At 42.2% G+C, this 61,327-nt stretch overlaps 1 protein-coding gene across 1 annotated transcript; it reads left to right on the forward strand.

Moving 5' to 3' along the window:
- The first annotated feature begins 17,589 nt into the window (after window positions 1-17,589).
- Window positions 17,590-56,698, forward strand: CD4 (CD4 molecule). The gene is made up of 10 exons (XM_043967384.1): window positions 17,590-17,827; window positions 28,058-28,224; window positions 28,352-28,525; window positions 49,145-49,303; window positions 50,038-50,286; window positions 53,006-53,353; window positions 54,077-54,301; window positions 54,712-54,830; window positions 55,446-55,513; window positions 55,793-56,698. The coding sequence occupies exons 2-10, from the start codon at window positions 28,176-28,178 to the stop codon at window positions 55,800-55,802; spliced, it is 1,401 nt and encodes a 466-aa protein (XP_043823319.1). The 5' UTR covers window positions 17,590-17,827; window positions 28,058-28,175; the 3' UTR covers window positions 55,803-56,698.
- The last annotated feature ends 4,629 nt before the right edge of the window (window positions 56,699-61,327 follow it).

The raw sequence follows: 61,327 nt of genomic DNA on the forward strand, positions 1-61,327 counted from the left end.
CTGTCTTTACCGTCTAACTTTCCTCTCTGTACGGCCACCCTGAACCCCTGTGTCTCTTTTTCTCACAGACCTCCTTGCGTTCTCTTAGTCCTCCTGCTTCCTTCTGCCATCCTCTTTCTGTCTGTCTTCTTTCTGTCTGTCCTCCTTTCTCCGTGCCCCCTTACTGTCTAGCTCCCTGGTATATATCTTCCTTCTCTCCCCTCAAACCTTGGGCTTATTGCGCCCCCTTCACATGCCAAGCTAATCCACCGGCTGGGGGACTCCAGTCTACCATGCACCCCACACCCAGGGCTCGAAAGGCTCATGCCCCCTGCTGCGTGCCTGGGACTGGCATTTCTCCTTCTGCCTGGCCGGCATTTCTTAAGGCCCACGGGGCTTTTCAGCTTGGCTGAAGTGGAGGGGGAGGGGCCCCAGCCCCTCTTACACAGAAAAAAACCCCCTGAGGGCCTAAGGCTTTTTTTTTTTAATTTATTTTTAATTTTTTTGGTGAGGCAATTGGGGTTAAGTGACTTGCCTAGGGTCACACAGCTAGTAAGTGTTAAGTGTCTGAGGCTGGATTTGAACTCAGGTCCTCCTGACTCCAGGGCCGATGCTATATCCACTGCGCCACCTAGCTGCCCCACCTAGCTGCTCCTAGCCTAAGGCTTTTTTATCTCAGCCCAAAGGCAGGGTCCCCAAATCACAATAAATTTCCACAATATGTATACCCCAAGTTAGGTACCATAGAGATTCTCTACAAAGGAACAAAAGTAGTTGATAAACAGGAAACAAAATACAAGAAAGGATCTAACAGAAAAACTCATGGCCTCGAATGTCTATGTGCAAATGCCAAAATGTAGTCAACAAATAGGAAGAACTAAAGTTCCTAATTCAAGGAAGCAAATTTGACCTCATAGTTATCACTGAGACTTGGTGAGATGAAACCCGTGACGGGACGGTGGATGGGTATATTTTATTCAGAAGAAGCAGGACAGATAAAAGAGAGTCCTGTTGGTGATGAGGTATCATTTTTTATGAAAAAAGTACATTAATGTAAGAAAATTCAGGAAGCAGAAGGAAGAAATGCAATCAATTGTTGTTTGTCCTTTATGCTCAAAGAGGACCAAAATGACATCATGATGTTGGGGTCAAGGTATAGTGTATTTGGCTGTGGCTGATCAGACCAGTATGAGTTCAGAAGGCTCTACCACAGGTCAGGCACTAAGAGTCCATGTGAACATTTGGAGTAGAGGTGTCTAAATTTGCACATCTCACATTTTCTTTTAAGCTACTGAAATTTTGCTTTGCTCATAGAATCCAGCACCTTCTTCGATGTGGTTATGCCACGTTGGGTGGTCATGTGCCAGTGTCTTTCATGTCTCACAATTGATTTCAAAGTTCTCCAGAGAGACCTTGAGAATGTCATTGTATTGCTTCTCCTAACCTCTAAGTACTTGCCTTGGGCATTCTCTATAAAATAGTCTTTTAGGCAAACTACATTTGGCATTCAAATAACATGGCCAGGGGCAGCTAGGTGACTGCAGTGGATAAAGCACTGGCCCTGGATTCAGGAGGACCTGAATTCAAATTTAACCTCAGATGCTTGGCACTAACTAGCTGTGTGACCTTGGGCACATCACTTAACCCTCATCGCCCTGCCAAAAAACAAAACAAACAAAACAAACCAAAAAAACCAAACCAAACCAAAAAAAAACAACCATGGCCAGCCCATCAGAATTATACTTTCTGTAGCAGAGTTTAAATGCTTGACAATTCAGCTCAAGAAAGCACCTCAATGTTCTGTACCTTATCTTGCCAGGTGATCTTCCAACTCTCCTAAGACAATTCAAATGGAAGTGATTCAGTTTCCTCAAGAAATGATGGGTTATTTAGCCCTCCATGGAAGTCTTCATATATTTGATTAGATTAACACCTGTTGAATATGTTATAGTAGAGATTCCTTTTCTGTATGGGCTGGACCACATGGTCCTTTCCAAATTCTCAAATTCCATGATTCTGTGTGATTCTGAGAGGGGATATAAAATATAGGATAGAACAAAGCTGTAGATTTTCTCTTTTAAAAATATATTTGAGGGACAGCTAGGTGGTGCAGTGGATAGAGCACTGGCCCTGGATTCAGGAGTAACAGGGTTCAAATCCGGCCTCAGACACTTAACACACTTTGTTAAGGGCTAAAATTCTAGCTAGTCTGTCTAAAATATCTAATGAGTGGTCGCCAATAAATTATAAGCTTTAGCAAGAGTTAGACTTTTAAGCATTTATTAAGGAGAATAAGAATTTGGTAAAGAGAGAAGGAAAGGCCTAGATTCCTATCTATTAAAGGGAGAGCGCATTTCTAGCTCCCTTCTCTGTAGGAGTCCTGAGGAAAAGAGTGAGACCGAGCCCCAGTCTCTTCCCTCTTCCTCCCACTAGCCAATGTCACTTCCTGATGCCCAAAGAAAAGACTCCTGGTCTTGCCCTCAATGACCTTCGCTTCATGGGTGGAACTCTTCTACAGTAAGTCTCCAGCAGGTGGCGTCATTCCAATCGTTACAACTTACCAGCTGTGTGACCTTGGGCAAGTCACTTAACCCCAATTGCCTCACCAAAAAAAATTTATTTTCGAGTGATATTTTATGATTCCCTAAAAAAATTCAGAACCTAGCTAGAATGGGTTTTAAACTAATTAGTGCTAATATTCAGAGTTAAACAACATGGCAGTATGGGAAACTCTCTGATGCTTGTGCCCCAAGTAGACTTGAATTGAGATCACTGGACTTGAGTAGAACGCCACTTGGTGATCAAATGAAATATTACATTCCTTTACTGGATAGTTAATCTAGTGACATACTGCCTTTCTGAATGATTAGGGAAGGCAACACATGAACCAGTTTGGGCTGTTGTTGAGAGCTCTTGTATCCTCCAAGTGTCACATGGTGTATACATGCAATCCATGCACATACACAAGGCTACAAACAGTATTGGCTTGAATGAAATAACAACATTGTAGACTAGACTGAGCACTGACTTTGGAGACAGAGGACTTAGGTTTAAAATTGTATTTCTGCTATTTACTACCTGTGTTACTTAGGGTAAGGTCACTTCAACCTTTGGGCCTTGGTTTTCTTATATGTAAAATAAGAGAGTTAGACCAAATGATCTCTAAAGTAACTTTTGGTTTTAAATCTATGACCCTGTGATCTATAATCCTATCATCGTATAATTTTCTCTCAGTCCTCTAGTACCACTTTGCTTTCTTGGGTAAGCAAAAAGCCTACCCAAGCATTCCTTTATTCTTAAGTTCCATGCTTTGAATCCTCAGTTCTAAGTCTCAGGGCCTAGGTTCTGAGTGCCGAGTTTCTAAAACTAGGTTCTGACTTCTGTTTTCTAGGCATGTGATTATGATATCTGTGTTCTGAATATCATGTTTTACACTCAAGGTTCTGAGTTATGATCATTGGGTTTTAGAATCAGGTTCTGCTTCTGAATGTTGGGTTTTAGACTCAAGGTTCTAGATTCTGAACACTGGGCTTTAGACTTGGGGTTCTGGGTTTTGAGCATTGAGTATTAAACTTTTGAGTTCTTAGTTTTTGGCTCCAAACCCTTTGACTCTTTTCCCTTTATGTAGACTGTGGGTGACCCTACATTTTGGTGGAGGAGGGATTTCCTAGAAAGCCCTGCAGTTGTTATTTCTTCTTTTTTTTTTCTCCTTTAAGTGAAAAACATAAAAAAAGTATAGTTATGATGACAAACTGCTCTCTGAGAACTGACGTAAGTACAGAGGTCTGTCAGATAAATGGCTTCCAGGTGATTCATTCTTTGGTCATAGTAACCCATGAAATGAAGAAAACAATATTAATGGCCTTCAGTAGAGAGGCATTGTTATAGAAAGGTTGTTAAATCTGGAGTCACAGTTCAATCACCTCCTACTTTTGTGACCTTGAGCATATCCTTTCATTACTCTGTGCCTCAGTTTCTTGTAGAATGTAATTTTACAGTTCCCTGTAAATTGTAATTTTATAGTTCCCTATAAAACAAGGGGTTTCAACTAGATAATCTCTAAGATCCCTTTTCGCTCCAGCCCTAAAATCCTATAGACCCACCTTTCCACTTTCACACTGACAGATATGGAGTCTTGGGGAAAAAATGGTGTGGGGGCAGAGGGTACTAAGAATGACACAGTGTTTAGATTATCTCTCTGTATATAAACTCCAGGTAATCTAAAGGTGAGGTCTTTGTACGATGAATGAATAGATGTTATCGTTATCATCATGAACCCTGTCATTTAAGACATAGTACCTTAAGGTTTGCAAAATACCTTACATACCTTATCTCATCTGACATCTGTGAAGAATAGAACCACATCAATAATCACAATGTCTTTATAAGTGAAAGCAGAAGGCAAAAGGAAGTTTCAGCTAAATGAAAGAATGGTTCGCAGATTCTCAAGAGGCAGACAAAGGAGCTATCAGAATTAGTTTCATCAAGGGAAAAGAGAATCAGCAAGAAGTGGCAACTTCGTTACCAAATATTTCCTATATATGGGATCTTTCTCCACACTTATACAGTCATCATATCAGGACAGGTCCCCATTAACTCTCACCTAGACCAAAGGTCTCCAGAGCGGAGGCTGTTGCTCAGAGCGTGCAGGAGACAGTTTCTGCTAGCTAGTGAGGAACGATTGTTAAATTTTCAATGTGGACATTTATTCCTCAGAAACCAGCAAGTTACAAAATGGGGCTTGATTTATTGTTGATTGCCTAAACTTAAGAAAGTGATAGGGGCAGCTAGGTGGTGCAGTGGATAAGGTACCAGCCCTGGATTCAGGAGGACCTGAGTTCTAATCCCACCTGAGACACTTGACATTGACTAGCTGTGTGACCCTGGGCAAGTCACTTAACACCCTCATTGCCCTGCAAAAAAAAAAAAAAAGAAAAAGAAAAGAAAGTGATGGAGAAAATGTTAATAATGCAAATTAAACTTAAAAGTGTCTTGGGTATATGGTTTTGGAGAGCCAGTTGTTAAACATCTACCAACACATACCTGCAGTGTGGCTTGCTTCCAAGGGGTTAATGATCAACCAAAGGGTGGGATTTGGGTTGAATTCTACCCTTCCACAATGGACCAATTATATTCTTGTCTTCCACACAGATACATCACTCTCTTCAGCTTTCTCCTCAACCACCATGAGCCCCTTCCTACAGCTGGCCTTCCCTGGCTGCACCTGGAGTGGGCCCCTCAGGGCAGCAAGGCTATAGTAACCAATAACCTACTGCTGACCCATGCACCTGTAGCAGTTACACAGGCAAATTTCTACTCACACACCTCCTCCGCAGACCAGAGTCCCCACATCTTATCCCCTGGATTAGCACAGCAGCCTGCTTTGCATGCTGGGGCAGTGACTGATCACAAAATACTGCTCCCCACCCCCCACTCCCACCAAAAAGAAAAACCTTATGAAGGCACACACTTCATTTTTTTTAGTGGAATAGAATGAGTAGTCTAGTATGAACAGCCATGGAGAGGTGACAGTTACATTATCTTTCTCCCAAATCCAGCTCTCCTCTAAATTTCCTTATTTCCACAGGATTCAGCACCATTCTTCCAGGCTTATTAACTTTCTTTTCCTTGACTCCCTATTCGATTGAAATTGCTCTCTTCAAAGTTACCCATGATCTCATAATTGCCAAATTGGAAGACCTTCTCTCAATCCCAATTCTTCTTGAATTCTTTGTAACATTTGACACAGTTAACCACCATGTCCTGGATATTTTCTCTCTTTCATCTGGATTTTTTGTGACACTGCTCCAGTACTTTTTTTGAGGGGGGGGGGCAATGGGGGTTAAGTGACTTGCCCAGGGTCACACAGCTAGTAAGTGTCAAGTGTCTGAGCCAAATTTGAACTCAGGTCTTACTGAATCCCGGGCTGGTGCTTTATCCATTTCGCCACCTAGCTGCCCCTGCTCCAGTACTCTTGAAGGCATTAGGCTCTCTGCAAATGGCTCTGTCTGCCATCAATAGCTTTCTCTGCCTCAAGTGGAGGTGTGGGTCCCCCACATTCCAGTTCCATTTAACCACTAATAGATTAGTTTTTTACATAGCAATTTTTACTTTAGAAAGCATAATAAAAATATTCCAACTATCTCCCCTGACACATGCGAGGCATGATCCTTACCTCCCTCTTCCCCTTTGCATTGCCTCAATCTTTAGGGAGGGGAAGAGGATTAGGTTCATAGCTTTCTATAGGGGCAGCTGGGTGACACAGTGGATAGAGCACCAGTCCTGGATTTAGGAGGACCTGAGTTCAAATCTGGCCTCAGATACTTGACACTAGCTGTGTGACCCTGGGCAAGTCACTTAACCCTCAGTGCCCCACCCCCAAAAAATGCTACATAGCTTTCTATAGAGCACATTCCCAGCTCCGAGTCCAAAATCTCTCTCAGGCTTGAGTCCCAGGCACCCTGGCTTTTCAGGACTTCCATGTTGAGCTGGCTGGCTACACCATATCGCCTGCAATCCTGGTTCCAAGGTCATAGGTCCATAGTGACCAATTCTAGCACCTAAAACTGGGAAGGACAAATGACACAGAACAGAAACAAATACCCTTGGGCCCATATTTCATATCTAGTGTAAAAAAGGGAGAGCAAGGGAAGGAAGTCCTTTCCCTCTCACCAATTCAGTTTATGGCATCCATGCTTTGAGTGAACTGTAATCTTCATCCTTTGGATGCATCCTATGAGTGGCTAAAAACTGAGCATCAGAAAACAGAGTGACTGGCTCAGACTCAAAAGTTTTAAAGACGCAGGTAGACAATCAAAGGAGGTTACCCCTACTCATGTGATAATGATTGCATAGGCCTGCATGTTAGGCAACCTGAACATGCCCAGACAAGCCTGGATAAGGTAGGAAGGGGCCAGGTTGTGAAAGGCTTTGAATTTCAAGCAGAAGATTTCATATTTGATAGTGGAAATTATAGGGAACCACTGGAGTTGACTGAATAGGGGAGATGACAGGGTTAGGATGAATACAAAAGCATAGTGTGGTTCTGAAAGAATAATATTAGGAATACTGAGGTTCAGAATGAGCTGAAGTTGATGAGAATAATTAGAGACAGTTGGGAAAAAGAAGAGGCTCAAGAAAGAGATAGGACCATTTCTCAGGGTGGATGGGATAACTGATGACAGAAAAGACAGAGATGCTCAATTCTTATTTTTTTTTCCCCAGAGGCTGATGAGAGGAGTCTGCCCAATGAGATTACAGTGTATGAGCCAATGTTTGGAAGCAAATGAAGGGTGTCTTCATGGAATGTGAGCATTGCCACTGGTGCTTGCTGATGGGTTTTCAGAGGACATAGCTCCCTCCTCATGATTGACTGCTCATTCATGTGGTCTATAAAATTCAGTTGTGAGACTCTATTCAGCTTTCTACCTATCCCTCCTCTCTTCTCTCTCTCTCTCTCTCTCTCTCTCTGTCTCTCTCTGTCCTCCCCTCCACACTCTTTCCCACCCCCCCCAGCCCTGCCCCAAAGACTCTTCATTTGCCTTTTCCATTGTGCTTTCTCCTAGAGTGCATCCAGGCTGTCTCAGGTTCTCAGAAGGTACTGTGCATGATGGCTTGCAATTGGCATAGCTATAGCTGCATGAGTGAAAGGGATGGTCCCACAGCAACTCAGAACTGATACAGTCAATCCATCAGTTAGAGGAAGAAAATATGAACAGTTAGAGCATGCTAATGAAATAGGAAACTGGCTCACAGGGTTCTAAGACATTATCCCAGCTTTGGGCCTGTAATGATTGGAATGATGCCACCTACTGGAGACTTGCTGTGGGAAAGCTCCACCATGAGGAAAATGCCTCAGAGGGCAAGGCCATGTGGCTTTTCCTTGGCGTCAGGAAATGACGTTTGCTCATGGGTGCTATCAAGGCTACCAGCCAATCAACTTGAGGAGTCTCCCATTTTCTGGGAGGAGACAGGAAGGAGGAAAGAGAGCCTGCGCGGAGAGCTCTCGCTCTCTTTTGGGTTCCTGACTTGGTGGTGGTGGTGGCGGCAGAGGACTTCACAGGAAATTTGAGGAAAGATAGGAATGCCAGGCTGTTGGAATTCTGTTCTCAATCTTTTTCTTTTTCTTTTTCAATAAACCCTTAAAAACCTAAACTCGTTTTATCAGTGATTTTAGTCAGTTTCCCCCAAAACTGGGGGAACAGATTAGAATACACATTTAGAATCTTAAATTACACAGGCCACTTAGGAAAAAGGATAGGCTACCCTGAATCTCTCTCTCACACTCCACAGTAGAACAATGAGGCAGATGTGCTGGGATATGACCTAATTGGCAGAGCCATCCTTCCTGGAAGGGAAAAGGGGCTTGGGACTAAAGGCTAAATCATTATTGTGCTCTAACAGAAAAGAGACAAAGATGTCAAACTATCTTTTGTTACAAATGTGGACTGGACGGCTATAGTGCACTAAGTATTTTGAGTAGAGAATCAATCAACAAATATTTATCAGGTGCCTGCTATGTGCCAGGCATTGTGCTAGACACTGAGTATTCAAGAAAATAAATAAAATAGTCTATCCAGGCACATGGAAATTATCAACATAATTATTATTAGATTGGAATAAATGCCACTCACTAACTCCTCAGGAACTACCTGGGGTTGGGGTTGAGAGGTGATGGGGGAACTTTCCATGAAGCCAAAGAAGTGAAATTGTGACTCATCTACTATTTCTGGGTTATTTCTGCCTAGACTGTGAGAGAATCAAATGTGCTCTCCACGTTGTTCAAGTCCCAGGGGCTTCTCCCCTTCCTCAACATTCCCTTCCTTTTCCTGCTGAGTTAACAGTTAACCAGTAGAGGATGCTCCTCTCAGATAAGAACGGACTACATTATTCAAGTCCCAGAAGCTTATTTCCTTCCCCAAATTTCCCTTCCTTTTCCAACTAAGTTAGCAGTAGTTATCTAAAGTTAGATAACAAAAGAATAATGAAATCTCTGTCCCAGGGGCAGGGGTGGGGTTGGGGAGGGGGGGTGGAGTACCTGTTTAGAAGAATGTGTATCCAGAGTAGCCAGATAAATGGGTGAAATGGGGGAGGGAATCTTTGCATTAGGGACTTATACAAACTTGCTGAGACAAGCATGCTTTGCACAACTTTTTTGGAAGTGTGTGCCCTTTCTTGCAAGATCGTAATGAAATTTGTATCAGACAGGGAGCTGTGCATCAGTTTACCTGTTTCTAACAACCTGTAGGACCATAAAGCAATAAACTAAAGATATAGAATAATGGTTCTCAAATTATTTTTTGCTTGTAACAAAGAAATAAGGAATTATGGCATGCTGAGTATTTAAAAGTCTGTAACACTATGGGAGAGTCAAGAGACTTGAGTATGCTCAGATTCCCTTCAATAAAAGCAGCTGTTTCTGGTGAGTTCTTCTTGAATTCAAGGTCTGATATGTTTTGAGGCTAGTGAATACATGCAATAAATAAGCTTTATTTATTTTGCTAATACTATGCTTGCCATAAAACACATGTTGGTTAAACAAAATTGCTTATATTTCTTTTATCTCCAATAACATAATGTCTAAAATTTTGTGGCACACCTAATTAAACTAGTGGCATACTAATGCCTTTGAGAACTACTGATGTAGACTGCCTACTTGTATTGGATGGTAGATCATAAGTGACAATTGTATTCCAGTTGTTCTAAGAGAGACATTTGCAAAATATACCTCTTCAGTTGTTGATGGAGTGAGGAGTCTGGGTACTGTATTAGTACTATTCTGGTAGGGGCAATATCCACTAAGAGTGGAAAATACTTGCAAACCAGTTTTTCCCTAAAAAGGCAATGAAACTGTCCTAGAGACTTAATTGGTTCTGGAGACCAAGGCTAGAACCATTGAAATAGCTTCCTAGTTGCCTAAAAAGCTCAGGACTTGAGTAATTGGGGCTCCTCAGTTTTGATAGACTCTTTACTGCCATTTGTGTCAACATAACCGACTGGGTAGATCTCCATATGAAAATAAGAGGAGATTCTTCCAACTGAACCAATGCCGAATCTTTGTTGGTTGTCATAGCTTTTGTTAAGTGAACTACCTTTTATAAAATATTATGTAACCCAAAGCTAAGGCCTGCTCATTTGCATAAGACTTTCTTCATTGGTGGAGAGAATGATTACTCAGTGGTCTATGCTTGAATGAAGGACAGAGTTGGGGTGGGGCAGACCTTGGGAGAAGAGAGATTTTTTTTTCTTTTGTTTTATGGATCCTAGAGAGGACACAGGTGGTCCCCAGCTCTCATCCAGGAAAGGCCCTTGGAGGGTTAGGAAGACTTTGGGAAGAAGCCAACATGTAGAGCCAGTTCCTCAAGCATATCCCAGATTCCCAGCTTGCCCTATTAGAGACTTCAGGGGAATTTCTCTTTGGGTGAGACAGAAGGATGTTTCTCTCACAGTTGAACTGCAATATCTCACTCTGGATGGAAGAACTCATTCATTTTGTGTATCGTCTCACATATTTTAATCTAATCTGCATAATTTCCTGCATTTCTCTTTGCTTTTGTTTTGAATAAGTGAATTTATTCACTATTCATTATTGTGATAATCTTTGGGTAACTAGCATTTGGAGCAAAGGGATTCAAGCCTTTGGATACTGTTTGGGGCATTACTTCCCCACTAAGAGATAGTGACCGGGAGGGTAGTGTCATGGGGCCCAGAGTACACCAGAAGTTCTCTGGGGCACATCAAGGAATCTTCTCCTTGAGAAACTAAACCAGAGGACAGATACACCTAGAGAGATAAGTGGAACCAGATCAGACTGAGCTAGTTTTGGGACCTCTACCCTTCATTCTGGTCTCCCTTACCCCTCGGGAGATAAGATTAGGTGTGGCTGCTTCTTTTGTGTTCTGAGGAGATGGCTTGAGAGATCCACAGCCACCCCTCACCCAACTCCTCCAGCCACCACCAGTGGGGGATGGTCTGCCCTCACTAAAGGAACTTTTCACCATGAGATGGTCACCCCCGTCAGTCCCCTATAAAAGTACCTGCCAGCCTCCTGCTTGAGGAGATTGGTACCTCAGAGCCACATGCTTTGTTCCATACCTCTCTCCCCATGAGAAGTCCAAGGATTTCTTTCATGGTTTCCCTTTCCCTCCCCTTTCCTTCCCTTGCCCCTAAATAAACTACCATCTTATTCTAACTGCTTTTGTGTGCAAGAGGGTGTAATTCTTTAAAGAGGAATTCCCAAGAACCCCAACCCCGTACCCCATTTCCCCCCATAACAATAGTTTGGACCTAAAAGTCATTTTCCCAGGCTAGTATTAGTTAGAAGGTGGAAATAGATATCATTCTTTTTGTTTGTTTGTTTGTTTTTGTTTTTATTTTTGGTGAGGCAATTGGGGTTAAGTGACTTGCCCAGGGTCACACAGCTAGTATCAAGTATCTGAGGCCAGACTTGAACTCAGGTCCTCCTGAATCCAGGGCTGGTGCTTTATCTACTGTGCCACCTAGCTGCCCCAAGATATTATTCTGATATGCTCTCTCTGAGTTGAGCAGAACCAGTCTTGTTGTTCCAACCTCCAGGAAGGAATCAAAGTCTCCCTTGGAGAGGGGCAGTAGAAATTTCAGAGATAACAATCCATGATTTCCTGCAAGCAAAACCTAGACAGAAACCTAGAGGAAATACACATTATCTACAAAGGTGACACACATATGATTTACAAACATCCTAGTCTATTCTGGAATATTTGGTATAGCTATCAGGTTTGTATTAAAATAACCTCATGGCTGATACTTGTGGATAAAATTAAGGAAGGGCAATGTGGAAGAAAGGGAGTCCTGGGTGATTGATTATAGCAACATGACATACCATGTGTCAATACTTAAAGAAGTTAATTCAGATTGTTCACTTTGTTATGGGCCCAGAGCACCCCAGAAATTCTCTGGGGTATATCAAGGAACCTTCTCCTTGAGAAACTAAACCAAAGGATAGACAAACCTAACGAGATAAGTGGAACCAGATCAGACTGAGCTAGCTCTGGGATCCCCACCCTTCATTCAAGTCTCCTCCACCTCTGGGGAGGTAAGTTTGGGTGTGGCTGCTGCCTTTGTGTAGAGAGATGGCTTGAGAGATCTGTAGCCACCCCTCACCCAACTCCTTCAGCCACCACCAGTGGAGGATGGTCCTCCCTCACTAAGGGAATTTTCCAGTCAGATGATCACCCCCAACAGTCCTCTATAATAGTATCTTCCTGTCTCCTGCTTGAGGAGATTGGTATCTCAGAGCCTCACTCTGTGCCTTGCCATTCTCCCCATGAGAAGAAGTCCAATGATTTCTCTCTTGGTTTCCCTTCCCTTGCCCCTAAATAAATTACTATCTTATTCTAATTGCTTTTGTGTGCAAGAGGGTGTAATTCTTTAAAGAGGAATTCCTAAGGACCCCAAACCCCTATCCCCTATCCCTAACCCCCTACCCCATTTTCCCCATGACAACTTAAAGGTCAAATATTGAAGCTGAAATTAAATACTTTGGCCACATAACAAGAACACAGGACTCATTGGAAAAGACCCTGATGTTGGAAGAATTGAAGACAAAAGAAAAAGGGGACGACAGAGGGTGAGATGGATAGATACTGTCATGGAAACAATGAACATGAACTTGGACAGACTTCCAGAGAGTGGAAGAAGATAGAAGGGCCTTGGAGTACTATGTTCCATGGGGTTGAGTAGCTGAGTCCCATGAATGTGGGGAGTCATGACAAGGGAGAAAAAAATTTCACACAGAGTACGGGCTTTGGAGTTATTGATTTTCCTTCCTTCTTTCTTTTTTTTTTTTGGTGAGGCAATTGGGGTTAAGTGACTTGCCCAGGGTCACACAGCTAGTAAGTGTGAAGTGTTCCAGGCCGGATTTGAACTCAGGTCCTCCTGAATCCAGGGCTGGTTCTCTATCCACTGCACCACCTAGCTGCCCTGAGTTATTGATTTTCTATTTGAAAAATATTCTTTTTCATCCCTTAGATAACTTAGTACCTGGTTCCTGTAGGGCACTTGGAGTTAGCAAAGCAGGGTAGATATTTTCAGGTTAAGCATCCTCTGGTGGCTAGTGGAAATACCATAGCTTTAAGGAAGTTATCTCACTCTGGGGAAGGAAACAGGTGACTCAAGGAGAGCACCAACTGGTGGACAGTACAGATATTGTACTTCACTGGATAATTCTTTTTTTGTTATTTTTTTGTGTGTGTGGGGCAATGAGGGTTAAATGACTTGCCCAGGGTCACTGTGATGTTGAAAATTTAATGTGTGGTCACCTTATTCTTGTCCCAAGTGTAGGGAAAATTAGCTAGGGTTTACTTATAAATTAGAAGCTTTAGTACCAGTTTTGGGGCATTAAGCATTTATTAAAGCATTCAGAAAGTTAAGAAACCTATCTGCCCTAAAGGAGAGATAAGAGTTCAGCCTGGCCTGCTTCTTCTCCCAAGTCCTCGGTCACCATGCCTGTTCAAGACCCAGACTCTGCGTCCCAAGGAGAGGTGGTCCTTCTTCCACACTGCTTCAAGCTAATTGGTTAGCAACACCCAAATCCATTGGTTCACTGGACTTGAGGGTGGTCCTGTGTTGAGGTCAGAGTCCACAGCTTCTGAGAACATACTCTTTCAAGGGCCAGGCAGGTGTGGCTTCAATTGAATTAACTTTAAATGAGTTAATCAGGGATGTCAGTCAATCTCAGTCAATTCAATCAATCCAAATCAATCTTGAGCTGGGGCCTTTGGCTGTTGGCAAAGCCCATTGTTTTCTTTATTTTTTCTTTATTTCTTTATTACCATTATTTTCGCACAGTCACACAGCTAGTAAGCGTCAAGTATCTGAGGCTGAATTTGAACTCAGGTCCTCCTGAATCCAGGGCTGGTGCTTTATCCACTGCACCACCTAGCTGCCCTTCACTGGATAATTCCTACAGTGATACACTGTCAGCCTATAAACTAAAGGACAGCAGTCTAACTTATTTGGACTATTTATACTACAGAGTGATACTACTACAATGAACCAAATGCTATATAGGGAAACACGAAGTGTCATATATAAGCAACACCATGCCTTTGGAGATGTTGGGCATAGATCTCTCTCTGGAATGAAATCAAAGCAATGTGAGCAACATTGTAATGGTGATGGACCTTTTCACTTAGTCCTAGTTAACAGGAACAAGTGGACTTTCATAGTTCTGAAGGTATTATGAGAGAAGCTTTTCTCTGTACATGGCTTCTCTGCCAGGATTAATTTTGATTTAGGTTGAGATTTTTGAGAGCAAGCTACTCAAGGAAGTGCTTTACTTAGCAGGAATTAAGAAGGCTAGAACTACACAATGCTGGAGCATTTTGATTTTACCCTACTAAACATTTTGGGGACACTAAGGCTGAAACAGAAGGCATATTGGAGTCAGCATGTATTCTTTTTAGTGCATGCCTATAATGTCACCAAGAATGATGCCATAGGCACTTTGGTTATTGTACAAGAATGACCGATGGCTATTATCTTGTTCTTTGAAGTCTCCAAGGATGGGAAAGATATGGTGATTCCCAGCTGGTACATTGCTTGCACAAAGAGAACAGCTAAGGGAGGACTGTTGATTAGCCATGTCCTCATTTGATGTCAGGAACTCTGGCCAAAAAATAGAGTCTTGTTATGAAATTGTAGTGTCCCTGAAAAAAAAAAGCGAGCTACTGGGGGGCTTCCCATACCAACTGGTAGAAAAGTTAGGTAAAGGTACAAAATAGCTTCAGAGAATGATCAGGACCCTGAAATGATAATGTGTTACAACCTCATGTTGCCCATGGCAGAATTAATTGAATTTTCTATTTAATAGGAAAACAGGAGCAGGGGAGTACAAATAATCAGAAAACTGTATTAGACTATAGTTGATCCTACACAGGAGGGACCTATCTGCCAGTTGCAGATGGATAGTTGACGCCCAATGATGGCCCAGATGGGGAGGATTTGGGTCAAAGTCCAAACAAAAGGAAAGCTGAATTTGGGTATTCTTTTGAGGTTTGGGGAAAGATGCCAAGACTTCCTCAGCCTGAAGGGAAAGAAGTAAGGAAACAAGCATTTGTTAAGTGCCTACCTCGTGCCAGGAACCATGCTAGGTGCTTTATAAATATCTCATTTGATCCTCTCAACCACCTTGGGACATAGCTACTATTATTATCCCCATTTTCCAGTTGAAGAAACTGAGGCAGGCTGAGACAGTAGTTCTGACTTGCTCAGGGTAACCAGTAAGTGTCTGAAGTTAGATTTGAATTTGGGTCTTTCTGACTCCAGGTCCAGTGCTCTATTCACTGTGTCCCCTAGATGTCTCTGGAGCTTGTTATAGAAGGAGGTAGAAAAAAGTATCTGTAGGGGGCAGCTAGATGATGCAGTAGATAAAGCAGAAACCCTGGATTCAGGAGGACCTGAGTTCAAATCCAGACTTAGACACTTGACACTTACTAGCTGTGTGACCCTGGGAAAGTCACTTAACCCTTATTGTCCCACGAAAGAAAGAAAGAAAGAAAGAAAGAAAGAAAGAAAGAAAGAAAGAAAGAAAGAAAGAAAAAGAAAGTATCTGTGTTCTGTGACCTGTGCTCAGGAAATGGAAAAAAGCAAATTGTCCACTCTTTTTTGGTTTTGGGTGGGGCAATGAGGGTTAAGTGACTTGCCCAGGGTCACACAGCAAGTGTCTGAGGCCAAATTTGAACTCGGGTCCTCCTGAATCCAGGGCCGGTACTTTATCCATTGCACCACCTAGCTGCCCTTGTCCACTCTTTTTTATAAGCCCAACCCAAAAAGGGTAGCTTCTTCCATAACCATCCTAGCCAATCAATTCTTTCCCACTCACTGAGACCTGTTTTCCTGGAGGTATGTCCATCCCTCCATAGGAAGATGTAGTCAAGGCTTCCCATTCTGTAAACTCAAGTTGATTAGGCAGTTCCCCAGGCTAGAATAAGCCGATCCCAGGCCCTTTTGAATAAGCCAATAACAAACAGGCTAGGGGATGTGCTTTCTAGCTGTTGCTGACCTCCTTCCATTACCCCAGTGGGGGAGTCTAAGCAGGCGTCACTTAGTAAGCTGTTGGCATCAAGTTGACTCTGATTTTCCTCATGAGTTTGATGTCTCTGTGTCCTCAGAGTATTATTCGTCTGTGACCCTTCTATTTTTGGATTGACCACCAAAAGACTAGGTAGGAGAAAACTGGAACTGAGTATCCTAAAGCATGAATTTAGGGTTAGACAGACCACTGCTGCTTCCTCTTATCCAGTGCAAATGTATTTTTTAAAATACAGGGTTCACTCACAGGCCACAGTCATTGGGCAAAACCTGATTGCTTCTTTTCCCCTCCAAGAGGAAGAGCATTATCTCCTCTGAGAGGTGGGGGTTGGGGGTGGGGAAACTTTTTTGAGGAAGTGAGGAGTGGGCTCTCTTTGTTGACTTTCCCAGCGACTGACAGTTTCTGCAACAGCTGCAGGTGTCAGCTGTCTCCGCCATTCTGAGATCTTTGACATTTGACTGCTCAGATCTATAATGGGGCAAGGCTGGGGAGGTCCTAAGAACAGGTAGGGAGCAATGAATCCAGGAAAAGATCAAGTTGAGTTCTGAAGGATGTATATATTTGTGTTGGGAGACAGGTGTCAGAATGTGAGTGAGGTGGCATCAGTCCTTCCTGGAGATGCTAAAGGAATCCCTATCTGCCCTAGTCCTAGCCATTACCTACCTCCCACTCCAACCTTTACAGTGAGGACCCAGACAGAGCTACTGTTTGGTAAAAAGCCAACCACAGACCAGTGCACCTGGAGGCCTTTTAATTTTCCTTTTTACAGGTTTCAAGCCTAAATCTTGAGCTTGAAAATTCTTTCAATTAGCAATGCTAACTGCCCCTTGAGGCCTAAGGAAAACCTGAGAATCTAGGAATAGGGACGCCTGGGTCTACTCTCTGACTTTTCTCACCTTCGTTTCCAAACCATCTTATCTTCTCCTACCTCCTCCATCTTGGAACACCATGAGTCTTCAAAATTAATAGTAATAAGAGGCAGCAGCCCATTATATTAAAAAAAGCATCCTGGAAGCCCTGGAAAAAGCATTCTCCTATCCCCCACCTTCCAGGAAAAGGAAGCAATCAATCTGTTCTTTGGTCTACTTGGACAACCTATGATGAAAATGTGAAGCATCAGGGGTCCAGAAAGGCCCCGTGGGATCCCTGGCGGGACAGCCTCTAAAGAGCAGGGTAAGTTCTCAGAATGTTGGCTGTGAACACAGCTTCTTGGGGAAGCTTTGCTGACAACTTTCCTGTAAAGTGTACAAAAAAATACTGATAAGTTCATAGGCAAATGGCCCATCATTCACCCTGGAATCATTCTAGAGATGCCCCTAAGCATTTCTCTTACTCCTAACTGTCTATTTTCTTTTATTTTTAATTCTTGTTTTCCTGGAAGCCCAGTCCAGATGGCAGGGTCAGTGTCATTGTGTTTTGCAATTTGATAGAAATGCTGATAACTGAAGGTTTCCATTCTAGTTGGTGAACTTTTCCCTTGACTCAAGCTATTTCACTTTGACATTTTATGCTGAGTCCTGAATGCTGAGAGATGATGAGAGGTGGAGACCCAAACTAGAGAGGGTGACGTTCAGCCTAAGCCAGGCCCAGGAGTTTGGAGAGTACTTCACTGACGGATTTCCTGTCTTTTATCACTCCATTACAGTCTTGGCAGATGGCAAAACCCTCTCCCTACTGTATTTCTGGGTAAAAAGCAAGTTTTCATGAGGATACACCTGCATCAACCAGTGGACCAGATATTGATCAAGAGGGAAGGAAAAAAAAAAAAGACTAGAGGTAAGACAGACAGGGGTTCCACTTTTCATTCCCGGCTTGAGAGATCTAAATAAGTGAGGGAAATAAGGAAGTGTCATTAAATCATAGATCCAGAATTAGAAAATCCCCTAAAAGTGATAAACCCACCTTCTCTTCCCCATCTTTTTTACAGATAAGGAAACCGAGGCCTAGAGGAATGGTAGGGAAACTGGGATCAAGAGGGAAGATCAGGAATAGGAATCTCTGTTGACTTGTGGACTTCCTAGGGCAGAAGAGAAGGGGGTGGTGAAAGGGAAAAAAAGGAGTGGAAATTCAATATTGAGTGCTAGTTCTTGGAAAACGAAGGAAAGAATTAAAATTGAGGAGGAAGGAGGCAGAGGGCAAGGTGCATATAAATGGAAGACACCAATAATGGGGAGGAGAACGGAGAGGAAAGCAAAGGAGAGGAGAGGCACTTGCTTCTGTAGCCTTTCTCTCTGGATTTTGGGGTGGTAGAGATGATATGCCATAGTGTGGTGAAGACACCGATGGATCGAAGTCAAAGGGCTGGGGTTCAAATATCATTTACTACCTTTGTGATATTGAACAAAACACGTTCCTTTCCTAGGCCTTCAATGTTCTTTCCTGTAAAATGAGGGATCATAGATTTAGAACTGGAAGAAGGCTTACAAAGCTGTCTGATGTAATCCCCTCATTTTACAGATAAGAGAATTAAAGACCAAGAGGTGTTAACTGGCTTTTGATGATGTTCAAACAGGTAGTTGGTAGCTGGGCCTGGTTATGGACCCACATTCCTCTGATGCCAAATCCCCGACTCTTTCCACTGCCTTCTTTGGACTAGGTGGTCCCCAAAGACCCTTTCTAGCTTTCAATTCTGTGATTTTAGCCTTCTTTCCCCAGCTGGTTCCTATGAAGTAACAACCTTCCACTTCTGCTTCCTAATTCCTTCTTCAGGACTGAAGCCAGTCCAGGTCCTGAGGTCCGATGCTCCCTAGCTCTTCTCCTGCCACCCTTTAAAAAACTAACTTTAATTTTTTTTTAGTTATCCTGAAGTTGAAAAATCATTGACAAGTACAAATATTTGTTATGTATCAAACAGAAAAAAAGGATTATATATGAAACCATGAATCTATTATATATGCTACCATTTAAAATATATAGATAGATATAAAATAAATTCAACACATTCTTTTCAAAGCTATCGTGCTTGTCTGCTTCTCCTTCAGAACCTCATTCTGTTTGTTCTCTTCTATGATTTAAAAAAATATTCTAATGACCTTTTCTTTTTGCATCAGGATTGACTGTCCCCCTTCTTCCCTTCTGACCCTCCCCACATTAAACAAAATACCTTGCCTTATAAAAAATAAACAGTTTTGAGCAAAACAAATCCACACTTTGGGCATTTCTGGAAATGTCCATCTCAATCTTTCCCTGGAGTCTCCGACCTCTCTGTCAGATGGCAGTCAGACCTGCCTTCCAGAATAACAGACTTATTCTGAGAGGGAAACCAAGGAGAATATGTCTGCTCTTAAGAAAAAAGCAATACTCACATTTTCTTTTTCAGGGTTCGCCCTCACTGCAACTCCCCACTTAAAATAGGGTGAGGGCTAGGATTTAATAGACTAGGATTTCTGGCCCTGCCTGGGATGAACCTACACCCCAGGCAGAGCAAAGCTGGGCACTGGGAAGTATAGAACAGAGGAGACAGGGGTTGGAAGTAAACGTTTCATCTTGGGCTCATTTTCTTACGAATCGCTAGATTTTTGTCCACTACGCACAAAATGGCTGCTATCGGGCCCTACCTGTCAGGGTTAGAAACACTTAAGCACTCTTCCCCTTGACTGCTTCTAGAAAAACCAAAGCACAGATGGGGAGCCAGTGGGGAAAGCAGAATTACTTCCTGGGGTGGAGGAGGTCAATCTGGAGATTATCTTAAGTACAAAATACCTCTGGCTTCAAATGGAGAGCATTTGGAAAAGAGGCCTCCCTGACTTGGTACTCTGGGCTTTGTTGCTAAGTGAAGGGGAGATGGCATGGTTTGGAAAACCACAGGATGGGAAACCAGATTCCTTTTCTGAGAGGCACAGATCAAGTCGGGTGGGGGACAGCAGGGCTGAGGGGAGGAGGAAGCCGGTCTCTGCTTGGCTTCTCTGGGGACTAGCTAGGGTATGAGGGGGTGGTGGTGGTGGTGGTGTACCTGTACCCCCCCTCCCCAAAGTGGGCGTCAGAGGCAAAGGAGAGGATGGTAGAGGTTGCGGCAACTAGACCACAAAGATCCCTTCAGAGGGGTCGTGGTCTCTAGGAAGTTCACCTAACTGAAACCCGTAAGGGGGAGGTGGTTGATATTTGTGTATGTGGGGGCACATCCCATGGTAGGGTTTAGGGGGTAAATGGGCTGTCATAGGGAGGAGATAAAAGTGTCTGTGGGATCATATACAGATGCTGTGGTGAAGCTATGCCCTCTTCCTCTCCCCTAAGCGTGTACTGCCCCCCCACCCTCCATCCCAGCCCCAGGGGCTAGGGACAGAGTGCCAGACAACCTGGAGTGTTCTGTGTATGCATACATGTATTTCTATAAACATCAATCTGTGTGTGTGTGTGTGTGTGTGTGTGTGTGTGTGTGTGATATCTCTTCTGTTCCTTTGTGCTCCTTCTGCCCCTTTCCATTTTGGTCTCCATTTTTTCCTTGGTCTTTACCTCTATGTTGCATTTTCTCTCTCTCTCTCTCCCTCTCTCTTTCTGGTTCTTTCATTTTAGTCTCCATTGTTCTTGAATTGTGTGACTGCGTGGGGTTTGAGTGTATGCATTGTGTGATGTGTGTGATGTATGTATATCTATTGTTTTAATGAGCTGCTCTGGGACTCTCTATCTTTATCTCTCCCTAGACTTCCTTGCTTTCTTTCTCCATCTGTCCTTTTCCCTTTGTTTATGTGTGCCCCTCCCTTTGTCATCTCCCCTGTCCTCTACTCTCTAGGCCCATATCAGAATCCTAGAGTGTTGAGTTACTGTTGTTGATGCTGTTTTTTCAGTTCGAAGACCTGTTTCGGATCAAAGCTTATCAAACATCTAGGTTCCTGCTAGGGAACAGGATGGTGTTTACAGACAAGAGAAAGAAAGAACCGAGTGGCAGCAGCAGGAGATGGGGGTGCTAAGAATGGAGCAGTGGGGCTGGGGCTTAGAGCAAGGCTGGCAGGCGCAGCTTCTTGAAGTATGAGACAGAAATGCAGACGCAGAGAGTTCTAGGTATCAGCATCAAAAGGCATCATTACAGCAGGACCCACTCAGGGACAGACAGAGAGATATGCAGAGACCCTTGGCTAGATATGCCAAAGCTCGTTTGAATCTCTCAGAAGGGCTAAGGAGCACTGGGGCACAGGATGTGTAGTCTGTCTCCATGGTGGCTGGAGATTGTGAGAATCAAAGACCTCTCTCTGGGGCCTCCCAGGCTCAGCGGAAATGTGAGCTCCAGGCCCTCGGCAGAGGCAAACAAGCAGCTGGAAAACCTTAGCCTCTGGTGAGCCTTGGGCCCCGAGGTGGCAGAGAAGACAACTCCCACAGACCCGGGGAATAAGAGGTCTGTGGTGGGGGAGGTGCAGGCTTAGAAAGATAGTACAAAATGCCCACCCTGAGAAGGGGGAGGATTTGGGGTTGAAAGACAATAGTCCAACATGCAAGGAGGCAAGGAAAGAGGCAAACTCCAAGCTATGAAATCCTTCCTCCCTCCCCCACAACCTGCCCAGCATCCATTATCCATCCTTCTTTCCTTCATCCTGCCCCAGGCCCCATTCTCAGTGCTATACCAATTTTACAAATGACCTACTTCCAGCCCTTCTCAACTCTCATTTATTCATTTGGCAAATGTTCATTCAGTGTCTACTATGTTCAAGTCTTTGTGTTGGAATAGCTGTGATGTTTATTTTATTTCTTTAAATTTTATTGATATCTTTTGTGTTTTTTTATATCATCTTCATTTCCCAATATATTTCTCCCATTCTTCCCCACCCCCACACACAGAGAACCATCTCTTATGATAAACAATAAAGAAAGGAAAAAAGCAGTTTAGCAAAACTAACCAACAACTCGACCAAGCTGACTACTATAGACAGTATAGTATAGACTCTCACACCTCTGCAAAGAAGGTAGGGAGATACATTCTCATATCCCTTCTTTGAGGTCAAGCTCTGTCATTATAATGATATAGCAATAAGCTTTTCCTTTTTGTTGTTATTATTTTCCCCTTTACATTGTTGCAGTCATTGTGTATATTGCTTTCCTGATTCTGCTTTAGTTTGTGTTATGGGGTTGGGAATTTGGGACTTTTAAAATTTAAACTGGCCAGCTAAACTCAAGGACAGACACACCTTGAGAAGCAAGAGATATAAGCCCATTAGGCATGGCTACTGCCTGAGTGGGGCCAAGGGGACAGAGATAGCTCCAGCCACTCCCTAACCATACTTCTCCCAACCTGCCCCCAATAAGGAACATTCCATCCTCAGGTGATCACCTCCATCTACCATCTATAAAAGCTATGGCCTTGGGGGCATCTAGGTGGCATAGTGGATAAAGCACCAGCCCTGGATTCAGGAGGACCTGAGTTCAAATTCACCCTCAGACACTTGACACTTACTAGCTGTTTGACCCTAGGCAAGTCGCTTAACCCTCATTGGCCTGCAAAAAAAAAAAAAAAGCTATGACCTTTCTCTTACTTGAGGAGATAGGTATCTTAGAGAACATCTCTCTGAACCTTTTCCCCTGGAAAAAAGTTTGACTTCTCTCTTGAACCTAAATAAAAGATTATTTTATTTTAATTGGATTTGTATACAAGAGGGTATTCCTTTTTTTTTTTTTTTTTTTGCGGGGCAGTTGGGGTTAAGTGACTTGCCCAGGGTCACACAGCTAGTAAGTGTCAAGTGTCTGAGACTGGATTTGAACTCAGGTCCTCCTGAATCCAGGGCTGGTGCTCTATCCACTGTGGCCACCTAGCTGCCCCAAGGGTATTCCTTTAAAGAGGAATGCCTAAGGACCCCCACCAACCCATTTTCCCTGAGACAGTTTGCATCAGTTCATTATCTTTCCATACTTCTCTCTAGTCTTTATAGCTATACTTTCTTACAGTGTCATAATATCCCATTGTATTCATGTACCACAATTTGTTTAACCATTCCCCAATTATAGTCCATCTACTTTGTTTATTTATTTATTTAGGCAGGGAAATGAGGGTTAAGTGACTTGCCAGGGTCACACAGCTAGTAAGTGTCAAGTGTCTGGGGCCAGATTTGAACTCAGGTCCTCCTGAATCTAGGGCTGGTGCTTTATCCACTGCACCACCTAGCTGATCCCCTAGTCCATCTACTTTGTTTCCAATTTCCAGTAAGGGGGTGGAGAGGGTAGATGGTCCCTTGTGGGTGTGTATGAGATGTATGGTGCTAGGAATCCTTTAATGCCAGGCAAGGTTAGCTACCAGTCATGTTATTGCCAAAGGTTTGATTTGGTAACAACACCAAAGATGCCTAAGGTACCTTTGCCAACTCCCACTCTGTCTTGCTTATAGGCTTGTTTCCCTGCTAAGACTTTCTCCAGGTTCATAAATAGTATAGCAGATATGAACCATTGTTAATGACCTGATTGTTTAAATGAGGATCACATATCATTAAAATAAGATATATCAGGCCACATTAGAACTTGAAGTAGGGAGAGGGAGGGTGACTTAAGTCTATTATTCCTTCCTTTCATCTTTACTGGTTGGTGGGGAAAAGGAAAGGAAGAAAGTTGGAGAAATGAGCTTGGATTAGGCAACCTTTTTACCATGCTGTGCAGCTGCTGGTTCTCAGAGAATTCACTTCTCCTTTGCTCATTCCCAGTTTTTCTTCTTCTTCTTCTTCTTCTTCTTCTTCTTCTTCTTCTTCTTCTTCTTCTTCTTTTTGCAGGGCAATGGGGGTTAAGTGACTTGCCCAGGGTCACACAGCTAGTAAGTGTTCAGTGTCTGAGGCCGGATTTGAACTCAGGTACTCCTGAATCCAGGGCCTGTGCTTTATCCACTGCACCACCTAGCTGCCCTAGCTGTAGTTCAGTAAGGCCAGTATGAAAGTCAAAGAAAATCATGACCCCAGACTTCCTCCTTCTCTGATTTTCTAATGGTTTCTTCCTCAAGTGAAAAATCCCTTGCCCCAGAATTAGGGAACTCTCAGTAATCACTCCTGTTATAAGTATCAAATCTCCGTGGTATGATCAGTTCATTTTTTCAGCTTCCTCTTCAACCCAGCTGGCAGTCTCAGTCCCTTAGCACCTTCTCAGAGAAGTGTGAAGGAAATGGTTTACATAGAATCCTAGAATTTAGAGCTTAAAAGGATTTTATATATAATCTAGTTTAACCCTCCTTATTTTTACACATGAGGATTCTGAAGTCCAAAGAAATTCAGTGACTATGCCAAAGTCACACAGGTTAATTAGTAGCAATAGTAGGATTTGAACCCATATTCCCTGCATACAAATCTAGTTCTTTCTCTATCACACAACATTCCCCCTAAATGTGCCCAGGGTTTGTTCACAAATGAAGCTCATTCTGCTCTGGCTCCATGTCATCTGCGTTCTCAAGGTCCTGAGATACATAAAGAGCAATCAGAAACCCATTTCTCCTATTCTAGAATCAGGAAACAGGAAACCACTATTTCCCCCTTCTTGCTATTTCCTTGCCTCCAATACTTCCCCCTTTCTTCTTTTTACCGGGCTCATGTTACTTCTTTCCTAGAACTGAGGAAGTTGGGGGAGGGGAAGCACTTGGGGGGTGCAGGTGGGTTTCTAGTAAGGAAATACAGAGGTTATAGGTAGAATATAGAAGAGGGGGGAGTGGAAATGGGGTCAGATGACAAGGATCCTTTCTCTTGGGACACTGATCTGGACATGTGTTTGCGTGTGTGTGTGTGTGTGTGTGTGTGTGTGTGTGTGTGTGTGTGTGTGTGTGTGTGTGTGCTCATTTCAGTTCACTGACTGCCAAATTTATCTTCTTAAAGTGATGTGCATTATCAGCCAAAACCACACTTTAAGCTGGTTTTGTTTAACTCTTTTGGGGGAGTAAATTTTATGTACCTGTTCACTGGGATGTATCTGCTATGCTAAAACAAATAAAATAAAAGTATTTTTACAAAGAAGAAAAGTTCATCTTTAAATATTATTTTAAAGTTATGCGCCTTTATTCTCTCTCTCTCTTTTCTAATGCTTCATTGAAAAATAAAATCCTTGTAACAAATATACATAGTAAAGCAAAACAAATTTCCTCATTGGTCATATCTAAAAATATATGTCTCATTCTACATCATTACTTCTCTGACAGGAGGTGGGTAGCATGCTTTGTCATTGGTCCTTGGGAATCATGGCTCATCTTTGCATTGAATGGGTTTCTTATGTTTCTTAAGGTTGTATTTCTTTATAATGTTGTTATTATATAAATTGTTTTGCTTCCTTTCACTTCATTCAATAATAATGATAGGTAGCATTTATATAGCACTTTAAGTTTTACAAAGTACTTTATTTCATTGAAATATTTCAATGAAATGTTATTTCATTTTTGTCCTTACAACAATCCTGGAAGGAGGTGCTATAATTATCCTCATTTTATAGCTGAGAAACTGAGGCAGGCAGAGGTTGTGACATGCCCAGGGTCACATAGCTAGTAAGTGTCCAGGTCCAGTACTCTATTCACTGTGTCACCTAGCTGTCTCTTAAAGTGTATGCAAGTATTCCAAAATTTCCCTTTTGTCATTTCTCAAGGCATTACATTACATTCATATATATTTGTTCAGTCATTCCCCAATTGATGGGTACCTCTTTAGTTTCTAGTTCTTTACTACTATACATAGAGATACTATAAATATTTTTATACACGTGGGTCCTTTTCCCTTTTTTATGATCTCTTTGGGAAAAAGACCCAAAAGTGGTATTGCTGGGTCAAAGGGTATGCACAGCTTTATAGCCCTTTGGGCAAGGATGTGAGGTTTTTAGAGGGTGGCAAGCTTGGTCTATAGCAGGAGAAACATAGGGTCTAGAATGAGGAGGGCAATAGGCACACTGTACCTTGGACTGGTCATTTAGTTATTTAGTCAGTCAACAAGCATTTAGTGCTTCCTGTCTGCTAGGTGAGGCAGCTAGAAGGCTCAGTGAATAGAGCACTAGGCTTGGAGTCAGGAAGACATGAATTCAAATGCAGCCTCAGATACTTACAATCTATGTGACCCTGGGCAAGTCACTTAACCTCTGTTTGCCTTAATCCACTGAAGAAGGAAACCTCAAATCACTTTAGCATCTTTGCCAAGAAAACCCCCATAGACAGTATGATCCACAGGGTCATGAAGAGTGGGACATGATTGAACAACAATGTACTAGGCACTATTGTTGTTTGTTCTTCATTCTCTAAGAGGATGACAAATGTCATGAGGCACTGAAGTGGATTTTAAGTAAGGGAGGACTGTGCAAAGTCACCAACCTCACTCTCTCTAGAGCTATCTGGGTTGAGTGGCAAGATATACATCAGGATGACTGGAGATGGCCCCAGGTATTTGTTTTTTTTTATATAATTGGGGTTAAGTGACTTGTCCAGGGTCACAAAGCTAGTAAGTGTCTGAGGTGAAACTTGAACTCAGATGCTCCTGACTCCAGGGTTAGTGTTTTATCTACTGCTCCACTTAGCTGTCCCTCTGGGCATTGTGCTAAGCCCTGGAGAGACAAAGAGGCAAAAATGGTGTCTGTCCTCAAAGAACTCATATTCAAATGAAGGAGACAATGTGTAGATAACTATATATATAAAAGATCTGAAATATTGTTTTCCATTTTGAGCACTACATTTTTCACTTATTAATTTTTTAAAATCCAGTCTTATTCTTTCATTAGCACAGAGAATTCTTGGGGAAGTTCCTCTTCTAATGCAGATCAACAACTGTTTTACAAATTATTGTCATAGAGGGTCCTAGGGTGAGGGGGCAGGGTAGGCACTGAGAGGTGATATGATTTGCCCAAGGTTGAGTAGCCAGTATTTCTTGGAGGTGGGACTTGAACCCAGAAATTCCTGATTCATCTGGCTTTCTTGCCTTCTTTTCTTGCATCCATTCTCCTGGGCACCACTTTTTTTTTTTTTTTTTTTTGGTGAGGCAATTGGGGTTAAGTGACTTGCCCAGGGTTACACAGCTAGTAAGTGTGAAGTGTCTGAGGCTGGAATTGAACTCAGGTCCTCCTGAATACAGGAGGATAATCCTGAATACTCCTGCTCTATCCACTGTGCCACCTAGCTGCCCCATGGGCACCACATTTTCAAAGGGAATGTTGACAAACTGTAGTGTGTTAGAGGAGGGTGACCCGGATGATGAGAGCACTGGTGACCTTGCTATTTGTGGATCTCTTGAAAGAATTGGGGATAGTTTAGCCTGGAGTTGGAACAATACGGATATTTCAAGTACTTAAAAAACCATCTGGTGAAAGAAGATTTTTTCTAAATGCTCCTGAGGTCCCTTCCAACCCTTAATCTATGATTCTATAAATGAGAATTAAAGGATGAAAGCTGCCCAGAGGCAGAGGTTGGCTTGTTTTAAGGAAAAATTTCATTCTTGTAAGCTCCTGAAGTAAAATTTTTTACTTTGTATTCCCTATGGTAACTAATTCAGTGGCCTCCGTGTCCAACTCTTGTGACTCCCATTTAGAGTTTTCTTGGCAAAGATACTGGAGTGGTTTGCCATTTCCTTCTCTAGCCCATTTTACAGATAAGGAAACTAAGGCAAACAGGGTTAAATGTCTTGCCAAGGGTTATACAGTTAATAAGTGTTTGAGGTCAGATTTGAACTCAAGCAGATGAGTCTTCCTGATTCTAAGCCCAGTGCTCTATCCCGGGGATTCTAAAAACTTTTTCCACTGGCGAATCCTTTTTGTCCAAGAAATTTTTATGTGACCTGGATACATAGGTATATAAAATAAGTATACAAATCAAACATTTACTGTGAAATTTTTTGCAACCCCCACATCCAGTTATGCGACCCCATATGGGGTCATGACCCACAACTATAAGAAACTTGGCTCTAAACTAAAAATCCTATGAAAACAAATGTTGAAAACTATCCTTGCATGTAACTGGAAAATAATAAAATACTTTAAGAAAAAAAAAGAAACTTGGCTCTATCCAATGTACCAGCTACTTGCCCCAACATGCTTCCACATAGTAGGGATGCTGTGAGACAGTCACTGATTGACTGAATTCTCTTGAATCCACAGAATCACAAAGAAGAGCTCTCATTTTCCCAGGGCTGTGACCAGCTTCTCCTAGACTTCCTTTCCACTCTAGCACTTCTGGAAGGAGGTTCAGGCTCCTCACTTCCTTGACAAGGCCAGTATGGATAGAGAAACTACCTTTGCAACCTTGCTGTTGGCTCTGCAGTTGGGTGAGTGATCATCTTTCAGTTTGGGGGCAGAGGAGCTGGATCTCATTGATGGGTGAGGGGAGGAAATGAAAGTCAGCAACTGGGACTGCTGCAGGACCTTACTTACTTCTCGATCTCTGTGATCCAGTTCTATTGCCTGCTATGACCAGAGGAAAGGAGCTGATATTGGGTGAGGCTGGGAATAATGTTGAATTGCCTTGTAAGGCTTCAAAGAGAGAAAACATGGATTTTACATGGAAACAACCGGACCAACTTGTGCTTCTCAAGGGCTTCAGAAAAGTATTACCATCGAAGGTGATAGGTAAGTGTAGCACATGGCCCTGCCCCCCAAAAATCTTTGACCGTATGCAGACTGGGTCTGATCCTGAGGTCTAACTACCAAAAGGCCATCTTCCCTTTTAGCTCACTGCCTCAACTTCGAGTTTCTCCAGGAAAAACTATAAATCTAACTTATTAATAGGTTTCCCTAAATGTGGGCAACATTTTTCTCAGCTCCTGAACAAAGCATTCACTGTAATAAATGCATATCAGGGGGGCAGCTAGGTGGTGCAGTGGATAAAGCACTGGCCCTGGATTCAGGAGGGCCTGAGTTCAAATCTGACCTCAGACACTTGACACTTACTGTGTGACCCTGGGCAAGTCACTTAACCCTCATGGCCCCCCCACCCAAAAAAAGAAATAACTGCATATCATGTAAGACAGCCTCGATTTCATTCTATACAAGGATACAAGACTCTCCAGAGCTCCTAAGCATCTACAGAAAATATACAAAACACTCAAAATGGTTGCAACATTCCAATGAGTTCCCTTTTTTTTTTTTTCAGGGCAACGAGGGTTAAGTGACTTGTCCAGGGTCATACAGCTAGTGTCAAGTGTTTGAGGCTGGATTTGAACTCAGGTCCTCCTGAATCCAGGGCTGGTGCTTTATCTACTGTGCCATCTAGCTGCCCCCTGAGTTCCTCTTTCAGCCTATGGAGACCTTCAAAGGGTTTGGATTCCTGTGGAAAGGAAAGCACTTTAATAGTAATGCTCCTTTCCACTGTCCAAATAACTCACTGTACCAGTGGGGATCTTCAAGGTCCAGGTCTCTTGCCCCACCCCAGCCACCATTCTGAGGTTTTAATACATATATATATATAGCATTCGGGAATCCTCCAGCAATTCTCTTCTTTCTCTAGACAGTCCAATGCCTGAATTCTCAAACCTGGGGTCACCAGGTAGTCAATATCCAATACTATTCCCTCTAAAATTAGCAGTGAGAGCTTCATTTACCAGGTGATTTTTTTTTTTTGGTGAGGCAATTGGGGTTAAGTGACTTGCCCAGGGTCACACAGCTAGTAAGTGTTAAGTGTCTAAGGCTGGATTTGAACTCAGGTACTCCTGACTCCAGGGCTGGTGCTCTATCCATTGTGCTACCTAGCTGCCCCGAGAGCTTCATTTACAAACCTGACAGTCTTTTTTCAGTCTTTATCCATCTTGGGTTGACCCTTACATTTGACACTAGTAACTACTCAGTCTTCCTGGATACTCTTTCCTCTCTGAGTTTTCATGATACTGTTCTTTTTTGGTTCTCTTCAGTCTCCCTTGATCTGGAACATTATCATTATCTCATCAGGCTCTACCTATGGATGTGTGCCCAAGGTTTTCTACAATGCTCTTTGATTATGTTTAAAAAAAATTTTTTTTAACAAACTCTCAGTGATTTCTGAGAGGGCTTAATTGTCATCTCTATGTAGATGACTTACCGATCTAACATATCTAACTGCAGCTTTGTCTCCTGAGCTCCTATACCACCAACTGGAGATCCTGGAGAGTTTTCAACTTCAAAATGTCTAAAACAGAACTTATTATCTTTCCTCCCAAACTCTGCCTCATATTGAACTTCCTTTTTTCTTTTGAGGATACCACCATTCTTCTAGGAGCCAACATTAATAACCTCAACACTATTCTCAACTCCTCTTTCTCCCTCTTCCTGCATATCCAATAAGTTTCCAAATATTGCCATTTCTATCTCTTCATCTTGTGACTCTGATGACTCTTTCTCTTCACTCACTTAGCTCCTATCTTTTTTTGGGGGGGAGGGCAATGAGGGTTAAGTGACTTGCCCAGGGTCACACAGCTAGTAAGTGTCAAGTGTTTGAGGCCAGATTTAAACCCAGGTCCTCCTGAATCCAGGGTCTGTGCTTTATACACGGTGCCACCTAGCTGCCCTCATCAGCTCCTATTCTGATCCTCATGATCTCTTACCTAGATTATAAAGTCTTTCTAGTCTGTCTCCCAGTCTCAAGTCTTTCCTGTTCCAATCTGTCTTCCAGACAGTTGCCAAAGCAAGCTTCCTTGTTACTTCCCTACTTGATAAACTCCAGTGATGCCCTATTACCTCTAGAATAAAATGTAAACTCCTTTGTCTTTTAAGACCCTTCACAACCTATCTTTCCAGTCTTATTAGACATTGCTTCCTTTCCTACACACTACTGTGCAATCAAACTAGCCTTTTCTCTGTTGCTCACATAAGAAACTCCATTCTCTCATCTCTGAGCTAACTGGTCCCCATGCCAGGAATATAACCTGTGCTCACTTATATAGATCTCACAGAATCCCTAACTTCCCTTTTTTTTTTTTTTTTTTTTGGTGAGGCAATTGGGGTTAAGTGACTTGCCCAGGGTCACACAGCTAGTAAGTGTCAAGTGTCTGAGGTTGGATTGGAACTCAGGCCCTCCTGACTCCAGGGCTGGTGCTCTATATACTGTGCCACCTAGCTGCCCCTTCCTAACTTCCTTTAAGACAGAACTCTGGCACTACCTTGTATAGGATCCCTTTTCAGATCTTCTCAATTGCTAGTGCCTCCTTCACCGTCCCCCCCTCCCCATGACCTTGTATTTAACAACTTTTTATTTTGCATTTGTGTGTGTGTATGTGTTCTTTCATTTTAGTCCTGTCAGGCTCTCTGTGATCCCATTTGGGGTTTTCTTGGCAAAGATAATGGAGTGGTTTGCCATTTCCTTCTCCAGCTCATTTTACAGATGAGGAAACTGAGGCAGACAGGGTGAAGTGACTTGCCCAGAGTCACACAGCTAGTAAATGTCTGAGGCTGGAGATGAGTCTTCCTGATTGCCAGCTCAGTGCTCTATGTACTGTGCCACCAGGTGCCCTGAGTAACTTTTTCTGATCCTGATTGCACCATTACTCTGAGTAACCTGGTGTATATATTTCCATAGCTTGTATTGTGGGTTAAAGTCCATGACAATGACAACTCCAAGGAATTCTCCTATTAAATTTGCTGTGCTAGAATTGTTATCAAGCTGAAAACGGCTTGAAATGTAGGATTGCCAAATGAAAATTTACAAGTCTATGTTTGAGAGATTTTTATTGGTTGTGATGGAATTTCATAGAAATTACAGATCAGTAATGATCTCTCCTTGGCTGGTCACTTAACATCTCAGTGTTCTAGGCAGATCTCTAATAGGAGCTGAAGAGTAGTTCCTTGCTGGCAACCCCCTAGTAGTAGTAGTAGGCCTCTGTCAGTCGTGGACGACCATGGATCAGCGCCTTGAAGAGCCACAGGCCACAGTGTGGCTGTGCTGGAATGTCCTCTCCAGGGTGCTGGCCTGGGCAGATCAATTTGGAAAACAAGCTGTTGCCCATGCAGCAGGTTTTCCCTCTCCTCGACGATGGTGGATCCAAAGGAGAGGCAGAGCCAGTACAATTTGGCACCAGTGCCGCTGCAGGAGTTGCCAGAGGGATGTGATGTCCAACATCCAACTGCCTAAGGGATTCCGACTCCTGATTTTTCCTCCGTGTTAACTCCCGAAGCCTTTCCCATATATGGGTATAGCCGCAGGGCAGCAGAGGTTTAAAATCAGGGTTCCTTCCCATAGGCAAGTTGCCTGCCAAGGCTGACGAGCCCCACCTGCCCGAAGCGACTGGTTTTAAGGTGTCAGTGACTCGCCTTCGCCCCTTCTCCTGTTAGTGGAAACAGTTCCACCACAAGAAGACCAGAAGTTGGGCTTCGATTGTCAGAGACTATTTGATTTATTTTTTGATTTATTTATTTTTTTAGTGAGGCAATTGGGGTTAAGTGACTTGCCCAGGGTCACACAGCTAGTAAGTGTTAAGTGTCTGAGGCCGGATTTGAACTCAGGTACTCCTGACTCCAGGGCCGGTGCTCTATCCACTGCGCCATCTAGCTGCCCCTGTCAGAGGCTATTTGAGACGCCCGCCATTGGAGCATTTTATAGAGAGTAGGAGCTTATCCCCACTCCCACCCCGGCATGACAACCTTTGGAACCCCCTATGTGGATAAGATTGAAAGTCCAATGTAAAAAAAAGTCTCTAGAGCTAGAATATCACTTTATTTTAACTCTTCCTTAAAAGGATGTTGGACTAGATGGCCTCTCAAATCCCTTCCAGCTATGACCCTCTGATCCCAAGGTAATGAGGATAACCAGGTACTCACTCACCCTCAACCCCCATCTGTTATTAGAGCCAGGTCATAGGCTCAGCACCATGCATTTTCCATGGGATGGTCATAGGCTTTCTGGGAGATCACTTCCTGATGGTCAACCAGCACCCAGATCCAGAAACACCCACTCTTTAGAATTCATGAAGTTGTTTCCAAGGCTAGGCACATTCATTTTAGGATTGTTCTTGGATCACTTGTGTTCTGGGAAAGAAACGAGAAGCAGAAGAAGCAGCCAGGCAAATCTCAGACTTGTTTAGGCATGTACTTGTTCTTATTGCCGGGTAGTCACCATTGTTTCAAGGGGAGGACAGGATCCCCTAGCCCTTTCACTGACAGTCTAAGGAAAAGGCTGTCTAAATTCCAAGTAGCATTTTCCAAAGAGGAAGAGAGGCAAATAGACTGAAAGTTGTTTCTCCCTCTAAGTCTACTGAATGAGCAGCTCCTCCCACTTGAATGACAATCTTTTTTTTTTTTTTTTTACATAGCCCCTAGGGACCATGGAGACAAACCAGGAGCTTCTGGTTATACATACCCTTTAGTATGAGGCCAGAGCATACGTGTCACTGGAAGTGGTCTGAGTGCACGGCCAACTCCATCAATACCACCCCTTCATCAAAGGGACCAAGGAACCAACGATAAGTTTCTGGTCACACATGCTCTTTAGCAAGAGGCCGGAGCATGTGTCTATCCCCCAGAGCCAAAATACATACTCTATGGGTTTGCTCCTGTTATAGTATCATATCTTTCTCTGTGTGTATTCCCCACCTCAATTTTAAGCTCCATGAGAAATGAGACTATATCTCATTTCATCCTCGCTTCTTCCCTAGACCTTTGCATAAACCTACAGCGGGAAATAGGTGGCACAATGCATAGAGAACTAGATCTGGAGTGAGGAAACCTGAGTTCAAATCCAGATTCAGACACCTACTAGGCTGTGTGACCCTGGGCAAGTCCCTTAATCTCTGTCTGCATCAGTTTCCTCAATTGTAAAATGAGGATCATAACAGCACTTACCTTCCATGGTAGTTCTGCATATCAAATGAGCTACATGTAAAGCACTTACTTGGTAGAGTGCCTGGAACACAGTAGGTACTTAATAAACACTTCTTTCTTTCCTATATGTCAGTGTTGAATTGAAGTGTTTAATTGAGTTCAATTGAAATGAATAGAAATCATAAAATGTTGATGTTGGAAGATAAGTAAATCATGTAGTTCAGTCCCATTCACTTTACCGAGAAAGAAAAAGAGGAGGGAAAGGTTAAGTGATTTGCCCAAAGTAACCTAGACAGTGAATTCTATAGCTCATGGGCCAGAAGACAGGGTTTATGACTCTCCTTTCATTCATTCCTCATTCTATTACTGCTGCTACCACTACCACCACAATTATAGGTCTTTACTATTTGAGAGGCAGATTCATTTATTATCTCCATTTTATAGTCAGGGAAAACTGAAATTCAGAGAAGTTAAATGTTGCAGTTTTTGCCCAATAGACCACTTGGGCCAAAACTTAACATGTCTAATAATCCCTCATCCATGGGATATTTAAGTATTTAAGTATATTTATGTTATACATATTTAAGTATCACCAGATACTTAAAAACAGCTTTCACATTCCCCCCCACCCAACTCTTCTCTTATCCAGGCTAAGCATTCCTAGTTCTTTAAACTGATCCTTATATCAGTCATATCTTTTGCCATGGTTTTGAATGCCCCTCACAATACTGGCTGCCCTCGTCCTGCCTCCCCTAACAGCAACTTGTTAAAGTCTTTCTTAAAATGCAGTGCCCAAAAAGAAAAACAGTACTCTGGACAGAGTCTCACCAGGGCAGAGTACTTCAGAATGGACTATCACCTCTCTCATTTTGGATACTATGTCTTTATTGGTGCTGACTAAATTCAAATGAGCTTTTTTTGGTTGCCACATCAGTAATATTATTAGCAATGCCATATTATTAACTCATACTGGGCCCCATGTGGTTTTTTTTGTTTGTTTGTTTTTTTTGCAGGGCAGTGGGGGTTAAGTGACTTGCCCAAGGTCACACAGCTAGTAAGTGTCAAGTGTCTGAGGCCGGATTTGAACTCAGGAACTCATGAATCCAGGGCAGGTGCTTTATCCACTGCGCCCCCTAGCCGCACCCCCTCATGTGTTTTTCACATGAATTGCTTGCTCCATTTTGTACTTGGACAGTTAACTTTGGAACCCAAGTATAGGACTTTACATTTATCTCTACTTTTGGATCTCAAATCGGTCATCCAATGCTTTATGTATTTCTCTCAGCTTTATGACATTCACAAATATTATTATGCCATCTATATCTTCATACAGTCTCTTTTTAAAAAATTGAACAGAACAGGGCCAACAAAGAGACCTGTGGAACTTTACTAGAGACCTTCATCCAAGTTTCCAATGATCAATGTCAATATTCTTTGTTTTTTTGGTTTTTTTGCGGGGCAGTGGGGGTTAAGTGACTTGCCCAGGGTCACACAGCTAGTAAGTGTCAAGTGTCTGATGCCGGATTTGAACTTAGGTACTCCTGAATCCAGGGCCGGTGCTTTATCCACTGCGCCACCTAGCTGCCCCCATCAATATTCTTTGAGTTTGGCCAGTCAAAACAATTCAATTCAAACAGTTCTAAAAGCATCCAGCTATACTATCACTCAGTCCATATCTCTGACTCTCACCTACAAAGATAACTTTTGTTTTGTTTTGTTTTTTAGGCAATGGGGGTTAAGTGACTTGCCCAGGGTCACACAGCTAGTAAGTGTCAAGTGTCTGAGGCCGGATTTCAACTCAGGTACTCCTGAATCCAGGGCTGGTGCTTTAACCACTGCGCCATCTAACTGTCCCCCCAAAGATGACTTTTGTATCAAATATCATTTTGAAATCAAGATATACTATGGTTATAGCATTTCTATAATTAACAGATTAAAAAATAGATTGGTCATATAGGTCAGAATAAAACAAATGAGATTAGTCTCACATAACTTGATTTTTTTACACTGCAATAGAAATTTATTTTCCTTAAAACAGTTTATTAATGCTTTTTGGGTTTTGTTTGGTTTGGTTTGGTGAGGCAATTGGGGTTAAGTGACTTGCCCAGGGTCACACAGCTAGTAAGTGTCAAGTGGCTGAGGCTAGATTTGAACTCAGGTCCTCCTGATTCCAAGGCAGGTGTTCTATCTACTATGCCACCTAGCTGCCCCTGCTTTTTGGTTTTTTATACCACTTTTTCTCTATACTTCTCACTACCACCATAGAACCTTCCCTCACAATACAGAGAAAATAGCTAAGCAAAATGAACTGAACATAGCAACTACGTCTAAAAGTAAATTCAATATTCTACACTCATGGTTTACCACCTCTCTACCAAGAAAAAAACAAGTATCTTTCAATATATGTCTTTTGGAATAAATATTTTAAATTTCATTTCATCTAAATTATAATATATTTTACTATTGTTCTCACTTATAAAAGGGGAGGATGTGGTTCCCTCCCCCGCCTCAGTTGATATAGGCATCGAATATGGTCTCACAGGATGAGGTTTCAGTGTAAACAAGATTAATTTACACCCTGATCTCTTTATGAGGTTTGAATGCATTACTGATTTGGTCAGCATAGGAACATTTTTTTTGGCTAAGCAAGCAAGTTTGTCATGCTTCTGGGAATCTCAAATGCCTAAGTCCTAAAGGAGTTTTCAGAGTTCCAGATGGAGGCAATTGCATAGATGACTTCTTAGGATTATACCATAGAGTAGCAAGAGGACTGGGGAGAAAAAATTGTCATCAGAAGCACTGGACATGTTGAAGGCATTGCATCCAGTGGAGAGTAGATGGAGTCCTCCAGACAGACATAGATACAGAGAGGCAGTTACTTGAAAAATGGAGCAGCTTCAAAGAGCAGCAAGTCTGCCCATGGACATTGTGTGTATTTATAATAGTGCCCCCCTCCAGGTTTATGGGAGAAATGATCTATGACTACTGTTCTTGATGTGCCATTTGAGTAAATGACCTTGATCAGAGCTAATTGAATCTACTGGATGACTATGAATGGGAAACACCCTGGTAGGACCTTGTGAGCCAAATGTAGGAGTATAGACATACAAGGTTTCCTCAAGAACTTGAAGTAGTAGCTTCTCACTGGGGATGAGTGAAAGTTGGGAGAGTAGTCCAGAGGTATATTATTCTACTTTCTTTACTTTTGATCAATTTGCATGTTTCTCTGAATTCCTCATATTCATCATTTCTTAAAACCCAACTATATTCCATTATATCCCTATACCAAAGTTTTTAGGTATTTTCCAATCAATGGGCATCCATTTTGTTTCCAGTTTTTTCTTCATACAAAAATAATGCTACCATACATTGACTTGACCTTAATTAAACCATGCTGGCTTCCACTGACCACAATTTCTAAGAGCTTAAAAATAGACCCTTTCGGTTTTCCAGGAATCTCCATCAAGCTCATTGGCCTACAGTTTGAATTATCAACCTTCTTTCACTTTTTGGAAATCTAGACAACTTCAATCCTATGGCACCTTGCCCATATATTTTTTTTTTGTACTACTCAATGACTCCTCACAGGCCACTGACAGATATTCAATAATCATATCCTCAGACTTTTTCAGCATCCTTAGATAGAATTTGTCCAGGTTGGGTGACTTGAATTCACTCACTGAAGATACATAGGTGCTCCTTACCTTTGCCTAAACTATTTTAGTTTTCAGTTCTGTGCCAATCATTTTTATTTTATCCTTCCTTTTCTGAAGACTTTCTCTTTGATAAAGAAAGCAGAAACACAATAGGAGTTCTGTCTTCCCTCTTTGGTGAAGGATCCATGTCTTTCTTATTTCTTTTCTTTTTTTTTTTTCTTTTCGGGACAATGGGGATTAGGTGATTTGCCCAGGGTCACAGAGCTAGTGTCAAGTGTCTGAGGCCGGATTTGAACTCAGCGACTCCTGAATCCAGGGCTGGTGCTTTATCTACTGCGCCATCTAGCTGTGCCCCCTTACCTAACCTTTTTAAAAAAAATTTTTGTTTGTTTGTTTCTTTTTTTTTTTTTTAAATTGAGGCAGTTGGGGTTAAGTGACTTGCCCAGGGTCACACAGCTAGTAAGTGTTAAGTGTCTGAGGCCGGATTTGAACTCAGTTATTCCTGACTCCAGGGCCGGTGCTCTATCCACTGCGCTACCTAGCTGTCCCCTACATAGCCTTTAAAAAAAAAAATTGGGTTTGTTTTTAAAGTACTTTTGTTTGTCTATAACATTGTCTCTCAGCCTTGGCTTATAAGGGGGCTTTAGCCTTCCAGACACTAGGTCATTCTTTTAGTTACCTGATCATAACTATACCTGTTCTTGTTTGGGTCTTATGTACAAGTCCTTTTAAAATATGACCGTATCAGTGGGTTCCCTGTGTAGCTGTCTCTTTTTTAAAAATTAATTTTGTCAAAATTCTGAATTTAACCACCAAAAAGGAGAACATTTTAATATACAAAGTAAAACCAAAAAGAGTAAAACCACAAATCTCAATTACGTTTTTAAAAGTATTATAAAATTAACATTTTACTTTCAAAGCTGTCTTGCTTGTCAGTGTTTCCTATTGAACTTCCTTTTATTCTCTTCTGAGCTTTAAAAAGAAATGTTTCAATGCCCTTTTCTTTCTCTTTTCCTAAGCAACACTATTACTAGCTCTTATCTCCTTTCCCCTCCCTCACACATTCCACTGAAAACCAAGAAAAACAAAACTCTTGTAACCACTAAGTATCCTTTTCGTCATTTCTTAAGGTACTCCATGTCATTAATATACCATAAATTGTCCAGCCCTTCTTCAGTTGAGGGGCATCTCCTTTTGTTTCCAGTTCTTTGCTACAACAAAAATTGCTCCTGCACAGTCTTTAGAACTATTTTCCTTCCTCATCTAAATAATTTGTGAATCATCTATGGTTCCTTCTTCAGTGCCTCCCATCGCTTTTGAACTGTCTCTCCTTTCAGAATCTCAGGCCCAGGGGACCCTGGCTTTTCTCTGTATCCTTCGAAATCTACTCTTTTAAAGTCTAAAGCACACATTAGGCTACAACTGGTGTTCCACTTTCTTCTCTCTTATAAACTCTGACATTCCTTCCCAAGATTCCTGTCGCTTCCTCTTTGGCAACTAATTTCCCTTTACTGGCCACTCAGGAATACAGAATAACTTCTAAGAAGCCCCCTGACTTTTGGGGGGGGGCAGGGTAATGGGGGTTAAGTGACTTGCCCAGGGTCACCCAGCTAGTAAGTGTCAAGTGTCTGATGCCGGATTTGAACTCAGGTACTCCTGAATCCAGGGCTGGTGCTTTATTCACTGTGCCACCTAGCTGCCCCAGCCCCCTGACTTTTTTAAAGGGAATATCCTACTGGCAAGAGAAATATTCTCTAAATAGGGGTCAGGCACAGATAGGTACACTGAGCCTATAGCCTATTATTCTGGTTGCCTTCACCAAGGAGGAGACAGTCCAGCAGAACACACATACTCAGAAAGAAGAAGGTACCTACAATCTCAGACCACCATGACTGTCTTGTCTTGCTGCACCAAAGATGCCTCATTCCTTCTGTCCCTTGTACTTGTTCTCTCTCTGATGACATAGCCATGGGGGCCAGCTGAGTGACAACTTCAGCAGTGAGTCTTTTTTATGTGTGCTGACTATGGGCAGTCCTAGAGAAGCTAGTGTACTTCTAGGGGTTATGACAGTAGATGCCACTTTTCTGGGCAGCTAGGTGCCATGGGTGGATGGAATGCTGGACCTGGAGTCAGAAAGACTCATTTGTTGTTGTTCAGTCATTTCAGTTGTGTCTGACTCTTCCTGACCCCATTTGGGGTTTTCTTGGCAAAGATACTAGATACTAGAATGGTTGGCCATTTCCTTCTCCAACTCATTTTACACATGAAGAAATTCAGGCAAACAGGGTTAAGTGATTGCTAGTGTCTGAGGCTATTGAACTTAGATATTCCTGACACTAGCTGTGTGACCCTGAGCAAGTCACTTAGCCCAGTTTGCCTCAGTTTCCTGATCTATAAAGTGAGCAAGAGAAGGAAATGGCAAACCTTTCCAGTATCTTTGCCAAGAAAACCCCAGAATGGGTCATAAATAGTAAGACATGAGTGAACAACAGCAAAATCTGCCTTTCTGTCTTCACAACTCAGCTGTCCTACCTTCTTTGCTGTTAACATTCATTTCTGCTTTTTGAAAGATGAAATTAACATCAAGAAAATAAAAATTTATCTGCTTTTAGCATATATATCTAGCAGATGCCTGAGTGGTTTAACATGCCTGGCACCTCTTCCCTACAAACTATACCCTTTATCCATGCCAACTTTGTGTGCATTTTTTTCAATAATTCATCATGCATTATTTCAGTCTAGATGGGCAATTTATAATTTATTCCCTCCATAATAATGCTTCTCTATTTGTCTTTCTTTTGTGCTCATGCTCTTTCTCCAGCATGTGTCTCTCCTCAGGTTTGTAAATTTCTATATAGCAATATATCTACCTGATACACAAAACTGTTCTGTTCTATTTTTTTTTATTTTATTTCCCCTTACAAATTTTTTATTCACTTATTTATTAATTTATTTTTATTCTGCAGACTCCCCTCCCCACTGAACACCAAAATAATGAAAAATAAAACTCTCATAACAAATATGCATAGCCCAGCAAAACAAATTCCTGCATTGGCCCTGTCCAAAAATGTATGTAACATTTTTTTTATTAAAAGTTTATCTCAGGGGGCGGCTAGGTGGCGCAGTGGATAAGCACTGGCCCTGGATTCAGGAGTACCTGAGTTCAAATCCGGCCTCAGACACTTGACAATTACTAGCTGTGTGACCCTGGGCAAGTCACTTAACCCCCATTGCCCCGCCAAAAAAACAAAAAACAAAAAACAACAACAACAAAAAAGTTTATCTCAGGGGCAGCTAGGTGGCGCAGTGGATAGAGCACCGGCCCTGGAGTCAGGAGTACCTGAGTTCAGGTCCGGCCTCAGACACTTAACACTTATTAGCTGTGTGACCCTGGGCAAGTCACTTAACTCCAATTGCCTCACTAAAAAAAAAAAAAGTTTATCTCCTATCTGGTAGAAGATGGGTAGTGTGTTTTATCTTTAGTACTATGGATTCATGGTTTGTCATTGCATTAATCAAAGTTCTAAAGTCTTTCAAAGTTGTTTTGCTCTGAAATTTTGTTATCATCGTCCAAATTGCTCTCCTAGTTCTGTTCACTTCACTCAGTGTCAGTTCATAGAGGTCTTCCTTCCCAGTCTCTTCTCAAACTGTCTATTTAGTTATTTCTTGTGGCACAATAATATTATATTACAATCATATGCCATAATTTGTTTAACTATTACCCAATAGTTGGACACCCCTTTAGTTTCCAATTTGGGGCTTCTACAAAATATTTACTATAAATTTGTTGTGATTGTTGAGTCATTTCAGTAGTGTTCAACTCTTCATGACCCCATTTGGGGTTTTCTTGGCAAAGATATTGGAGTGCTTTGCCATTTTCTTCTCTAGCTCTTTTTTTTTTTTAAGTGAGGCAACTGGGGTCAAGTGACTTGCCCAGGGTCACACAGCTAGTAAGTGTTAAGTGTCTGAGGCCGGACCTGAACTCAGGTACTCCTGACTCCAGGGCTGGTGCTCTATCCACTGTGCCAGTGCCCCCTAAATGTTTGATTTTTATACCTATTTGGGGGGGCAGGGCAGTGAGGGTTAAGTGACTTGCCTAGGGTCACACAGCTAGTAAGTATCAAGTATCTGAGGTCGGATTCGAACTCAGGTCCTCCTGAATCCAGGGCCTGTGCTTTATGCACTGTACCGCCTAGCTGCCCCTCCAGCTCATTACATCTGACAAAACTAAGACACAAACAGGGTTAAGTGACTTACTCAGGGTCACACAGCTGGTAAGTCTCTGAGGTCAAATTTGAACTTGGGTCCTTCTGATTCCAGGGCTGGCACTATACCCTGTGCCATCCAGCTACTATAAATATTTTTGTAAAAATATGTCCTTTTTGGGTCAGCTAGGTAGTGCAGTCGATGGAGCACCAGCCCTGGATTCAGGAGGACCTGAGTTCAGGTCCGGCCTCAGACACAACACTTACTAGCTGTGTGACCCTAGGCAAGTCACTTAACCCCAATTGCCTCACCAAAACCAAAACCAAACCAAACCAAAAAAAAAAAACCACAAAACCCCAAAATAGGTCCTTTTCTTCTTTCTTGGGTCTATGTGGGTTATTGTTGTTATTCAGTTGTTTAATTGTGTCTGACTATTTGTGATCCTATGGACCATATTATGCCAATACTGGTCATGGGGTTTTCCTGCCAAAGGTACTGGAGTGGTTTGCCATTTCCTTATCTGGTGGTTTAAGTCAAACGGAGATTAAGTAATTTGCCCACGATCACACAGCTAGTAAATGGCTGAGGCCAGATTTGAACTCAGGTATTATTAACTCTAGGCTCAGCCCTCTATTGACTGAGCCACCTACCTGCCTTTTGTTCTTGTTTATATAAATGTGATGATAAATTAATGAGACTGACTTTTTAATGTATGTACCAAAACAGAGACATCCCAATGAAAGCTATCCTTCAGAATAGTCCCTTTGAGAAGGCTTATTCACCTAATATCATTACTTGTTTAAAAACCAAACAAACAAACGAAACTTTAGGAGACTCAGTATTGCCTGCAGGAACAATTTTTTAAAAATTAACAAAAAAATAGTTTCTTTTCCTCCTACCTCTACCCCAATTATAGAAAGAAAAAAAAAGATTTTTTGAGGATAACATATGCGTAGTTAAGCAAAACAAATTCCCTCATTGGCCATGTCCAAATAAACATATGTGTTCCATTTGACGCCTGAAGTCCATCACCTTTCTGTCAGGAGGTGGGTGGCATGGTTCATCATCAGTCTTCTAGAATCCTGGTTGATTGATAAAGAGTTCTGGATAGAGCACCGGCCCTGGAGTCAGGAGTACCTGAGTTCAAATCCGGCCTCAGACACATAACACTTACTAGCTGTGTGACCCTGGGCAAGTCACTTAACCCCAATTGCCTCACTAAAAAAAAAAAAAATAGTTAGATAAAGAGTTCTTAAGCCTTTAAAAGTTGTTTGGCTTTACAATGTTGTCTTCATCATTTCTTTTTTTTTTTTTAATTTTTTTATTTTTTTAGTGAGGCAATTGGGGTTAAGTGATTTGCCCAAGGTCACACAGCTAGGAAGTGTTAAGTGTCTGAGGCCGGATTTGAACTCAGGTACTCCTGATTCCAGGGCCGGTGCTCTATCCACTGCGCCACCTAGCTGCCCTTGTCTTCATCATTTCTTATCCTTTCTCCCTTCTTCCTTTCTTCCTTTCTTCCTTCCCCCTTTCTTCCTTAAAGAAACTGGATCTCTGAGGCCCCATCAGCTGCAAGTCTGTGAACCTTCTTTATCAGGAAGAGAACAAAAGGAAGGAGGCTAGGCTTAGGTTCTGCAGAGCTGAGGCAGATGACTAGGATAGCTAGTACTGTACCGAGGTATGGTAGGGGAAGAGAGGAGGCTGGGATAAGGAATGCATGGCTACTGGAGGGATACAGATAGAAGTATGAAGATGGTCAGGAGGAAGGAGGCTGGGGAAGGAATCAGGAAGTTAGGAGCCCAGGCTTTGAACACTGACCTGTCCTTAGTGAGGAATAAGAGAAATCATTGAGAGCTGGTGTTGAGGAAGGAGCTGATTACGAGGCAATGTATCTAGAAGAAGTGGGTGTTTTAAAAACCAGAGAGGGGCAGCTAGGTGGCGCAGTGGATAGAGCACTGGCCTTGGATTCAGGAGTACCTGAGTTCAAATCTAGCCTCAGACACTTAACACTTACTAGCTGCGTGACCCTGGGCAAGTCGCTTAACCCCAATTGCCTCACCAAAAAACAAAACAAAAAAAGAAAGAAAGAAAGAAAAAACACCAGAGAGAAGCCAAGAAGAATGAGGACCAAAATATATATGTGTGTGTATATATTTACACACACATGTGTGCATGTTTGTGTGTATACACATATATACATACACAAATGAGAAAGCTAGATGGGGCAGTGGCTAGAGTGCTGGCCCTGGAGTTGGGAGGATTTGAGTTAAAATCCAACCTCAGTTTCCTCCTCTGTAAAATGAGCTGGAGAAGGAAATGGCAAACCATTCCAGCATCTTTGCCAAGAAAACCCTAAATGGGATGTGTTGTTTAAAAATCTAAATGTGTGGTCATCTTAAATTAGTAGCTTTAGCACCAGTCTTTGGGCATTAAGCATTTATTAAAGCATATCAGGTATCACGTGGAGTTCAGAAAGTTAAGAAAAGGCCTATCTAGCCTAAAGTTCCAGCCTGGTCAGATTCTTCCTCAAGTCCTCCACCAAGAGCCTGCTTCAACCATGAACTCCTCTCAAACTGAATGTGGAAGCTTTTTATAGGTCTGGAGCAGAGGCGGTCCTTATACACTGCTTCAAGCTGATTGGTAGGCGTCATCTAAATCCATTGGTTCACTGGACTTGAAGGTGGTCTTGAGTTGAGTTCAAAGTCCTTAGCTTCTGAGAACAATACCACCTTAAGGGCCAGCCAGGTGTATTTACAATCTAATTAATTTGAAGTAGGCTAATCAGCAAAGTCAATCACCCTCACTTAATTCAATCAGTTTAGATTAATCTTCAGGTGAGCCTTTGAGTATCTGCCAAATCCCATTATTTTCTCACAGGGATTATGGAGAGTCAGATACAACTAAAACAACTCTAACAATGACATATATACATATATACACACACACACATACACACATATCTTTGGAATGTAATTGATGCTTTTTCTTTTTTAATTTTGCTATCATTTCTGTATAGACCACTCCAGTCCCACCCCTAAATGAACTCTTCTTTATAGAAAAAAAAAGACATCAATTAGCATAGTGATCAAGTCTGATCGCATAGGAAGCATGCCACATCCATATTCCCCCAAGTCTCTAACAAGATGTGGGAGTTCTGTTTCATCATCCAGGCCCAAGACTGGTGATTACAATTACTCCACTTCCTTTTAGTATCGTCCCATGTTTCTTTTTTTAAAATTTAAATTAATGTTTTATCGTTCTTCTGTTACGTTGCTGTCACTTTCCATCATTTCCTCCCTCCTCCTTTACCCCCTAAAATAGAACCCTCCCTGGGAACCAAAGTACAACTAAACAAAACAAACCAACATATTGGCCATTCTCTGATCATTTAGGCTTCATTCTGTACCTAGAGCTCACCAGAATAGGTGGCAGTTTTAGCCTGGCTCTTTTCTCCTCATCGGGCTTGGTCATTGTCTCTAATACAAGAATTGGAATCTCTCTTTGATTTGATGCCTTCCCCTGGCCACCTTGATCTTTGCCAAGGTTTCTGTCTGCCACTGTTCATGGTGAAGTCCTTTTCTCTCTGTGTGGTCCACAGTCATACCAACTGCTCCCCTCTTGCGATTCTCCCAGAAGTCTGAATTGTGGGGAGCAGCTAGGGGGTACAGTGGATAGAGCACTGGCCTTGGAGTCAGGAGGACCTGAATTCAATTATGGCCTCAGACACTTCACACTTAACTAGCTTTGTGACCCTGGGCAAATCACTTAACTAAAATTACCTCACAAAAATAAATAGACAAATGAACAAACTTGAACGAACAAATGAATCAATGAATAGATAGATAGATAAATAAGTAGAAGTCTGAATTGCAAGGTCAGAAGAAGGAAGATAAAAAGTGAAAAGAGGGTGCTTTGACATGGAGAGGGCATCCCTTTATCCTGTTGAACAACTCAGGGGAAGGGTGAGATGATGGAGGGAGTAAGTGTTCTCATCCTCTGATGCCAGGAACATTAGAAAACACTGCTTTTCCAGTCCTTCTCTCTCTAAATCCTCTCTTTGAGCCTGGGGAAAAACAATTCGGAGAGATCAAAAGCCAGCCATATATTGGACTATATGAATATGAGGAGAGGTAGTAAGATCAAGAAGAAGACTATGAGCCAAGCTGCTTTCTGTTGGCCATGGGTGGGTGACTCATGGCTTAAGGATTCAGACACTTGGCGGATGACCAAGCAATCCCCTTATCAGCCACTGAGCAGGAAAAGCTATTTCCACAGTGGACCTTTAAAAGGGGAATGACTCCATTCCTATTATTTTCTTCCTTTGATCCTCCAGATGGCATGGTGCAACTCTGGTACTTCCTGTAGAGGTGAGGAGATAGTTGGGAGATGTGGCTTCTCCCTGCCCCAGAAGCATGGCAACTGCTTGAGTTTACAGAGCAGCTAACTAGCTGGGTTGGATCCTGGGTCCTAGCTGCCTCTTCTGCTTTGTGTTTCTTTGATCATCTAGTAGAAGACCCACCCAGTAGTCATCCTGACATAACTATTTCCAACCTCAGAGGCCACCCTGTGAGTCTGAAAGGTCCAGAGACCCTGGGTCCTCAGTCATGGTGGCAGTAATTCTCTCTTACCAATGTAGAGGTTCTACTTTGGAGAAGATATCCCACCAAGAGGAAGGGAGAGGGGGCCTCCAACCCTGGCCTGGCTTTTTAGAAGTCACAGACCTGGAGATGAACTGTGACATTTCCAATATAGCAATCCTGAAAATGGCTTCATGTTCTGAAGTCTGAAACCAAATCTCATGTTATAACAGTAATTATTACTTGAGGACTGAAGTTTCTGTCATTGCATGCTTGTGAAAGGCAAGTGTATTTCCCATTTCTTTTGTGTGGGAGAAATAAATACCTTTCCCATACCTAGTTTATGTTGTATATTGACTACCTTTCTGCTGTCTCTTTAGGAAGACTCTAGACATAAGCCAAACCCAAGATTTAAGAAAATCTTCCCCAAGAGTGTCAGAGTTGAGGCATAATAGCCAAAGAGTGCAAGAAGAGCCTGCCCCTTCTTTTCAGAAAAGAAAGAAGGAAGGAAATAAGCATTTATTGAGCACCAGTTTTGTGCCAGGCACTATGCTAAGTACCTCATTTCATCCTCAAGACAACCCTGGGAAATAGATGCTGTCATCAGCACCATTTTACAGATGAGGAAAGTGAGGTGGACAGAGGTTAAATGGCTTGCCCAGCTATTAAATGTCTGAGGCTGGATTTGAACTCAGGTCAATCCAGCCCTCTTTTAGGTGATTAGGTTTTCCTTGGACCAAATCCAATCCAAACCACATGTATGGGTCCCATGTAAGGCCCTTTTAATGGAGAAGACAGAGGGAGAAGCATCCCTGCCCCCTTGGGTCCAGCAGGGTTTTTAATCGTTAGGTACAAAATGAATTTCAATTATTATATTATTGCACAATTATTTTCTCTTCCACCAAAGAAATGCTCAAAACAAAGAAAAATCAGAGGCACTGGTTATCAAATACAAACATAAAACAATAACCTATACCCAACCTATACCTATACAGTTTCCCAAAAGGTCAAGTCAAATAGCATCTATTAAGCATTATATATGCCAGGCACTGTGCTAAATGAATTTTGTGAAAAAGACATTTTGTGAGACTGCTAAACAGGTATCTCACTTTCACTTCAGACCTGCAAAGTCTCAGATTTTCTGACCAGTCAGGCCCAGGGGTATGTTGGTAAATGTTTAACAACTAGTTGGGAGGATGTACCCAGTTTTCAGTTTGATCTGCATTATTAAACATTTGTTCCATCATTTCCTTAAGTCTAGATCACAATCAACAAATCAACTAAGCCTCTTTTATAGCATTTCCTGATTTCTGAGGTGCCTATGCTTATACTGGAAATTGAACAATTGGCTTGGAAGCTGGCTCCAGCGCACTCCTGCCTTTAGTCTGCTCAAGTTCAGAATGATCTTGCCAATTCTTCCTCCTCTGAGAAGTGCATGGCTGCAGGTATCTTTCCCATTGGGCAGTAGGTTCTTATTTGGGAACCCAAGGAGTCTCAAAGGCATAAAGCTGGAAAGATCCATTCTTCAGGATCTTAGGATTCCTGGACCCAGGAAAGAAACAGAAAACAGAGGAGGCATCCAGGGACTTGAGGTGCAGTCTCAGGCTCAGCTAGGCAAGCACATGTTCTTGCTGCCATATGCTCCAACTGCAGGCTGCCTTGCTGCCAGTGAGTGGGGGAGGGAGAAAAATCCCCTTATATTGTTGGCAATCCAAGGGAGAGCTGGCAGAATCCCAAAGTGACCTGCTTCAAAGATGAGCGGAGATTTTCTCCTCTATCCTCAGAGCCTACTGAGGAGGGAGGCTCCTCCTGGTTCAGTCACCAATCATCTTGGATGCAAACACAGTCAATGCAACCTCAGACCCAGGGACTGACCAATCAGGAGTTGCTGTGTCATGCATGTCCTTTAGTAAGGGGCCAGCTCCATGAGAAGTGCTGCAGTCCATCTCTATTATACTTTCTGCCCAGTTAAATATTTGCAGTCCATGACAAATTATCTGGGGTGCTTGTCCATATCCCCTATTCAATATAATCATCTAGGGACTTGGGAAGGCCCAAGTATTGTCTTTTTGAGTGCCTCTCCTACTGTCTTGTGCTAAAAAAAAAAAAGTCTTCATAAAATTCAAGTGACATTTTCCCTCCTCAGACTCTTTCCTGGTTCTCCACTTTCCTGTGTGACCATTCCTTCCTACTCTCTTTTGTTGACTCATCATCCATATCATGTTACCTAATTATGGATCCTAGACCCTCTTCTTTTCTGCATCTATACTCATTCTTTTGATAACCTCTTTAGATCCCATGGGTTTGACTGTCACTGGTTCTTTCCATCTGAATTATAGATGAAACCTCTAATATGTGTCATCTCCATCTATGAGAATGGGACCTCCTTGAGAGCAAGGACTATCTTACTTTGCTAATTCGTATCTTCAGTACTTAATTTTTTTCATTTTTCAGTCATTTTTGACTCTCCATGACCCCATTTGGGGTCTTCTTGCCAAAGATACAGTAGTGGTTAGCTGTTCCTTCTTCAGCTTATGTTATAGATGGGGAAATTGAGGCAAACAGGATTTGCAGAACTCTTTTTCTTCTGGTTTAGGAGAGATGTAGTTCAACACAGAGACAGAAATGGAACTTCCAATCTGACAAGTTGAGGATTCCCTGGACAGAATGGAATCAAAGGGTTTGGAGCTAGCAGAATATTAGTGATGACTAGCCCAACCCCTTCTTTTTATAGATAAGAAAACCAAAGCCCACAGAAGCAACATGATTTAGCCATGTTCACACCAATAGGAAGCAAGCTACAGAGCTGGAATTTGAACCCAGGTCTTCTGACTTGAAATTCAATAGTTACACACACACACACACACACACACACACACACACACACACACACACACACATACTCCCACTACATTACACTGTCTCACTGTGATGACAATAATTTTCAGGTGGCTCAAAGCAGAAATGTCATGGGTGTTTAACATAGCCAATGAGTGCTCCTCTACCCAGAAATTTTTTTTCATTCCTAGGAACCACAAAAAAGAAAGATAGAATAGATTCCTCAACAAATGAATGGGACCGGGGCAGTTTTCCTCTAATCATCAAGAAGCTGGAGATGACAGACTCTGGGACCTACTTCTGTGAGGTGGAGGACAAGAAGCAGGAAGTCCAGCTTCTGGTGTTCAAGAGTGAGTGGGAGAAAAGAATCAGCAGATCCCCTTCTTTTCTTCTCCCTGGATTCTTCCCATCCTTGTCCTTTTCCCTCCCCATCCACACTAACAGAAGGCACCTTGGCACCTAACAAGACCTTTTGGAAATTCTCATAATAATAGCTAGCATTTATATAATACTTTCATGTTTCAAAACATTTTCTATTTCATGTTTGTTTATATATGTTACACATGTTTACATTTGTTTACATATGTTACAAATGTTTACATTTGATCCTGACAACAATGTAAGGTAAGTGTTATTTATCTATATCTAACATATGAGGAAAACAGAGGCTTTCAGTGAGAGGATAAGTAACTATTAAGTTTCCAAGGCAGGATTTGAACTCAGGTCTTCTTGACCTGGAGTTGGAATTCTAGCATTCCTCTCATAGTCCCATCTGGTCACCTCTCTCTTTCATCCATGGATAAAAGGGACAAAGAAACTGGGATGAGAGGGAGAAGGAGAGGGAAAGGAAAATAGTAGGGATGAGAGAGGAAGAATGAGAAAAAGAAGGCAGGATAGAGGAAAGAAGATAAAGGGGGAAAGGACATAGAGAGGGAGGACCTTGAGGATCTAGAAAGGTGGCATGGTGGGTGGGTGTAAGGGGCTAGGTATCCTGGGAGAAGCAAAATTTCTGGGTCTCCCGTCTGTTTCCAAAGAGGGTGTGCCTAGTGTATGTAACTTGGAGCTGCCTCCTCCCCCTCCCTAGTGACTGCCAACCCAAGTGACTCTGTGTTTTCTGGAAGCAACGTGACTTTAACCTTGCATGGCACTTCCACCTATCCTGGACTCAAGGTGGAATGGAGTGGTCCAGGAGATACAAGTAAAAGGATCCCGAGGAAGGACAAGAAAACTCTGGACTTGATCCATATGGGACCCAATGAAGGAGGTTCCTGGGTCTGTACCGTCTCTGTGAATGACAAAACCCTGAAACTGAGCAGCAGAATCACAGTATTTGGTAAGAGAAGCAAGTCTACAATTTTACCTAACTAATCTATGGACTTAATGTCATCCCAGTTAAATTACTAAAAAATTATTTTAAGGAGTCAGAAAAATAACAAAGTTGATTTAGAAGAACAAAAGGTCAGGAGCTTCAAAGAAACCAGGAAAAAAAGATGTAAAGGAAATAGTTTCAGCAAAATCAGACCTTAAATAATATTATAAGGTGAGAGCATTGTTGAAGTATAAAATGGACATTTCAATTATTTTAAATTTTTCTTGTATAAATAAAAACACATAGCCAAGAATAGAAGGAATGCAGAAAACTGGGGAGAAAACTTTCATGGACAGTATCTCAGATAGGATGTGATTGAGTTGGAATATTGCTATGGTGTAGGAAATGATGAGCTGGTTGACTTATTATTTTTTTTTATTTAGAATTTTATTTTCCCAAAATGTATGTAAAATACAAAGTTTGACATTAAATTTTTTTGTTTGGTTTTTTTTTTTGGTTTTTTTGTTTGTTTTAGTGAGGCAATTCTGGGTTAAGTGACTTGCCCAGGGTCACACAGCTAGTAAGTGTTAAGTGTCTGAGGCTGGATTTGAACTCAGGTACTCCTGACTTCAGGGCCGGTGCTCTATCCACTGCGCCACCTAGCTGCCCCCGACATTAATTTAAAAAAAAACTTTGTGTTCCAAATTCTCTTCCTCCCTCCCTCCCCACCCACCCCCCAAGAACTCAAGCAATTCAATATAAGCTAGGCATGAGCAATCATGCAAAACATTTCCACATTAGCCATGTTGTGAAAGAAAACAAACAAAAACAAAACTTCAGATAAAGGACTAACAAAAAAATTATGCTTCAATCTGTATTCAGATACCATCAGTTCTCTCTCTGTAGATGGATTGCATTTTTCATTAAGACCTTCAGAATTGTCTTGGATCATTGTATTGCTGAAAATAACTAAGTCATTCACAGCAGATCATCTTACAATATTGCTGTTATTTTGTATACAGTACATTTTACTTTACATCAGCTCATGCAGATCCTTCCAGTTCTTTCTGTTAGCATCCTGCTCATCTTTTTTTATAGTAAACGACATTTATATAGTACTTTAAAGAGAGATTTCCTTACAATAAACCCATGAGGTTGATTATTGCCACAACAGTAATAGATAAATGAACTTGTTGGCCTAGAAAGGCATGGAAAGACTTGAACTTATGAAGGAAGGAGCTATCCACCTTCAGAGGAACAGATGATGAGTGGAAATAAACATAATACAGTCATGCATATGTATATGAGTGTATATGTGCATATATCCATACTTAATTAAGCCTTCTTTAAGGGGTGGGATAACAAAGTAAAAAGTACACAGCAGAGAACAAAAGAAAACCAACAAGGAAGCAAAGAAAAGCTGGGCAGATTTGAAAGCAATGGGTAGTATTTATTATCTAAGTTTTCTTAAAATGGAAATTAATTGTTGTATATTGAATCCTCTCCTCTGTTCTGCTGTGTTCTACGTGGCAACATTTTTTCTTTCTTTTTTTAATTTTGTATTTAAGTTTAAAATTTTTCAAATTAAAAAAAAATTTTTAAAGAGAGAAGCAAGTCCTTTGCTCTACTTTCACTTTCTACCACCAACTTCCAGTGCCTCTACTCCCTTGATTTACAGGGCCCCTCTCTTCACTCTTTCCTCTCACCTTTTGTCCCTGGGGGAAATAAATCTTGGGATTTCAAGATGGACCTTGCTCCTCCAACTTCTCTACTCCACCTGACACTGGAGAAACAAGGAGAAACAAGGGATGTTGAGGGCCATTTTAGTCTCTTCTCAGCGTCGGTGTGTAGAAAAAAGGGCAGAAAGGAAGACTGTCAGTGCTCTAGTGGCTTCTTGACTTTCTCTAATCAGAAAAGGGGAAGAAGCCAGGGGACCCTTTCCTTTCTCTTCTTCAACACCTCCCTTTTTCCATACTTCCAAACAACTTTGTTTCTTGTTTCTTGGCATATTGAACTCAAAGGGGAAAGAAATTCCATCTACCAATGCAAATTGGCAATTTGCCTGATTTGCTAAAAGGTTAGGTGACTTGCCCAAGGTCACAAACACCTAGTATGTGTAAGAAGCTGGACTTAATTTTATTAGCATCAAAAAATTCTAGTGAATACCTACTATTAAATACTGATTAAGTGCAGGATTAGATGCTAGCTCTAAAGCATACTCAGAGGTTGAAGACCAGGTCCCTGCCCTCATGGAGTTTAGAATCTAAGATGAGATGATGGGGGTAGAAAGGGAAATAAACCCTAAGGCAATGGTGCTGTGCTTACAACGAATGCTATAGGAGAATTGTACAGGGATTCAGAGAAAGTAATGACCCCTCTGAGAGAGGGAAATGTTCCTTATAAGAGGTGAGACTTGAGCTGGAGGAAGGACTGGACAAGCTTCAAGGAATATGAAGGACATTCTGGGCAGAGGGACTGAAATAAGTGAACCAAAACAACAGAAATGTGCATAGTGTTTTGGGACAATGATGACTAAGTCACTTTGGCTTCAGGTAGGGTTCATGTAGGGGAGTAGTGCAAAGGTATGTATAAATATAATCATATTTTTTAAATGCATAGGCAGATTTTGGAAGGCCTTGAATACTATGCTGAGTTTGAACTTCTTTCTATTCTCCTCTCCCTCTTCTTTATCTCCACTCCATTCCTCTGTTCCTACCCTTCCTGTCTCTTTCACTGCCTACAGGTTTCACATCATCTTCCCAGACCTTCTATGAGCTGATGGGAAGTGCTGCTGAATTCTCCTTCCCTCTGAGTTTAAATGAGCAGAAGTTGAACGAGTTGCAGCCAAACGGAGAACTGAGGTGGCAGGTGGAAGGTGTTGCCTCTCCCCCACAGTCAGCCAAATTTCCGTGGAAGGATCAGACCTTAACCATGGAAAAAGGGAGTCCAATTTTCAAGCTGCGTGTTTCCAAGCTACCAGTCACGATGACTCTCTTCCCAGTCTTGCCCCAGCATGCTGGCTCAGGAGTCTTCTTACTGAAGTTTTCTTCAGGGACCCTGGAACAGAAGGTCAACCTTGTGGTAATGAGAGGTGAGCAGGTGAGGGCTGAGCCCTGATGCTCTCCCTTCCTAATACCACAGAGCCAGTCAGCCCCAGAGTCAGAGTGGAGGCGAAAAAGAGACCCTGAGGACCTAACTGCCTACCCCTCAATGGTCAATCTCCATGCCTCTCACTAAAATCCAGGAACCAAAGTGTCTTCTTATTCCTCAACCACAACTTGCTTATACCTGTCCTCACCAGTAATCTCCAAAAAGTGCAGAATTCAGAGTCAGAATCTTTTAGTTCTGGGTTTTAATTCCAGTTTTCTATCTTGCTGTGTGATACTGGTCAAGTTCCACCCTCCTCAGTTTCTTTATCTGTTAAATGGGGATATCTTCCCCCGAGCCACCTTACATAGGTGTTTTGAGGATAAAATGAGTCACTGCGAGTGAAAGAGCTTTGAAAATTATATAGTGTGGGGGGCAGCTATGTGGCACAGTGGATAAAGCACAGGCTCTGGATTCAGGAGGACCTGAGTTAAAATCTGACCTCAGACTCTTGACACTTACTAGCTGTGTGACCCTGGGCAAGTCACTTAACCCTCATTGCCCTGACCCCCCCCCAAAAAAAAAAACAAAAAAAGAAATAAAATCACATAGTTCTACATAAATGTAGACATTGTTGTTTTCACTATTAGCCTATTTCTACCTCATACCCCAGTATGTAGAGGGAATAGGAACCCAGTCTCTAGTTTCTGTCTCTTGCTCTCTTCAGCTATGTCCCGAGAATCACCACATCAGCAATTGTCCTGTGACGTGCTGGGTCCCATAATCCCTGGGCTGACGCTGAGATGGATGCTAGAAAACCAGACAGAAAAAACCCTGGAAGTCTCAAAGGAGCAAAGACAGCTGGAGGTGAAGGAGCCAAAGGATGGGACGTGGGAATGCCAATTGCTATCCCAGAATCAGAGACTACTTAAATCAGATTCCTTCAAACTGAGTAAGAAATCAGCTCCCTTCCCCTCTTCCTCTGGTTAGCTCAGTTCTCATAAGAATACAAGGAGCGGGGCAGCTAGGTGGCACAGTGGATAAAGCACTGGCCCTGGATTCAGGAGTACCTGAGTTCAAATCCGGCCTCAGACACTTGACACTTACTAGCCATGTGACCCTGGGCAAGTCACTTAACCCCCATTGCCCCACAAAAAAAAAAAAAAGAATACAAGGAGCAATCCTCATGCCCCTCAGCCATACTAACTTCCCATCATCCCACTGCTGAGGAAACTGCTACCTCTCTGGGGGTTCCAACTAACTCCCTCCCATTTGCCAGCCTAGTACTCTGTGCTCCTTCTCTCCATTCCTCCCTTTCCTGGTTCCATCTTGAGAGGGTCTCTGTGTGTGTCTCTCCTCCAGCAGCAAAGCAGGAGTGGCACCTACCCTTTCATCTGGGCATCGGCCTGGGTGTAGGAGCAAGCCTGCTGCTTATCTCTGGGCTATGTATATTCTGTTGTGCCAGACGAAGGCACAGGCTGGTGAGTAAACCTCTCCTCCCTGCTCTACTCCAGACATTCCACCACTCCCCTAACAAACACGTACATCCAGTTGTCCCAATCCACCATGGTCAGACTATTGAGCCCACAGAACCATAGAACATTAAAACGGAAATGGACCTACCAGGCCATCCTGAGCAAATCATTTAACATCTCTGGGCCTTAATTTTCCTATCTATAAAATTAGTTGGGGTTGGACTAGCTGCCCTTAAGAGGTCACTTTCAGCTCTAATTCTACCAGCCCAACCTCTGCATTTAAATGGATATGAAGACCTGAGAGGTACAGGGTTTATGTACTTTGCATTGGAGGCTTGGGAATGAATACTTTTATCTTGCAAAATTCATAATTGCTTTCATGTTCCTTACTCCTGCCTCCTACCTCCTTCTTCCCCCACATCCCAATGTCCTAGATCCAAGCTAGACAGGGAAGAAGTAACAACAAGCTTATTCTGGGACAGATTGCCTTGGCAATAGTAACTCCTCTAGCCTGAAACCTCTCCCTATATCCCTATTCTTTACTCTGAGTGGATCTTGGTCTCATGGACCTTCATGCCTCTCTATTGTTCCCCCACCTTTCACCTCATTCTTCTTGTACAGCGTCGAGCAGAGCGGATGTCTCAGATAAGGAGGCTCCTGAGTGAGAAGAAGACCTGTCAGTGTCCTCAGTAAGTTACAAAACAGAGAAGGGTGAAGATGGAGTATTGACTGAGGGATTTTTAGGGTCAGAGTAAGATGAACAGATGAATGCAAGAGAAGGTCCTAGGGGAGAGGGGACTGAGGACCAAGAAGGGATGTGAGATTCCTGGGGAAGAGATTCAGGGATACTGAGAGGAGATGGGAGTGGGGGTTGGGAGAGATGTGTATGCAGCAGAGAGAGGGAAGAAAGGGCAGAACTTTTTGAATTGCCCTTAAACTGTCCTTATTTCTTTCCCCCCCCCCCCCAGTCGTTTTTAGGAAAACTATATTCTGAAGAGCTGAATATGGAAGAAGACTTGCCTGATTTGTGAAAATCCTCCTTCACTACCTTAGCCTACTGGGAAGAGAAGAGAAGGTGAATGTAGGAGGATTGAAACATTTCAGCTCCCTGGTCCTTCCTAACCTGCCCCCTTGTAATAATCCTGGACATTGTCAGTGGGACCCTGCTCCTTATTCTGCTGTCCCATGATGCATCCACAACCTGATCACTAAGTCCTCCTTCCTTCCTCTGCCAGCCCCTAAAGGCCCCTTTGGGCCATTTCATCTCATCTTGCCTTTGGGCAGGGGGCAGGATGGCACTTCACCCAGTCCAGAGACTGAGGACAGGATGTCTTTCTTTGGTTTGTATTTTCCAGCTTCATATACCCCTCATTCAGAAATGTTCTGAGTGTACACTTATTCTCCCCTGCCACTATGCCCTGCTCCATCTAGTAGCCAAACAAACTTGTGAGTGTCTAGTCAGGGTGTCCCCATCTCTATCTCACCCTATCCCAAAAGCCTAGTAAATATCTATCCTCCTGGTAAGCCCCTTGAGGGGAAGGACTTTTATTTGCCTCTTTTTGGATCCCCAACGCTTAGCACTGTGCCTGACACATAATAGTCACTTAATAAATGGTTTTGATTGATTTGATTAGCTGTCTTCCCTCCTCCCTCATGACCTTAGGCCCTTCATCAGGCTTTTACGGATTGATCTCTCTCTTTCTCTCTCTAATGTGCCAGACTATGGATGCCAGTAGGGGCCCGGAGAAAGGTCAGAATTACGTTTGTAAACTTGTGAAGAGGTCTGCATTGGGTGCCTATACGCCTAGGTTCTTCGCTATACTTGACTCTGGGTCACAGTTCTTCATATTTCACCAGCCCCTTCTCTCCTTCAACTCTGTAACCCCCATCAGGACTCTAGAATTTGGGGGTTAGAAATCAATCTACTCGGGGCAGCTAGGTGGCGCAGTGGATAGAGCACCGGCCCTGGAGTCAGGAGTACCTGAGTTCAAATCTGGCCTCTGACACTTAACACTTACTAGCTGTGTGACCTTGGGCAAGTCACTTAACCCCCATTGCCTCACTAAAAAAAAAAAAAAAAAGAAATCAATCTACTCTTTCTGCATCAGTCTTTTCCCCATGCCCTCTAGCCTTTGTTCTCACCTTAATCTCTATCCCTCCATCTCTTTTTTTTTTGGGGGGGGGCAGGGAAATGGGGGTTAAGTGACTTGCCCAGGGTCACACAGCTACTAAGTGTCAAGTGTCTGAGGCCGGATTTGAACTCAGGTACTCCTGAATCCAGGGCCGGTGCTTTATCCACTGCACCACCTAGCTGCCCCTATCCCTCCATCTCTTCATCTATCCCTTCTTTTCTTTCCAGTCTACCTCTCAGTCGGACTCATTTGAGTGGCTCAGGGTAGGGCTCCCCACCTCTTCCATGGAGTGATATTTCACTTCTCTTTGGAGTCAATGAAAAAAATAAACAATACAAAGAAGAATGATCTTCACCTTATTTTGTTTCCAGCTGAATCCTTCTTGTGGGCTTGTTATGACTAGAGGCTTAGGCAGAATACAAGAGGACCTTTCTCTCAGGGATGGGTTTCTGCTAGGCTCAGGGTTAGGGAATAAACACAGGGAACCCTCCCTGAAGAAGAGCTTTCTAGCCCCTCAGGCATCAGAAAAAGTGATCTGGATCCTAGAGAAGGAAAATGGGCTTAGATTGGGTAGAGTATTGGGGCACTGAAGGGAATAGCCCCAGGGAATCCACAGTTCATATAAGACTGGTCCAGCTTCCTAGGGATGAGAACCTTTCATTGCCTTGTACCCTATACCTGACCTTACCTTATTAATAATGGGAATTCTTTGATCTCATCAATTGGGGTAGTCTTTTCAGTGCTATAGACCAAGGCTCATTCATACCTTCTTATCGTAGGTGATTCTTACTCATGTCCTTCCACAAATCTTCCAAAGAAAATCTACCTAAAGCCCTGAAGTTCTTCCTCTAAGTCTTTTTCTATTCTGAGAGGACCAGTGTAATGCTCAGGTTTTTTTTTTTTTTAATAAAATCCCTTATTCTTAATACATGACCAACTCATTTCCTTTTCTTATGAACTATTTTCTGAATGATATCTTTTACATAACTTCTTGTACACCAGTCATTGTTGGTTATGGTCTGTGCCTGCTTATGCCTACCATTGACTTTGGGCTACTTAAAATTTTGAGGTTTGGGGCATAATGGTGTTTTATGATTTGAGGCCACATAGAATTATATAGCATAATTGAAAAAATACATAGATTACCCCATAAGAAAAAGCACTATTTTGATACCTCATAAAGATACAGAGGCAACCCTTGGTTCTTGAAGGCTAATGCCAGGGAATCAGAAACTCTGGCAGTCTCTACCATGTTGGAAAGTCTATGGCCCTAAAAATGGTCTGTTTCTGTTTCATGAGGATCAACCTAGCTAAGTATGGAAAGATACATCATCAGCTGCTTGTCACTTGGTAATGAATTTTTCATCATGGCAACCCATGAAACAAAGAAAAATTTTAAATGTGGCCCTCACTACTGTTTAGGCCCTTTCCCCTTCTCAGCGATGGTGCTAGAATGGTGAAGAAAGGAGCATAGGGTACTGAGAAGAACAGTTTCTAGAACATCTACAAACTTCAAATGGACTGTCAGTACTCTAAATATGAGATTCTTATCCAGTGACCAACAAGTGGACACACTACCGGAGGAAATTAATCATATAAATCTTGACACATTCTTACTATAAATGGAACCAGTAGAAGGAAAGAAGTTATAGTTAAATGGAATACCTATGGTTCATAGGCATTCATTGAAGAGGCAATGAATGAGTGAGTATTACCATACATTCAAAACCAGCAAGAAACCTCATTTCATGGGATATTTGTTAATCACATATTGCAGTACCAATGATAAGTATTTGCAAAAAGACTACCAAGAAAATAATTGTAGTTTATGTACTGGCATTGATTGAAAAGGTAGAGAATTTCTATGAAGAACCTAATAAGACCCTCTAAATTAAATCAACATAGTCTGATACTTGGTGATTTCAATGCAAAGGAGGGAAAAGGTGAGGATGAGGAGAAATATATGAGAAAGGAAGAAATAATGAGAGAGGCCAAAGACTTGTAGGTTCCAATGCAGTTCTCATGCCTTTATATCATAAACACTCTCTTTGAGAAAGGAATTGTTTGGTGCTAGCCTTGGCAAACACCACCTGGAAGAGAGAGGTAATCACCTGAGTTTGGCCTGACCATCCACACAGGGAAGATCAAGAAGATAAAGTATGTTACCCATATTACAACATGCCTTTGGATGGACAACTTTTGGGCTTATACAGGTTGGGCTTCAATATTTAATATTGGATTTCAATATTTAATAACTCCTTTATTTGTTTTTAATTTACAATACCATAGCATCATATACAGTATATATAGGAAATTAATTGACACTATGTGTGAAAAATCAAATCCCATAAATGGTGAAAAAATAAATAAAAATTAATTTTCAAAAAGTTATTAAAACATCATGACTTTTGGCCTGCCCTATGTAACAATATGTATATTTGAGACAGACTGTACAGATGGACAACATGTTGGACAGGGAATTAAATAAAAAGAAGACAGCAAGATGGATTGCCCTGGAAAATTGTAAAGTCCCTTAAATGACCCCAAGCTTCTAATGAAAAGCAAAGGCCCATATTTTTAATACCAGCATTCTACTGGTATTGCTGTTTATCAGTGAAACCTGAAATGTAATCATCTCTTTATTTTTTATCTTATTTATTTATTTTTTGCGGGGCAATGAGGGTTAAGTGACTTGCCCAGGGTCACCAAGCTAGTAAGTGTCAAGTGTCTGAAGCCAGATTTGAACTCGGGTCCTCCTGAATCCAGGGCCAGTGTTTTATCCACTGCACCACCTAGCTGCCCAAATGTAATCATCTCTAAAGAATATCACACAGATGACAATGGAAAGGCACATGGTGGGTATGGACAGGCTGTAACATAATATTCTAACAGATAAGGGCTGCTTTCCTAGGGGGTTTGGTTCTTTGAAGTCCCTGGGAGATAAATGCAAGAGTTCCCATGTGAATAGCTGCTCCTGAGATTTTCCAATTACATCCTATATGAGGCTACTTTTTAAGCTTCCCCTTAGCTTTAGGGAGCATCTATGTTAGGTTTGGAGGTATAAATTATGGTTTACATTTATGTGCTCTCCAATTTATGTGCAGAATAAATAAAGGAATGAATGAATGAATAAAGCAATTGTTATGCACTTAATATATAAACAACTGTGGGATACAAATAGAAAATCAAGAGTCCTCGCTCTCAAGGAGCTCATTCTAGTGGGTGAGACAAGATATACAGGTCTTAGCTGTAAGTTGGATGGAAAAATCCCATATCTCAGGGTACAGAGCAAATCAGATGGTTATGCAACATCTCTAATGCCATGTCTACTGATAAAATATCAGTTTCTGATGTTGAATTATTTGATAATGCCAAGGGCTTTGATGACAAGAACTTTCCTTTCCGGGTTTTCAGTATCTGTGGCTCTGGCACTTGTAGGAGTATCTTGCAATAGCCTAGAGAATATGATTATGGTACATCTCTCTTATTGATGGGAAACTCAAACATGGTCCCCATGTCCACCCATCTTTCTCTTATCTCATTTAAAGGATTAGAGACTTTTTCCCAAATTACCATTTTCAGGTAGCATTAATCACACAAATAAAGATGTAGGTAGCTGTCAGATTTTTGCCTTTATTAGATATATGGACATAAGTAAAGGGGTATCATCAGGAAACAAACAACATAAGCAGTGGCTACTTTTGACTATCAGGGATTTTTGACTAGAGGGATAGAAGAGATCCCAGTATCTCTCTCCATCTCCTCCTCTCCAACTTGAGCAGGAAAGAAGGTAGGGCCAGTAGCAAGCATCCCACAATTCATCTGGGAAGTAGATGAGGTTTTGCCCTTTAGCAGGTATCCAGAAAAAAGCATAACACTGAGGCGATCCCAACAGTTCAAACCTCACCAAGGTGCTGGTCAGCTTTTGTCAATCTGTCCATATTCCATTGGTTTCAATTGCTACAGCCCCCATACAAAGTCCAGAAGTGAGTATGAAAAGAGAAAGGCATATAGAGATCTGCTGTGCACATTTGACTGTCCTCTACCCTTTACCCACATGGAATCTCTTCTAGATTCTCTTTCCCAGAAGTCTTGATGCTAAGTCAAATCATCAACAAACCAATGAATTCTGGGATAGAATTTGGCCATTTTCAGAACCGTGAAATTTCTGTGGGAATGCTTGCTGGGCAACAGCATGGGAGCTGAAGGGTTACATACCAGTGAGGAACTCTGAAGAACAATAGAAGTAAAAGATGTCATCATGGAATTGTATGAAAAAGAAGAGATGAATGTAAATAAAGTCCCTCACTGAATCTGGGAAGAAATTAAGAGAGGAGGGTTTGTGCGGGGAGAGTGGATAAGCAGACTGTT

The sequence above is a fragment of the Dromiciops gliroides genome, chromosome 5 (assembly GCF_019393635.1).
Source record: "Dromiciops gliroides isolate mDroGli1 chromosome 5, mDroGli1.pri, whole genome shotgun sequence".
NCBI classification, from domain to species: Eukaryota; Metazoa; Chordata; class Mammalia; order Microbiotheria; family Microbiotheriidae; genus Dromiciops; species Dromiciops gliroides.

Excerpts from the sequence above, each read along its gene's own strand:
- CD4 (XM_043967384.1), top strand. The coding sequence starts at position 28,176 with ATGGATAGAGAAACTACCTTTGCAACCTTGCTGTTGGCTCTGCAGTTG. Across the intron at positions 28,225-28,351 it reads GCTGTTGGCTCTGCAGTTGG|TTCTATTGCCTGCTATGACC; the intron begins GTGAGTGATCAT and ends TCTGTGATCCAG. Across the intron at positions 49,304-50,037 it reads CCAGCTTCTGGTGTTCAAGA|TGACTGCCAACCCAAGTGAC; the intron begins GTGAGTGGGAGA and ends CCCCCTCCCTAG.